Raw genomic sequence first — 72089 nt, 5'->3', positions numbered from 1 at the left:
TCCATGTAGATACCAGGTACTGTGCACAATCTGTATGCAAATGAGCTGGGGTTACTGAAGCTCACAAATGGGTATCTGTGTCAGCAGATCCTATCCATGTAGGCACAGAACTGTGTTTGTATCCACAGAAGAGGTAGCTGACATCAAAAGAGGGTGTGTCCGCAAACATTTAAGCCCAATGGAGCTCAGAGGCACCTGTTTGCGTGGCCCACCACTCTGCTCAGTGGGGGGGGGGGGCTGGTGACTGCTAAGTTTTGTTTACCTTAGGGATGTGTGTTTCAGTGAGTTTGAGTGTGTTTGCATGGCATGCAACTGTGTTGATTATGACCTGCCATAGAGGCATCTGTCTCACCTAAGCTTTGTTTATCTGTGTGGTACGGGTTTGTGCGGCACATTGCAGTGTTCAGCAAGGAAGGCTGTCAAAAAAAACGAAATTAGCTGAGAAAGCCAATGATATATTAATTACCAATGAGTCCTGTTTCACTTAAATTAGGCCGTTAAACCCCCTTTAATAATGTATTTGGCAGGTGGAATACATCATAGCTAGCTAATCACACAGAGTATGCCTACAGCAAAGCACTATAAAGTATACATACACTCTACAATCTGATTTTTCCCCATATTCTGCACCACTGGAGAACAGACTTGGGAATTTTAACCTACAGAATGCTAGGGACTGCTTAAGGTCTGCTACATATGAATGTGCTAGATGCTGAGGTCAATGCAGCTGCTGCTGACCATAGGCCTAGACTGAGAAGGAGAAGAATGTTCAGGCCCAAGGTAACCTACCAGAAGCTACATGAGCTGGAGATTGTAGAGCACTGCAATCTGGACAGGGGCATACTACAACAACTCAGTGAGCTCTGCTGCCCTAAAGTCAGACCCAGAGCCAACAGGGGGGAACCCTTCCCAGTGGAAACAAAGGTATGTGCAGACTTTAGGATACTACCTACAGGTACTTTCCAAAGGCCAACTGGAGACATGATGGGGTCTCATCTGCTTTCAGGGTAATCCACCAGTTCCTAGATGCCATGCTACTACATGCCAGTGAGCACATTTGTCTTCTGCACACCCCTGAGGAGAGGGTCAGCAGTATGTGACTCTTCTACTGTGTAGCACACTACCCTGAGGAACTGGATGCAATAGACTGCACTCATGTACACATCAAGATATCACCCGGTGAAGAGAGTAGAATCTATGTCAACTGCAGAGGGTATCGCTCCATCAACTGCCAGGTTGTGTGCAATGCCCAGGGCATTATAATGAATGTGTGTGCTGGCAGCCCTTGCAGTTATTATAACTCCCATATCTGGCACCCATCACAGCTGTACGAGATGTTTGCTAAGGGGTCATCCCACACAGCATTTACTTGAGATGCTGGCTACGCACTGGAACCATGGATGAAGACATCCATCAAAAATGCACACACATCCATTGAAGAACACCATAATGAGGCACACGCAAAAACCAGGAACATCATAGAGTGTGTTTGGGCTGTTGAAGTCATGGCTCCAGTTCCAGTGTTTCGATATATCTGGTAGAGCCTTGCAGTACTCCCTAGCCACATGTGCACAGATGTTCACAGTATGTGCCATGCTACACAATATGATACTGTGGAAACAGCTGCAGCAGGATCAGCAAAGGGAAGGGATGCACAACCCCCCACCAGTGCCTAGGTCACCACAGCAAAGCCCACATGGGGATTTGTAGGAGAAACCCCCTGAGGCTGTCCCTTTAGGCAGATGTAGGTGTGCCTAATATGTCCTGGCCTTGGCCAAGAGACAATGTATAGCACATCGGCTGACAACCTAGGGCACTAGGGAATGACACCATACTCCGACTCACATACATATCAGTAAAAATATTGTCAGCCAGACCGCACAATCTGTACCTCACCATGTATTGGCTGTGGACTGCCTGCATCAGACAGAGTCAGCCCTGAACCGCAGGTCTGTCAATTGCTGAATTTGCAAGGTAAGTCATTCTCCTGTACACCACTTGTAAGGAGTACTACAATATGGTAGTATATGTATCGGCCTGCCACATGTATGAAAGGGAATATAGTGGGCTATATATAATGTGCCACTGGGCTACTTGCAGAGATCTATAGTGGGATACTAGACTACTTGTACAGATCTAACAGCTACATGGGACAACAGGTACTCTGTTCACTAGTATGTGCCCCATAGTAGCCACTAGGTCACATGGCTGGAAACTCCATGGCAGTATTCCAGGGAGATGCCAAACAGTGGGGTAAAAGACACTCATATGACTGTCTATGCCAGCAGAGCAAAGGCTGGCCGTCCCCCACCCTAAACACATCAGTGTTGCCATACAACTGCTGTAACAGTAATTCTGCAATGATATACCAGCAGACCAGAAAATTCCCCTATCTTGTTGATAGTGTGAGGGAGGAAACCTCTCTGTCTGGCAGCTGGTGTGGCTCAGTGGGCCAGGGACAGTAGCATGTGTTATGGTGTAGATGGTTTGATTCTGGAAACATCCAACATCTTTTGCATGTGAGGTACTCATATGCTGGTAGTCCCACAGACTGTCATAACCCCTCAATCTGTTTCTGCAAAAAAGCTGGACAAAGCCAGAGTGAATGGGAGCACAAAGGGCCATACCTACAGACATTATACACGCTCTGAGTAACCTAGCAGGTGTCTAGTTTAAAAGCAGGCTACAACAGGTCAGATTAGTTGCAGGATGCAAATGCCATCAGTTAAATGTGTCAGTGCATACAGGTCAGTGACCGATGTACAGTATAGCACTGGGAAACCACAAATGTATGAGCAACACAGCAGAGATATGGGGCAAAATGCTGGACATTCTGCAAAAACGTGCAGGGAGAGGTATGCAGACTGTCACCCTGTGAGTGTGTTTCACCATATACCCCAGTCACATCATACCTCTCAACCACTTACAGCAGGAAATCTTGCCAAATAAAGTGAATAAAAGTGAGACCAAGGGCCACAACCTGGGACAGGTTTTAAATAATTTCTCCCAAAAACATAGAATGTGGATAGAATAACAGCTACTACATTTGCATGACTCTCCTTCTGTGCATGGAGTCTGAAACTCAAATATCTGTCAGCATGAATTTACATCAATCTTGATTGATTTGCCACTAATTTGCCCTAAAACAACAATGTTTATTTGAAATAGACCAAAAAATATGCGGCAAGAGTCTGGACAATCTGTGATGCTCTCTACAGTTCTAAGGTTTGAGTCACATATTAACGTCAGCAAACATCCAGGGAATGCCTTGACAATATCAGGCAACTGCAGTACTGTAGTAACAGGTGCAGTAGCCAATGGCCTTCAACACACAATAATCCCACACTGGAGTACAGGTAGCTCTGGTCCTGAGTCACCTTATAAGTACTGACAATCACACTTGGCATGCTCCTACACTTAGCTAACTTGAACCCAAATCTGTTGCCTCTACTGCCCAAAGACCTGCTATGTGGAAATATGTCTGTGCAGACATACAGCTATGTATACATATCTGTCTCTCCCTATCCTCCTAACATTTGATTAGTGTCTCTATCAGTATGTTGCATATATATATATATATATATATATATATATATATATATATATATATATATATGATAAGATGTATATATAGCTATATGAAGTACAATTATATATAGACTCCCCACATACTTCTACAGAACACATTTGCATTACTGACACACACAGCTACATTTAAGGAGACAACACTGTTATAAATATTGATATAGATATGGGTGGGGATGTAGGAATTTTCCCACATAGCCCTGAATGCCGGGGATATCTGCACATACACATCACAACAGCTGTCCAATGGCACCAGACCAAGGCTGTAATAGTACATAATCTACTCACCCACAGACCCCTGAGCCTACAGACTGTCACCCTGCAGACAGACATAGGTACGCAAGTGGTATAATGAACAATGGGTGCAACACAGTCCTTGGATAGGCCATATTGTCCCTGGCCACATGTCTGTCTATCAAACTGCAAACAGCCACATATGGCCAACTGGTAAGTTTACACCCATAGCAGGGATGTTACCATGTATCCCACACCTTGGACACTAGATACAATAACAATACCAGGCAGTATCACTCTGCAGGCTACACATGCTGTCTAACACAAGACCACTTTGTGTACTCTACAAGTACTGTGCCTGCATTGACATATACAACAGACATAACCTGTGGCATATGTGATAGATACTGTGAGCTGTAGTGTGTAATACTAGTTAGGTAGGAGTTCTAATCTCACATTCTTCAACTCTGTGTGTGTATCACTATATCCCCTCACAGCACTACGGACATGCTCATACAGGCTGTCTCTGTGCAATGGCATACCTTTTATCGCCCTGTGACTGGCTGCTGGCCTCTAAATTCCCTCTTACAAGGCCTACATATGCCATCCACCTTAAGAGCACTGGTGGACTATCTAAGAACAGATAAACTCTGTGGCACATGTGAAAAGTACTGCAAGCTGTTGTGTCTAGTACTACATTGGTAGGAGTTCTAATCTCACAGCATTAAACTCTGTGTGGGTGAGTGTGAATATATTCCATTGCAGCACTCCAGACAACTCCTTATGGGCTTTCACTGTGCAGTGGTTATGCATTTTATGCCCACTGACTAGCTGCTGGCCTCAACGTTGGCCTCCGCTACAAGGCCTGCTGATGTCATCCACATTAAGAGCACTGGCTGACAGTGTATTATCAGATAAACAGTGCGGTGCATGCAATAAATACTGCAAGCTATAATGTGTAATACTAGATAGGTATGGATTCTAATTTCACGACATCCAACTTGTGTGTGTGTAAATATGTCCCCCTGACAGCACTAGAGACATGCCCATGTGGCCTACCCCTGTGCATTTGTCATGCATTTTATGGGCCTGTGACTAGACACTGGCCCTAAACTGCCCTCCTCTACATAAGCATAATTGATGTCAGCCACCATCTACAGTTGTACATGCAGACTACCCAGGTGACATGCATCAAGGGTAGTAGAGTGTGTCACAGGGTATGAAAGCGTGATGACTCTGACTGTCTCCATTGTCCTTGACACACTTTTCTATACATATGCACGTAGGGAGCCATACACATATACTGGTATACCTTGCTGACATCATATCTATGCTATGCTGCCTTGCCATCCTGTGCTGCTGTATTGCTGCCATGTATCCATAGTTGCACTTCTCAGATTCCTGGGACAAAAACATACACAGCTCCATGACACACCTGTCATTCTGTAACACTTCCACCAGTGTACCGTCAAGCAACAAGGGTACACTACGTTTGATGTGCAGTCCTGACACATGCCAGCATACAGTACCTTTTGTGGTCCACAACAGCTGCCATGGCATAACACTACTGCAGTACACAAACACATGTAATGTTATATAGTCACCCTATGCATCAGACACATATTTCCATGCCCTGCATCGATGGCATGGATGATAGGGATGTGGCACAGGTATCATCACATGCACAGGGTGTGGTGTGGGGGTGCAGGAGGCCTAAGCTGTGCCAATTAGTTGGCAGCATGTGTGTGAGTCAGTAAGACATGCTGGTTACATGGGCCATGGAGAGGTGCTGTGTGTCTATACATGACCTGCATGTGATAGTGGTGTTGGAGTGTGTGCTTGTATACAGTCAAACTCAGTGCTAGCCCTACACATGTCCATGTTCTGCTCCAGACTAACCTATACCCCCATCATTCCTCTACTACTCCAACGACAGCTCTCAAAACATTTGAGGAAAGCACCCCTTCACACAATTTAATTTAACAAAAAAAATGTTAAATATTATAGCAGTGTTTTTTCTGTCTTCTAATTTTATTTTATCCTATGTTTTCTATGCTATTCACTATATTTGTTCTTACTGCCTTTATTTGTAATATCTGCATCTCTTGTAACTTGTAACCGTTTTTACACTTCTATATACACTGTATAACTATGTTCATTGGAGCTTTTCTCCCTGGGTTTCCACTAAAAAAGGATGGTTTTGTCCAGTGGACACTAGCCGGTAAACAAATGTAAACAAAAAAATAAAATAAATATGGTGGACAGCTGTGGACCGTACATGGTAAAGTGGACATTTCCATTCACCAACATGGGAACTGGCCTCACCAGGAGTAGCACAGGCAGCACCATGCCCAAAGTCAGATGCAGTGCTAGTACCTGATGGTGACTGCTGTTTGCTGGGCCTGGGTCCCCCACAGTACCACCCAAAACCCTGTGTCCATGGTCTGCCACATTGTGGTGTGGACAGCACACTTTCTGTAGCACTGGAGATACTACCACTACAGGAACATGAATGTGCATGGCCATGTGGACTCTCAGCAGATGGTGTTGCTGGCCTATGTCTACATGTCCGACCAACTCCAAACATGTGTTCCAGCATAAACAATGTGCACACAAAAACAGACACTATCTCAGCCCACTGTCTGTCCACTACATCAATGAAATGTTCCATGGCATCACCAATGCACTGGATGCAGTCATGGATGTCGGACTGTGCTGCATCCATAACCCTAAGCATACATCTGGTGTGGTTTTCAGCTCATGCCTGTGCCTCCATGACAGCCCAAGACATACAGTGAGTGACCCACGATGTGACACCTGCAACAGGAGGTGGATGGGCAACAGTCCTCCTTTGAGCACCCTTGTCAATCTGTCGGTGTGCAACCTCACCAGCTGTCTGGCTATGGCCAGTGTCTACACTCACTGATGCCATAGTTCTCACACTGTCCTGTATTATGTTGCCACCCTCTGACTGTCCAATATCTGTGGCATCTGGTGACTGGGTATGTATGGGCATACCGACTGTGTGCAGGGACAATGAGGGCAGAAGAGCGTTGTCAATCTCTGGGACAGATTCAGCCATCAACAATCCCACCTGTGCTTCACTATGGCCACCATCATCATCAGAGTCCGATGAGACACTGACATCAGGTTGTGAGGGGGACAGACTCCAACCTCCCTTTTCACCTGTGAGAAGCAAGGCAAAAATAGTACATTACCACCTGCAGTATTATGTATGGTAATCCACACAGACTCATACAGATGTGGATCCTCAACTGCATTACATGTCCCACATCTTCTCATCCCTGATCCCATGCAGAACACACACACTCACAACAATCATATAGACAACCCAGGCCCTGTAAAACATGCATGTCACCTACATCTGGATAACATTGCCAGTTCAATACACCTGTGAAATATGCAGTATGACAGTGTATGTGACAGAACTACACATAAAACCCAATACACCTATCTTGACAATGATATGCCAGTTGTATTAGCACTGCCTCAGGTATGTACCTTCTCCCTGTTGTGTTTTATGGGCATCTTGGAGTAATTGCCTCATGTATAGCAGGCTACATAATTGCTCTTAACTATAAGTGCAAACATGTTAATGTTTGTACAAATAGACACCTGTCATTCCCTAGGATATGCACTGTAGTTAACTGCTCTGAAATGGAACATACCATTATTCTACTCTGGCTAAGCACAACAGTTCTCCAAAAGGCAAAATGACAGCCATTAACATCCATAGGGTATATCTGATCTGATGAAACAAACCAGGTACAGGACCACAAACTCCAGCTACACCTGATGTACCTGTAAAAAGGTGAGGTAGAGGTATTGTTAGCAACACCAAATGTTGCAGTGTTACAAGGTAATATGTATGTATAGCCATATGTACAGTAGCTAATGTGATACTGGCTATATTGCTGACATTCTGAGTATGTGTGCACAACTGTGGGTAAAAGCCCCCCCCCCCATGCAGAGAGACCTGACACCCATGTACTAGTGTGTAGAACCTGCCACAGTGACTGCTAACATATTATACTGGTGAACACAGTAAGCTTACCTGGACACTCCTCTGAAGTGGACGCTGTGGCATCCACCTCCAGTATGTATGGTATGATGATTGGCTGGGAGTTGTGGGTTGATCCTAGGTTCACCAGGAATTCTTCGGTGGCTGAGAGTGGTTGTTCTGTTACAGGCCCTCCATTTGTAGCAGCACAATCCCTGGCAACAGCAGCTACCCTTTGACATGTGGCATTGTCCATGTCTGTGGCCTGGTGTTGAACCTGCTCATAGGTCCTGTCCTTTTGGCCAATATCATTAACAGCCCTCACAAGGTCTTCCCACAATGCTGCAGCTGTTCATGATCTTGGTGGCCCCTTGAAAGCAGGATGCAATGGTTGAGTCTGAGGGCATGCAGTATACCGTCCTTTCCTGCAGATGAAAATATAGGATGTTCTTCAAAAAATGACAAAGCCAGTAACATATCCTTTAATAAAAGCACAAAACCTCTCTAGTACCTCAGCATTAAGCCTTCTAGGAGATAACAATGGTAAAAAAGAAGACGTCTTATAAAGAAGCATCAATTTAAGAAAAATGAAGCATTTGAACAAATATGACCATTAAACAATATAATATAATTAATTCTCTACAATAAATATTTCCAATTGCATTCCTGCTTAAGTCCACCAGGTGTCAATACTTCAGAATAAAAACAACTTATTTAAACAATAACTTATTTTTCAAACAAGTTACATTTGTTGCTTTAATTTGTTCAAGAATGCAACCTCTTAATTCTGAATAAACTCCCCCATGTACAGAATTAAAATGAAAAGCAATGGGACTTTCTTTCTTGTTATTTTTAATGTCACAAACGTGTTCCTGCAATCTAACCTTAAATGACCTTTTACTCTCACCTATATAAAAAAAGGTAGCAGGGACACTTAAGTGCATAAATTATACCCATAATATTACAAGTAAACTCTGAACAGTCTAAATTTTGAACCAATAATTTTATCAAAAAACCTAGTAACATAGGACAGACTGAACAACTTCCACATGTCCAAGTACCCAGCCTACTAACCTCATTTCCTACATTTACATCAGGTATGGAAAAAGTTGCATGTACTAACATACCTTTCAAATTACAGCCCCTCTTAAAAGAAATTAAGGGAGCATGCCATAATTTTTTAAGTTTATATCTTCCCTCCACAAGGAAAGGCCAATAATACTTTATACTGGCTATAATTTCATTGGACAATATATTATAGGAAGTAACAAAGTACATTTTCCTACCTCCTTCATTGTTTATCCTCTGTAATGTATTATTATTATGTCCCCCGATATTTCTTATATCTTTTCCTGAAAAACATAACTTCACTAGAGCCTTTTTAATAACTCACAAGGTATATCCCCTATTTTTAAACATTTGACAGGAGTTAAAAAATTCTCTTTCTAAAATATCAGGTTTACTACATAACCTACTGACTCTTAATAACTCTCCATAAGGTAGGGAGTCTAGAATATGAACTGGATGGCAACTACGTCCATCCACAAAATGGCCATCATCACCACATTTTCTGTGCATATTTGTAATAACTTTTCCATTTTTATTACCTTCCAGTATCAAGTGCAAAAAAATAACAGAGTTGCCACTTTGCAAACCTTCAAATCTTAAATCTAACTTATTAGAATTCAATATATTAACAAAATCTTGTATTAATGATCTATCTCCTTTGCATAAAAAAATCAAATCATCAGTAAATCTAAAATAATGAATTACATATTTTCTTAAAAACTCCAGTCTATATAGAAAGATAATTTCAAAATATCCCATAACCAGGTTAGCATACATGGGAGCAAAAGGGGCTCCCATGGCTGTACCTTGTATTTGTTGATAAACTACCTGGTTAAATTAAAAAAAAATATTAACTAAACTAAAATAAATTAATTCAATAATGTAATTTGAAACTGGACTATCACCCCCAAAAAAATTAAGAGCCTCAATACCTACTGAATGTCTAATATGTGTGTACAGGCTCTTAACTTCTAACGTAATCCAATAATAATCTTCCTCCCAAAACACACATTTTATCTTATCTAAGAAGTCAAAAGTCTTTATGTAGGAATCTAAAGTTATTACAAATTTAGTTAAGTAACAATGCAACATGATTTCAATATTGTGCAAGAAATGATTTGAAAATATAGGATGTGTCTGTTAGTACATCATTCCTACAAGACAACAAGAGGGGAACACATTACAGGACCAGATACATGGATGTCCACTATGTACAGACTTTACACACCCGTAATGCCCTGTACTATCCACTGCTCCATCACGTCATACACCACAGTTTGGCGACACACTACATGTGTGGCTGTCACCAAGATAGTAGCAATACTGGATAATGTCCCTGCATGCTGTGAATGAGTCTGCTGTATGTCTCTACAGTCATCACTGCAGTGTATTGTGGTGTGTCTCCTAGAGGAAAATCCCCACTAATATGTGATATGGCCACTGTCGGACAAATAGCAGTGTGCTATTCCAACAACTATATGGGGCCAGTCCAGTCACACCAATATGCCACAATGGCAGACAGCAATGAAAACCTGCTATTGTATATGTTCCCTGTAGGCCTCATACCTCTCAACTATGCAGATGTTTGCAGAATGTCACCATGTTTGCCTCACACCTGGGGTCCTTCTTGCACAAATTTGTGCATGTCTGACAAATGGTTGTCCACTGACTGATGGCTGCTGTCAGAAAACTGACACAGAATCTAACTGTCACCCATCAGATCCCTCAGACAACACTTATGCTACAGTAATATCTGTTATTCTAGTCATATTCTTACTTTGTATGGTAATATGTATACTCTGTCACTGATTTTTGGCCTTTGTCCCCCCCCCCCATTAAATATGGCTTTGTTTTGATTTCTTACTATAGAAGGGTGTGAGGTATGTTATGCATAGCTCTCAACCAGACAGCATTGAATGTCCACAAAACAGGGACTTAGCCAGAGTACATCAGGGACATTCAGGGACACTTTTACAATGTTAGTACTACTTATGTGTGACAATGACAGACTGGCAGGAGGTGAACTGCAGTACATAGTTTGATGTTACAGGAATGTACACCCTTACTTAGTGTCACTATATTTTCATGTAATCCACTATCTTTACAACAACAACCAACCGTTGTAGGAGGGACAGACAGGGACAAAGCAGAGATGTGATTCAAAGCAGGACAGCAAAGTATCACTGACATGTCATTATCATAGATCTAATACAAGCCTAGTGTTTTAATCCCTATTCCCCATACCTCCCTCCTCCCATCTGCATCCCTTTTTATGGGGAAATATATTACATACCTTGTAGAGTGATGTATTCCTTTTATTGAAGTGTTCCTCTGCAAATGCTTTGCACATATGCTATCTGTGTGAGCAAAACCACATACAGACCTGTTCCCCATAAGCAGTTGCTTGCCTTTTGTAGGTAACGCTCATTAACAAGTAATTGACCGTGCACCAATCTGTGGCTCAGACTTGCTAATTTCATCCAAAATAGCTGAATTGCACTGTCATTAGCCAATGATATGGCACCACAGTGCAATATATAAGGCCTTCTTGTAGGCCCTGGCCCCTTTCTTATTTTTTGATATGGACATTACTGAGGTGTGGCGACTACAGCATCATAGTAAGTACAAATGCTGTCCACTGTAGAGATGTATGAAGCATGTCCAAAGTTTTTCCTAATATGTTTGGTCAGACTCCCATGAAATTGTGGTCATCTGGCAGGCCACTGGCAAACATTGTGGGTTGTCAGAAGGGGGAGAGAGACATGTGAGTGTCACACTTCCTAACTATCAGAATATGCATGGTAATACAATAGCTGCTATTCTATCAACTTACTATCTTTGGAGGGGCAATCTGGGAAACATGTTCCTATCTCTGGACGTTTGTCCCCCCTTTATGTATGGTTATGTCTGGATCCCTTTCTTATTGGTGGTTATGAGTTATGGTTAGTCTGTAGCAGCTACCTTCATGTACAGTTATGTATGCTCCAGGCTACAGCTGCTGCTGCAGCCTAGTACACAGTTGGGGGAGTGTGCAAACTTTGGAGGCCTGCAAGCTGTACGTGTAACTGTGGCAGCTGTGGCAGCTCTGTCATTACAGCAGAGCCAGGGAAAGGGTACCCATTACAGTCCAATTGAGGCATGTGCTTAAAGTACATCTGTTATGCAACAGTGCCAGTAGCAGAGTAGTAGGCGAGGTGTACTTAGGCTATACGAATATATGCAGTGTCTCATTGCCTGCAGGCCTGTGACTTGCAAAACTGGGTAGTTGATAATTCAGTAGCAGTAACCTATTGGGATTAAAATTGCATGACTCAGTCATTACTTGCTCTGCTCACAATAATGTATTTGAAGTGCAACACACTGGATTCAAACCCAGGACTCTGTGTGGCAAAATGTTCTGTATGCGAGGCATCTAACAGACTGAGCTACTAAGGTCAGTGCTGTAACAGATCTATTTGCCATATATATGTGCTGACATACAGGCTGTGACACACATCTGCATCCATTAGTATGTGCATGGCTTTCAAAGGCAGTTGTTCTGCAGCAGGGTCCCATTTGGACATATGTACTCTGCCATTGATATCTTAGCAGGTTTGAAGATGTTGCAGGTAAAAGGGAGCATTTACCTGCTATCCCAGGCCTCATGTACTGTCATTATTATTTATATGGCTGTCTACTGGTGCATTTCTGCAACAGAATCACATGTACACTTCCATTTGTCACATTAGGTTTGATTTCAGTCTGTCAGTGACAATCAGTGTGTATTGCTGGAAACACCTGCTTTAATTAAGATCTGTGTGGCCTAGTGGGTTAGTGTAGTAGGCTGTAGTTGGCAGGAGCTTGGTGCTGAAACATGGCAGGGGGGATTATTTTATACATGTGCCTAATACTGTGAGAAATGTATAGGACCATTAAGGTACTTTAAAGCTCATTTAAGTGGATTTGCACAGTGCTACGTGCCATGGTGCTCCGCTTAGCTCCACGCAAACCCACACTAAAAATTTAAAACGAAAAGAAAAAGGGAGTGCTAGGACAGTGGTGAAATGGGGGCAAGTAGGGGGAAAACATAGTGAAATGCAGGTAGGGATGTGCAGGAAGGTTGTAGGAAATGACCATAGCTTTCCATTTCTTGTAGAGCAACAGCTGTGCAGTTTGACAGATGTTGTGGATGAATTTGGACTCTCAAACCCCAGAGAGAAGAGTGAGGACAACATAACTGTGTTGTCAAGCCAATTGGGCCAAATTAGTTGTATCCAGTGGCCATGTGTGTGAAACGGAGAGCTATGTATGGGGTGATAATTTTTTTGTCGGACAGGTGCCCATTTTTTTTTTTTTTTTATAAGGAGAGAGTGGAATGTTGGGGAAGGGATATAAGTATGTGTGGAAAAATAAGTTGGGTAGGTGAGGATGCAATTACAGACAGACAAGACAACAGACAGAGGCAGTGTGTGACACATGGGGGGTAGACACCTTGGATGGGAAGGGTGTTGTGTAATCCGAAGTGCATGTGCCTCCAGATGGCAGCAGCGTGACTGAGGTCCCCGCACATGGGCACGGGCAGTCCACATTACTTCTTCACTGCCTTGATGGTGGCTAAGCTGGAGGCTGGGTGCCAGGGCCACCCAGCCCCACCAGGCTGTCGAGTCTGCTCTCAATCTGGTGCAGGCAATGTTCATAGCTCCTATGAAGAATCCTGTGCACCATGGCCAGTAATCAATCCTGGGTGTCAACCTCCTTCCACCACCACTCCCGGGGGGCAGGCCCTGTCCCCTGCGGCAGTTCCACCCTAAGGTGGTGCAGTGCCAGGGCAGGGGGCACCACCAGCTTGGGTCCAAGATGTGTAGGGACACCACTGGCTTGGGTCCCAGATATGCTGGGACCCAATGCCATGGCCTGCTGAGATTGGGTAGGTGGATCAGCAAGAACCAGCCTACCCTGACATGCTGTGGTTATGGAAGTAAAGCAATGCATTTAGGTTAGTTATGAACAAAACCATTGTTAGTAATAACAGCATGCCAGAACATTGGAAATAACCCCATTACATTTCAATTCATATTATGTGAAACACAACAATGACTAACAGAACAGTCAGTATATTAATAGCATGCCAGTAACAGTTACGGCATATGACCAACAGAAAAGGTAATTCAACAAGATGTGTTAATATGCTTCCATTGTAATATATAACAATAATAAAACACATGCCCTAAACTAAAGTTTATGGAGCAACATATGTTAATGGTAAACCATAACCAATGCATAACAATAATAAATATTTTAAGATAAGGGGTAGAAAGAGAGAGAAATACAGTCCATTAATACTATTATAGGCTATATAGTTGACAAACGAGCTGCTATCTATTCTACAGGTATGTCCTTTATTTTTGTGTGAAAGTGCCCTTTAGCTGCTGTAGCATGTACATACCTCTCAAGCTATCTGCATGGGACAGTATGGGCCAAGAAGTAACAACTGCAGGTACACAACTACATAGAACACTTGCACATCAGGTACACCTATATAATAACCAAGGTGCACTGTGGGCTGATGTAGTGTTACTTTGCTATTTACATAATCATGTCGATGATACATCTATGACAGCGGGATTATGCAACAGTAATTACATTCCGTGACAACGTGACACTTGAAAACATATATGTGTACAGTAGAGATAGTAAACAACTATCCTGCCTTGCTTGTCAGGCATGGGGATAGAACCCAATAGTAGTGACTGCAGAGGGCATATGCATCAAATGTATTAATTGGCAGCAGCAGCCTTTAGCACACACTCCAGGCATGCAGGCATACCAAGGCTTACACATTTTATTTATTTTATTTTATTTCATTATTATTATTACACTTATTTCCTGTATTTTATGCTGCATTTTCACATTCCTGGTAATAACTGTAACAGTCTCTGACATGTAAACACACAATAATGTACTCATAATATGAGATACATCATCCATTTAACCTGTAGTTCCTGTGGAGAGAATATCTGTAAACATTGTGTGACTGATACTGTAATATTTAGATCTACATAGCACTGGATTTGAACCCTGGTCTGTGTGGGACAAAAATGTACTTCATACATAGTATCTAGCAAACTGAGTTACTGAGTCACTGCTGATTAATAACTATTATTTGTCTAGAGCTCATCTGGCACCAAAATTGTTGTGTCTTTTGGCTTTTTCCCAGTTAGGGGTCGCCACAGCAGAACTCCGGTCCGCTAATGATTGGCAGTAGATTTTTACGTGCCGAGTTGCCAGCTCTGACACACAAACTTCAACGAAGGTATGCCCATTCATGCATGTCTCCACACAGGAGACGCTCTAGCTGAGAATCAAACAGGACAGCATCTTACTGTGAGGTGACAACGTTACCGCACCACCACCACAGTTATCTGGCACCAAAATATGACCTGCTAATAGTGGTGCACTTTTATAATTGACTGCAGTGACAGTTGAACACAAATGCATGAGATCCAAGAATAGCAGAGATACAAGGTAAAGTGTAGATTACTACATAGAATTCAGGTGTACACCATACATTATTAGTGTGTTGAAATAGCTGTGAAGTCAACAAACAATATCCGATTATGGGTTATTATTTGCAGTCTAAAATTAGTACACTGTTAAAACTGACTGCAGCACCGTACCTCACAGTCTGAATGCTTGTAGCTGACATGCAATGGTGAAAACAAGACAATCCTGCTGTACACAATTTACTTTACTGTTATTGCTATTGGTCCATGTGTTGTTGCAGACCAGCTGTCATAAGTAATTTCTTACAAAACAACTCTGAACCTCCACTCATTGCACAACAGACTTTAGTTGATATACCTTCATGCAGGTACTGATACTTTTTGGTGTTGTAATTGTAGAATGGTTTTAATAATTGCTTTAATGCAAAACAGCCCTATTGCACAACAGACTTTATTAGACATACATTCATGCAAGTAGTGATACTATTTTGTGTTTTTATTGCAGAACAGTTTTATAATGGATTGCATGCAAAACATTCCTATTGCACAACAGACTTTATTAGATATACCTTCATGCAGATACTGATACTATTTTGTGTTGTTATTGCAGAACAGTTTTAATGATTGATATCTTGAAAAAACAGCCCTATGTCCACAGTCATAGCACAACAGACTTTATTTGAAAAGCCTTCAATCAGTTACTGGTATAATTTCATGTTTTTATTGTACAACAGTTGTCATTATACAGGTGTTGCAACACAGCTGTATTTCCACAGTTATTGCAGTACAAACTTTTATTGCATATACCTTATTACAGTTAATCATTTAGTCTTCCCTACTTATGGCAATACAGTTGGCAGTATGCACTTCTTACAGTGCAGGTGTAAATCCACATTCATTGAAATCAGAGTTAATGCTTTACTCTGTCTTGTTTATTTAACTATAGATAGCAAAATACATCTGTATGCACCATACTCATGGTGCAACCTGGCCAAGTGCCTCAATCTTGTGAGCCCTCTCCTCTGCAGCTGTTGGAAGAGAAGCACACCATTATGCATACCAGTTTAGCAGATGTTCAAGATTGGATATTAGTGAAACACAGGTAATGGTACTTACATACATATGGGACATTCCCAGCCTAGAAGTCTTGGACCTAGGTGTTCAAGAGAGCCCCGTTCCATCTCTTCAGGTGATCATGGTGGCAATAACACTGCTCACCAGTGCAGGGGATACAAGTTGCACTGGTGAGGTCCATTGCCAGCTGGTCCCAGGCCTCCATCTTGCACTCTGAGTCTTGGTAACCTTCCTGCATCAGCTGGCCCTCATGGTTTTTAACAAGGAGTTCGACCATGACCCTGGATTTCTGAATGCCCCAGCGCTGCACCCTGAAAGTGAGAACACTCTCCAATGGTTGCCATTATATCCATCAGAGACAGAACTCCAATGGATTATGCTGTATTCTTGCCTATTGGGCTTAATATAGCTTGTTTTCCTGCCCTTACTTCCTATTGGGCAAAATTTAAATATGTGGTGCATTGCTTAGCAGCACACAGTACAGTTCAGCTGAGCAGTGCTAAAACCCACATGCTTAGCAGTGCTTAGTGGTGTGCAAACCAGCAGTGCATAAACAATTTCAGCCGTTATTGTGTTTATGCAGTGCTTAGCAGGGCTTAGCAGCTCTTAGCAGAGCTTAGCTGGGCACAGCAGGCCAGTATTTAAAAATTATTTGCATAATTTGTATTTCAAACAAAAATGCTAACTTGCTCTTCCATGTATTCAAACCCTGCACCTACTGCACATAACTCTAACCATTTAGCTACATGGATATGTGAAATTTTGCTATACTTTGCATATACCTCTGAGCTACCTTTAAGTAGTGTTGAGCACTGCAGTACGCCATGAAAACCCACTCAGCTATGCTTAAACTTGACTTTAAAAGACTAATTAAATATATCTGGTTTCTATTTTTAGATGTCTGGCTATTGTCTCAGGACTGCTTAGCAATGATGCACTCTGCACTGCGCAAACATGGTGTTCAAAAAAATTAAAAAAAATTAAATGACATTGCTATAATACAATTGGACAGTGCAGGGAGTGTGTTACTCATCACTGGACACAGTACCATACCCCCTACACTAATTCATCATGTCCTACGGCTCTCCCTCGGCAATACACTATGATTAATATGTGTGGCTCACTGCCAAGGGTGGACCATGTACATGGACACAGTAGCATTGCATGTAGGCTCTGCACTATGCTTATACAGATTTTATTAAATCTATGGGTGTATCTTTTTATTCTTGCAAGTTCATATTTATTGCCGTGGTAATGCTGTCTATCCATCTTGCCTCTGTCTTTATCTTTTTTTATCTGTGTTTTGTCAGTTGAACCTGTATTTATATTATATTATATAGCCAAATGATGTGAGACTTAGTTTTATTATTGGACTTTCCATTGATCAGTCTGGGTTCATTTCTTTAAGTACTGAATGATTTCAGCTTCTTGTTGTCCAGAGAATTCTCAAAAGTTTTCTCCTTTGCCATAGTTCAAATGCATCACTTTTCTAGTGCATAGCCTTACTTATAATCCAAATATCACAGCAATATATTATTACTGGGAAACCTTATCTCTGACTACATGGACCTTTTTTGACAGTGTGATGGCTTTACTCTTTACAATCTTACCCACATTTGTCATAGGTTTCTATCCAAAAATCAAATGCCTTTTAATTTCATGGCTGCAATCATGATCTGCAAAGATATGTGAGCCCAGGAAAATGAAGTCTATTACTTCCTCAACACTTGTTTTTGAAAATGGCTACGGGGATGGTAGGGAGGGTCTGTTTATTCATTGCCTAGTATCACTTGACCAAGTTGGTTAGTGTTTTTGTGTGGACAAACTGGGGCAGTTTATTCACCATGAAGGTTGAATTTCTTTAATTATTTGGCAGGATTGATGTTAGATTAATGTACCCTTTGGTGTGGTGCAACTTTCAAACTTACAGCATATAGGCAAGGACTGTGGCTCTTGTTTCTGAATCTGTTGGTCCACTGCAGCTAAGGTTCATGACTCATCAATGTAGTTCCTGCAATGTGAGGAGGTGTGCAATGGGATTATTTTAACAGGCACACAAAGTATGTTTTGGAGTTCAGTAGACACCTTTATGTAGAATGGGGGGGCTGTTCACTAATTGTCTTTTAGGTCCATTAAAGGGGTAAATTGTGGGGACTTTGGGGATTCAGTGGAGACTGCATGCTATATAGGGAGTGGTGTCATAAAAGCTTATAATTAATTTAGTTAATTGAATGTGGATATGAACTCATGTATCTAAGATATCAGTTGGGTAATTTTGGTTAGTGTGGGTGTTAAAAATAGCTGGGAACAAAAATTAGATAGTGACTCCTTGAACATGGATGATGTTGCATGCCTCAGGGTCTGACAGAAGGAATGTTAGTTCTCTGAGTAGAGGTGCCCAAGGCTGTGTAAGTCTACTTCACAGAGGAACCTTAGAAGGAAAAGACTAAGGGGAAGGGTGCTGGAGTGTTTAGGGTAGGTTTGTGAAATGTGATGACATTGAGTAACCTCACTAAGAGGGTATGTGCAACTACTAGAAAGGGCAAGGAACATGGATATCACTTTTTTATACGGCAAAGCCTTCTGTGAGAAAGATAAGACAAGTTATACATAAGGAATGAAGCATGAACTGTGTCAAGGTGGTAAAAAAGAAGGTGCCATTTGCAGCTCATAATAGATGGGAAATTGTGTTAGAAAGAAACTTCTGTGACTAAAGATGGGTAGCTCTTATGTTCATAATAAATGTGAAAGGGGTTATTTTAGGAGCTTTCTATGGACTGAATAGTGATGATTAGAGGCTGTCTAAGAAGGTGCTTTGAAACAGTGCAGGATAAAATGAAGAAAGGAATACGCTAGTGCAGAATTGGAGGGGGGGGTAAATGGGATGTTGAAAGCTGAATGAGGCACATTGGGATAAGAGAACAGCAGGTAAAATACAGAAAACAAATTAAAATGCTGGCACCAGGATACGTATCAGGAGGTCCCTTACAAAAGTGCAAATGTTCAAAATAGCAAACATTAAAACACAGAGCCTGGATTGCCATAAGCCTTGAAGATTGAACAGTACTAGAAACCCAACCTCTGCTTTTCTGCAGGGCACAAGCTTCCCTTCACAACTAATAGTCCCTGCTAATTATATATACCAACTCCAAGATCACAGTACAGTAGTAAAGGGTCAAAATCTAGTCCACACTGTACTATGATCCCACACAATATTGGCCCATACTGTTCAAGCTTCCAGGTTTTTAACAATTGGGGCTTGATGTTTCAATGGTCACACTTTTGTATATTTCATCTTTAGTCAAGGACCTGTATGAAGAACTATTAACAGTGGCACTCTATATTTCACATTTTCTAGACACTATACGCAGTACACAGGTTGGATTCACATTATTTATTCTGGATCATCAACATGTGAAGGGGAAAAAAACAAAAAAAGAGAAAGACTGTTGGATACATTTACATGCTTTACCAGTCCTTTATATGTTGATGGATACTTGGCTAGAAACTAATGGGGAGGATCAATGGTGATGAGTTAGTTATAACTTGAGAGAGCCAGGGAGAGTGAAGTGGCTTCAAGGGAGGTCATGGTGAGTTATGGAAGATTATAGGCCTTTAGAAGAAGAGCAGGAAGGTAGGTGGTGGAGGGTAGAAGAAAAGTGGGTTGCTGAGTTTGAATTATGGAGGAAAACTGGGGAAATAGTAAGAAAGAGGAGAAGAAAATTCAGAGACTGCAGAAAGAAACGAGTAGACAATGTGACAGAGTGGAGAGTATGTAGAAATTTTGCAAATAATTGGAGGTTGGCTTCAGGAAAGTTTGAGGGAATTATAATCTTCATGGCTATGAACAGACATAATGTAGAGTATGGCTAGGCTGATGAACTTTGAGAAAGGAGATGCTAAACTGCTGACATACACGATAATATTTTTGGAAAAGAGGTGGCAAAAAATAAAGATCTTGGAGGTAATTTGAAAATTAAAAAAAGGTCAGGTGGGCTATCGTGGTGGCACAGAGTGATAAAGATCTTATTATACAATGACCCCCCATTAATATTCAAAAATGTGCACACTGATTGGTCAGCGTGCACATTGTAAATCAAAGTTATAGTATTGGAAAAAGGTCCGGTCACCCAGAGTTTTTCCATTACTATAACTCTTTTTTTTTTTTTTTTACAGCAACGGAGAACGCAAGACCTCTGTTACTTCACACTCTCTCGCTATGTTAAACGAGTTTAACATAGCGAGACAGCTTTAAAAAAAAGCAACGGAGATTCTCCGTTCCTTTTTTTAAAGCTGTCTTGCTATGTTAAACCCATTTAACATAGCGAAACAGTTTCTAAAAAGCAACGGAGATTTTTCTTTCTCCGTTGCTTTTGCCCACAGCTCTGATGTACTGCAAGGCAGTATTCATTCAAAGGAGGGCATGAGCTGTGGCTGCCTAAGTTGATGATGGTAGCTCAAATACCTTGCATGTAAGGTAACAAGAATGTGTGGATGTGGGGAACATTAGGCAGTCCCTGCTGTGATGCAAGTGAGTAAATCACCACCCAGGAGTAGGGTAATGACTATAAGAGCAAAAAAAAAAAAAGTCAAGAAACAAACGCTCTTGAGTGTCTGGGTGCTGACAAGTGCACACACCCTCAATGTCTGCCTGAATGATGGCACTGCAGTACAGACTGTCACTCTAGTGGCTCTGTAAGATGATCCTAATCCCACGCACAGGGACTGAATGAGCCTGTATTGCTGGGCAGAAAGCAGAAAAAAATATCTAAAAAAAAAAGAAATATCAGGCATGATGTGGCCGTGCATATACAGCAGATTTCCAGGAACATCTCTGGTATCAATCTGCAAAGACTATAGCATAGGTTTTTAATTCAGTGATTTATTGAAGAGAACCTTCACTTTCATGGAAATAAGTGCATATGGTGATACTGCATAAGATTAAATAGGGCAGGGATTACTTGGCATATTATAGAATGACATCTATAGCTAATGTAGATTGTAAGATTTAAGAGAAGAGTATTGGTTACCCAGTAAAAGAAAGTTATCTCTAGGCTAGAACTTGAGGAACAGGATGGCCTTTTCAGGATGGGATTAAAGAGCATCTGGCATCATCTCCTAGATTTCAATGAGCAGTATGTTTGCTAGCAGGTAATTTTTTTATTACAAAAGATTTAGCCAGATTGACTTCAATGACTTCAGGTCTCTTCTAAGGAAGTGATGTATAAGATACATTTATTAGTAGAATCCTGGCCATAAATGCAGTTTCATCTCTTTATGCAGCAGTTAATGAAAGAAGAACAACATTCATTACTATAATTGGAGGGCTCAGCAAGTGCATCAGATTTCCCCTTACTATTTCAGCTTGTCATTGAAGTTTAAGAGAAATATCTTGGAGAAAGATGTAAAATTTGAGGGAACATTGAATATAGCAGTACAAAAGACTTCACATGTATTCACCAATGCTATTGCTATGTAATGCCTAAGCCAGCTTATCAAGTATGTTGGAAGAACTTGCCCAGTTTAGACCACAACTTTGGTTTCAATATCACCCTCAAAACTTAATAATTGCTTCAGTAGGATAGTAGATGGAAGCAAACAGGAGGCTTTCTATTTTTTAAATAGTAGTAACACAACATTTATGATTAAGGGAAGGATGATGTTTCCAGAAAGTGCTTAAACTGTAACTTTAGGCAGGAATGCTGCTAGTTGGTTTAAGAGAGATAACGGATTTTTTGCATTATGATTATGGTAACTAGAATGACAGTGGTACATGTTATATACCATGAGGCATATGATAGTAGGACCAGGAGATGGTAGGCTTCAAAAACTGCAGATGTGCGAAATGTATGAGGGAAAAGGAAGGTTATTTGAAGACGTAAATTGTCAGCTCCACATTATTATCTGTGGTGTTGTGATTAATCTCAGCACTCTGCAGCAGATGCCATTGGAGGAAGCAGTGTCATGGATCATACAGGAGGAATAGCACTGTACTGAGCTGGCTAAAGGGTTTGCAATGATAATGTATAAATCCCTAAAGGGGGCCGAGCCAGGAATGAAGCATGTGGCATTGGCCTATACTTTGAAAATTTTTTAGAGTGATTTGGTAGAATGATCTGTTGGAAAAAATTAGCAGTTATTTATTTATTTTTTTTGTAAAGATGGAAAAAGTAGGACACATAGGGAAAGGACAATCTATTCATAACGAGGGATAAGATTTATATATAGAAAACTTTTTCTCAAGCAAGAGAAGAATCTGATGTCCTGAAAGCTCACTAACTGACTACATGAGAATATGCAAAGAGGCTGAAGATGTGATAAAATGGGTTAATCTGGGTGAGCAAGTGAAACTTGGATCCAAAAGAAGTCTTGTGGGCAGGGTATTTTAGGACATATTTGACTAGTATAGAATGTCAGGATCTAGGGGAAGTAGGTAGTTATCTGCATAAGAAGGGAGGCTGTAGTTGGGGGGGGGGTAAAAGGAAGAAAGCTGCTCTGCAGAGTGGAGCCATTGTATGATTAAATGGTGAAGATTTGGCATAAATTGTAGCTGTGTGAATGGGTGTACCTGGAGGTCATTACTTGTTAACAATGGGGAAAGAAAGAAGCTGCAGAGCTCTGCATGTGTTGGTACTGCACAGACACTCATCTTCTGTGGTCTGCCTATGAAAAGTAATCTCTCATGCAGGGCAAACAAAATGTAGTATAACAGACATTTCTGTTTTGGGAACTGCTGCATAGCAAAGAAGTAGTAGTGATGTGGAGGTCTAAGCAGGGGAGAACTTAAGTGTCAACAGACAGAGGGTGAAGTATAAATTTCACTGGGGGTAACAAGGAAAAGAGAGCACAGACCTCAATACTGAGAAAAGATTGCACAAGGTAACAATGGAGGCTGATGGAAGTGTGAGGATGAAGTTTCATTGTTGCAGGGAGTGGAACATTTGGGATGAGTCTAAAGAAAGTGAAGGCGGAGTTTTACAAACTATAAGGAGTGTGGTTGGGCTGTGATATTGTATGGAAGATCTAGGTTTACTTTACAGGGACAGAGCTTTTTGTTTTGTGTGATAGCTTGTCAGAGATTTATTTAATAAGGGAAGAGTCTCTATAATATAATGTAAATATGAAGATTCTTTGTAGAGCAGTGATGAGACTGGAAAGTGAATGGGAATGTGTTTCAATATTAATGCGCTATAGAATATGAATACTCCTGTACCTCCATGAACTCGGTTTTGTGTGTGAGGGTTGGGGGAAGGAATTTGTTAAGCAATATTTGCCCATCAGGGACATAGGATGATTGATATAAGGTTTGCCTGTTTAGTTTAGAAATTCTTAGCTGTATGTTCTTTGCATTTGTCTCTAATGCTTTTTTTTTTTTGTAGTGGGTATTACATTGTTGTGCCTTATAGGGTTATATTGATATATACTGACATTTTTTCTTCTCAAATAAAATTCCTTTTTTAGCTGCTAGTGTTAAGATATTAGACACTAGTCTTCAATTATTATACACTATGTAATGAAACATAGGTTTTTGTTATAAACATTCTTCATATAACCAGTTCTGTATGTATTATTCTTTTAATTAGCATGTATCCATTTTTAGACCATTTAGTTTTCTAGTATGTTGAGTAGATAAAAAAGAAGCAAACATTCTACTGAAAAACTCAAATCTGTTGATGAAAATACTGTATTAGACAATATGTATCTCACAAGCATTAAGATTTTCAGTTTTGCTTTCATTCAAATTAACTGGAACAGTTCAAAGACTGCAAGGCAGTTATTGTGAACCAGGCAATAATGCTGTGCTGATGATATATGTTGTAGATATCATACACTCTTGGTTTCCTTCCATCGGCTTAATTTTCTGAACATTATATACTTTTTGACACAGCAGTGATATCTTGTATTGTATAACTCGTTACAACCTTTTGCACTGAGAAAGTAATTATCTGTTTAGCAGTTGAGATAGCGGAGCAGTTCCCATGAGCTTTTTCAAGTGTCAGCTGATTCTGTTACAGTCTGGAGCAGGGCTGCCAACACATTATGCAAATCAGCTTCAGGAATGCTAAATGCATACTGTAGAAACAATATAACTGCTGCATTAAGTAGGCCAATGGCTTTCAGAAATTCTCAAATGAACTTGCTTGATTGATCAAGCTTCAAAGAGGCAGAACAAGACAGAAAAATAATTTCAGAATGCTCAAAATCTGATACCTGTTTCATTTAGCTTCATGTGGCAACAAGGTTAAAGAAGGAATATTGTAATTTCCCACTATAATATAATAAGTAAATGAGGAAAGGAAGAGTGTTTGATATTCACAGCCTGTGTTACATGTTAATTACACATAGTCCACCTATACTGACAGCTAACTGAAGCTTAAAGTTAAATTTCATCATTGATAAGAATCACAGTATGCCTTTCTAGAGATGCAGAAACTATAACATAATACTGCACTTGATATGCACAGCAGCAGTCCTTGCTTGAAAGAAGACATTACATAAAAATTAGGTCCTTTGTTCCAAACCTATTGTATAACCTAAAGTCTGTCAACAGAATGCACTTTGTGTTGCTTTGGTAGCATTACATTACTAAAGTTGTAAACCAAGTTACCAAGATAGTTTGGAAAGGATCAGAAATATGTGAACTGGGATAATTAAAAATGTCTTTGTCTGTTAAGTATTTGCAGTGAGCACTACAACACCGCAAACAGTGTTAAAATTCTTTGATCATAAAGATGCTATCTGTAGAAATTTTTTGCAAAATTCAGTTTTATCGCATCATTTCAGACTCTGTATTCTTTATACAATTTTCTTATTAACACTGCTAATAATAGATAAGTGTTCTGACATGCTGCCCTTAAAATTATTTGTGAAACAAGTGAATGTTTTATATACTGTTTTTATGGCTTCAGAGGCATTTGTGCACTCTTGTTAAAAGTCACAGGTCCTTTAATACATACAGGACTATTTGTTTGGCAGTGCAATAAAAAATAATGCTTTTTAGTGACAAAACTAACAAATGTTATTTTAAGTGAAAATAATAATATGAACAATATCAAGGGTATGAAACCTCATCCCTTAATACATTTACACACCTCATTTTTAGGTGTGATCAACTGTCCCTACTCCCTCACCCCCTAAAAATTTCTCTTGACATCTTTTTGTCTTCTCGCAACTTATATTTTTGTTTCTGAAGCATCTGCATGCCAGATGCAATTTAATGACATTCTTTGTACAAGCTCTTTTAAACATAGTAGTAACTCACTAGTATCATTTCCATTTCACACAGCTGTGTGTGTTTCCAGACTCTTAACAGAGCAACTAATGTCTGTTTGCAAAATCATACATATACCCACTCTGCAGTCCTTCAACTTTAATAGAACTATTGGTTATTTCTACTTGACGCAGAATGATTATAAATGTAAAGCTACTTTAGATGTTTTTCAGGTTGTCTTTATCTTTATTACAATACAAAGAAGTTAAATACTAAATCTTAAATAAGATAGTAGAGAAGGTAATGCAAAATTCTATAATTTTAAAGGAAGTTGAATGGTATACATAACAAGTAAAAAGAATAAAAAAAAAAACTAGGAGAGACTGAGTTCAATAATTTGTCTAAATCCAGACAAATGTATTGATTTGAGCAATGAGTTGTTAGATGCAGAATATCCAGGATTTTGCTGCATCAGTTTATTTTTGTTTTGTTGTAAGTAGACAATACTGACGTATATAAGTCAGTGTCTGTTTTTCCTTGCATATGGCATTACAGGAAACTTAAATAATCTCCTGAAGTCTAATCAAGCATTTATCAATAATCAGAGTAAATCTGTCACATGCTTCCTTTATTAATACACACCATAAACAGTAATGCTCAACAGGGTGTGTGATATTATGTAAATAATGCCTGCCCAGGGGTGTTCTAAAAACGAACACCACAGGTGGACGGCCTCTACACCCCACAAAGGGCATTATTTATACAATAACACACACACACTGGAGGGCATTATTATGCTTAGAAAATGGTCTGTCTATAAAATTATGTTTTACTTATTTATATATTTTTTATTACTATATTATTTTTTAATATATTTTTGGTGTAAAATAGTTCCTCCACCTAATGTTTCAAAGTTGCTGTAGTATAAGTAAAAGGTGTTGGAGGAAGCATTTTACATTAAAATACATACTTTTTAAATATATCTAGATATTTGCTTTATTTTTTGGTCCCTTACTCCTAACATGTATGGTTTCTTGCCAATCATTGGGGATTGAAGTCACTAAATAATGGCATACTTTTGACTTCACTTTATTTCCTTCAGAAAATTCATGTTAACACAAATCCTGTTATTTAACTTATTTTGTGATTTTCAAAGAACAACATTTAAAATCTGTTCCTATTTTTGAGCTTTAGTTCTCCCTTTATTTCAGGATTTATCCACATTTCTTCAGCTAAAAAGTTGAGAGGTATGCAAACCTCTCATCTGCAGCTGCCACTGATTCATCGATCTCACTGTCTTTATATGTCTCTCTCTCTCTCACACACACACACACACACACACACCACACACACACACACACACACACACACACACACACACACACACACACTGGCATTGTTGTAAAACAGAACCTTCCCAGCTGGTCTGCACAGAAGTGGGTGTGGCTTGTGTGATTGACATGCCAAATGGCAGTGATGTTGTATGCAAATGGTGCATGACTGACTGCCATGCAGATTTGACAGTGACATCATGCATACTTTGGTAGTTGATTGACAGGCATTGAAATCACTGCTGTACACATGAGTTCTGCCTGAGACAGATGTTATTACTTTGCTTTGGTCCACATTTTACAGAGCCAACAGGCCACTTATGGTTAAGTCTAGGGTTAGGGTTAGGGTTAGTCTTAGGTTTAAGATTAGGATTAGGATAAGGGTTAGGGTTAGGGTTAGAGTTAGGGTTAGAGCTATCCCTAGTCCTAATCCTAACCCTAACCCTAGCCCTGTAAAAAGTGGACCAAAGCAAAGTAATTATATCTGCCTCCAGGGGAACCCAGGTAGGTGTTTCTTAATGAGCAATTTAACAGTAAATTACTAAACAATATCATGATAAATCATAAACAGTTGAAAGGTATGCATGCCATGTAATGACCTTCTGTCTTAATGCATAAATATGTATTAATAAATAGCTTGTTGATAACATCAAACACTATCTCTTCCATTAGTAGTAGTTCCAGTTCCAGTGTTGTTTCTTTACCATTATTGATTGTAATACTCCCTCATGTCAACGTGCTGAATACTCAATGAATATTCATGAGACCAATGAAAACATCACCATGAATATCCATTCATTATTTGAACATTTCACCAGGTGTAGGGTGGTAGGCGGGGTTTAGGCAGGACATGCTACTGCACTTTCGGGGAGGTACTGTTCTACAATAATGCCCACACACTTTTGTTTTTTAATTTTCTTTTTTTTAAAATATATTTTACACTCTCTAAACAGGAGAAACACTGCTTAGAGACTGTAAAATAATGGTGGTTGTGACGCCTGTGCACTGGCCCAGCAATCAAGGAGACTCAATCCTCACCACTAACACTAGTGAGGGACGTCTACATAGGGGAGGATATCAAATACTCACACAGTAAAATACAATTTCCCTTAGTAGTACATAGAGATCACAGTCAGTCTGGGGCTGGTTTCTCTCTTTCTCTCCAGATCCCCAATAAGACTCCCAACTGGCACTGCTATAGGGTCCAGATCTCAACCGAGTGGTCAAGCTAAAACCTCCAGCACCCTCTCTGTCCAGCCAGTGCTTCATGTCCCTGCCCAAGTAGCTGACACACACACACTTTGAGATATGAGTTATATACAAACACACAGACTCTCCTGGGGAAGGCTGGCACAGGTCCTCCAGCTCTGCCCCGTTCTCTGCCAGGCTATAAGGTAGAAATTACTGCCACCAGCCACTAATATCAGCTACTAAAAAGGCCCTTAACAAAGAGTGTCCAATTATTACTGTGCAATATTACTATCCAAACGGTAAGTGTGACTGAACAGCAAAGCTTATTGGAGTGACTTGGACAGTATGACTATATACATGCAATGTACTCTAGAGCTTAAATTATCTCCACACAAAACAGCCACAGTTGAAAGGTTCAAAAATATTTAATAATAAATAATAAAAAACATAAAACAATACTTCTTACTACAAAATGCTAGTCAAGATTTCTGAGATCACAGAGAAATACTTAAAATAATACAGTAGAAAAGTTCTGACATCAATACAGAAAAAAAAACTAATCTAATCATCCCATTTCCTAGCTATATCTAAGAGAAAACACAGTTCTAAAATAAACTTACATATAGAGCATAGGCAGAGTGCTAGTGATATTGGATGTTCTCAAGACAAATGCTAAATGCTCTGAGTCTCTTTGTCCTTAAATTGATAACACAGTATCCACTGACTCATTTCAGATTACATCATTATTTTCTGTTTCCCATACTAACAGAAACTCAAAGTGTAACAGCCCTTTTGATCTTGCACCTGGTCAGGAATCTACAGCAATAAAAGACATTACACATGCAAATTCTAGCAATTAACTCTAGTCTCAAAACAAAAGCAAGAATTTCTTCATCCTGATATCTAGGCTCTGGGTTTTATGATCAAACAATTACACAATGCTTGACTTATCAGCTTTCCTACAGTAGGGTGCACTGTTGTTACATTTTTCAGTTCCACGTTTAACTCCATTTTCTTCCATTTAAGAGAACAAGCCTGTGGCTTATATTATACTATTATTAATTATATTATAGGGATTAGGGGGTGGCCTAATGATTAAGGTATTTACTTTACAAACACAAGGTGCAGGGTCTGAGTCTCAGAAGGGATAATTGGCTAGGCTTAAAATTGCTTGCAAGGGCAGTTAGCCTAGTACTAATCTATGAACCTATGGACTTATGAAAATAAGGTAGTGTGAACCACAGTGTGTAAGCAGGCATTTCAGAAGCTTAAAGAAGCTTTGGGAGGACCCCCTGTGTTACCCAGTCCAGATTACAGCAAATAATTTGTTGTGCAGGTGGATGCTTCAAACCATGGGGTGGGTGCTGTACTTAGGCAGATTTCTTCAGAGGGAGAAGAGCACCCAGTGGTTTATCTCAGTCATAGGCTTCAAACCAGGGAGGAATGCTAAGCAGCTGTAGAAAATTAATGTCTAGCCATAGTGTGGGCACTGCAGAAACTTCAGCCTTATCTGTATGGAAGAAAATTCATGGTAGTTACAAACCCACAATCTCCTAGCATGGTTACACAGAGCCAGCCAGCAAAATACCAAGTTGCTAAGATGGAGCCTAGGGTTCCAAGCATATGATATGTCAGCGCAGCACCACAGTGGGATTAGCAATGCCAATGCAGATGGGCTCTCAAGACAGGGAATGGGGTAAAGTATATTCAGATAGACCTAATCCTCTCAAGCATCATTTCTCAAGGGTCAATTGAAAACCTAGATTGAGTTCTCCAGTGGGGAAGATATGTGAAGATAGGTGAAGGCTGCCAGCCTAACCAGATAGAATTGTGTAGATAATTCTGTCATTTGTAAATATTATATCTGGCCTGTTCTTCCTTGTCAGGTCTGTGAGGGGAGCAGCTATGGTACAATACCTGGGGATGAACTTTCTGTAGTACTCTGATGTTCCTAAGAATGCCCTCACATGCTTTTTGGTAACAGATACAGGCCATGCCTGAATGGCTTCCACTTTGGCAGGTTCTGGCCTGATCTTACCACTGCCCACTCTATGTCCTAAGTAGGAGACCTCTGCCATACTCACCGGACATTTGCTGGGCTTAATGGTCAAGCCTGCCTTCTGTAGTATGCCCAGTGCCTCTCTGACATGTTGAAGGTGCTCCTGCCAGGAATGGCTGTAGATGGCAATATCATCTAGGTAAGCAAGGGCAAACCCTCCTGCTCCTGCTAGGATATGATCTACCTGCCTTTGGAAAGTTGCTGGGGAATTTTTCATCCCAAAGTGCATCTTTGTGAACTCTTACAAGCCAAAAAGAGTTACAAAGGCTGGCCTCTCTCTAGCACCGGGAGTCAAGGGCACCTGCCAGTAACCCTTGGTAAGATCAATGGTTGTAAGATAATTAGCCCCACCCAGCTGCTCTAGGGCCTCATCTGTCCTAGGCATGGGGTAATCATCTGACTCTTTGTGACTATTTAATTTCATGTAGTCCACACAGAACCTGGTGTTGCCATCCTTCTTTGGCACAAGCACCACTGGGGAGGCCTAGGGACTGTTGGAGTCTTGAATTACCCCTAGCTCCAACATTTCTTGTATCTCCTCCCTCAGCGTCTGTTTAGCTCTCTCAATCACCCTATAAGGGGCCTGCCTTAATAGGCCTTTGGGGTCCTGTATCCAACTGGTGCTGCACCAGGTTGGTGCACCCTGGTTTCCCAGTGAACATGCCCCTAAACTCCTGCAACACTGCTCAGATTTCCCAAACCTGGGTAGGAGATAGCTGCTGGGACATTGCTAGCTCTTCCACTGAGGTGTCAATTTGAGCCTCACTGAGGAGATCAGTCACCAGATCTCCCTCAGACTCCTCCTGCAAGCCACTGCAAATACTCAGTACAAGGGCCATATGCAAATACTCAGCACAAGGACCTCCCTATTATGATAAGGTTTCATCATGTTAACATAGTAAAACTTGTGCTCCTGCCTCCTGCCTAGCAGTTCTACCATGTAGTTAACATCATTTACCTTTTTTAATACCTTGTAGGGTCCCTCCCAAGCTGCTTGCAGCATGTTGTGTCTAACAGGAATGAGAACCATTACCTGCTGCCCCACAGCATACTCTTTAGCTTGAGCATTCCTGTCATACCAGACCATTTTCTGCTGTTGTGCTTCTGCCAGGTTCTCCTGGGCAAAGTCCATGAGTTCCCTGAGTCTTGTCCTGAGATTTAGGACATATGCCACAACAGACTCCTTGAGAGATTCACACTCACCTTCCCACTCATCTCAAATTAAATCTAGAGGTCCCCTCACCCTATGCCCATACAAAAACTCAAAGGGTGAAAAACCTGTGGATTCCTGGGGAACCTCTCTGTAAGCAAATAGATGGGGCAAATATTTGCCCCAGTCCCTCTTAAACTGGTCTGCAAATGCCCATAGCATTGTCTTGAGTGTAGAGTTTAACCTCTCAACAAGACCATTAGTCTGGGAATGGTAGATGGTGGTCTTTGGGTGCTTCACCCCACAGTGCTTCCACAGATAAGCCAGCAGGTCTGACATGAAATTGGCAACTGTGGCAGTCAGTATTTTGTTTAGAAAACCTACCCTGCTGAAAATTTCTAACAAAATATTTGCCACCTTTTCTGCCTCAATGGAGGACAGAGCCACTGCCTCAGGGTATCTGGTAGCATAATTTACTGCCATTAGGATGTATTTTTTCCCTGTAGAACATGGAGTACTTAGAAGCCCCACAATAGCCATACCTATACCCTGAAATGGCTGCTCAATCACAGGCAAAGGCATCAAAGGAGCTTTCACTTTGTCTCCTGCTGTGCCTACCTTTTGGCACTGCTCACAGATCATGCAGTACCCCATTACATCTCTGGAAATCCCAGGCCAATAAAAGTTTTTCATAATACGTCTCTTTGTATGTTTTATGCCCATATGACCTGTAAAGGGAATATCATGGGCTATGGCTAGAAGCACCATATGATAGGCTCTAGGCACTACCAACAGATATACCCTCTCACCTTCTAACCCTCCCTCAGGGGTCCACTCTATATACAGTAACCCTTTGTCCAGGTATACAGATTTCCCCTTCCTTTGAAAATGAGGTGCCTCACTAGCTACCTGCCTCAGGCCTTGCAATATAGGGTCTGAGAGCTGAGCCTGTCTCAACTCTCTCTTTGTAATCCTTACCAACTCCCCTTACACAGGACGTCTGGTGTCCTCTGACAGCGGTGCCTCACTGTCAGCCTGGGTACTACTACTCATCTCTACCTTTGCAGTCACTCTGTCCAAGGGAAGATCAGTACCCACAAGCAGCTGTTGCTCACCTTCAGTCTCACTGCTACAGCGTAGCTTCCTCCCAGAAGTAATCACCTCACCAGTCCTGGCTGCAAGTATGTGGTCTTTCTGGGTCTTCCCCATGCTACCAGACCCACATGCTTGTCTTGAAGCATGACTGCGTGTAACTGCATAAACACATAGTACTGCCTCATCAAAATCCTTCCCTATCAGGACATATGCAGGATGAAAGTTCAGTTCCCCTGTTGTCTCAATACAACCTACTATTGGCTTTTTGTCTTCCCCCTTACTGGCTCTCTCACTTTTCTTCCCCACCTTGCCTCCATGGACATCTATATGCCACATGGCCCCAATGGTTGCATTCAAAACACTGAACCTAGGTCCTGGATGTGTACCTGGACTAGTGGCTTCCCCTGCAACTAGCAGATTCTATTGGGGTAGTCTGGGCTGCACACCACGGGTTCCTTTTGATCCATGAGCAGTACCTGAGGTCCCTTTCTGTGCAGGGATGGCCTGCTTGCTAGGTATAGGTCTCTCTTCTTCCCCAACTCATCCTAAGTAGCACATTGTCTATCAGTCAACCAGATCCTCATGTCCTCAGGCAATGTGCTAAGGGCTTGTTCCCTCACCAAATGGTCTGCCAGCCCTTCAAAAGTGGTAACCTGACATCTACTCACCCACCTATGAACTTAAGTGCTCAGTTTAGCAACATATTCTCACACACTTTCATCTGCCTTGCATCTATGCTCACAAAACATTTTCCTATAAGTTTCATGGGTTAGCTTAACAAATTCTAACAAGCAATTCTTAACAGCAGTATAATCAAAAAATTCACAATCAGCAAGTTTAGAAAACACAGTTACAGCTTTACCATGGAGTAAGGGGGTCACAAACTGTACTCAGAGCCTTTGGTCAACATCATACTGTTTACATATCCTCTCCAACATATGAATGAAACTATCAAAATTATCCCCCTCTGTAAATTGCAGAAGAAATTTACTGACCTTTTGTGCTTCTGGGGTCCAGTTCCTCCCTTACCCCTTACCTCCATGACACTGGCAAAAAGTCAGCATCTCCTTTTCATGCTGCCTCTGCCACTCATTTTCCACAGCTTCCATTTCCAAACACCTGGCCTCCAATTAAAGTCTCTTTAGCTCCAGATGGATTTTTAAGCCCTCTGCACAAAAGTTGAGCTGTCCATTCCCTGAGTGTTGTACATCTCCAAAGCCAGTCTGATCATCCTCCTGGTTGCTGTTTTCTGATGCAGCTGTGATGAAAGCTGCAATCATGTCTGTCTTAGTCAGGTTTTCCTGTACCACTCCTTTAGCCTGGCACATCTCAGCCAACTGGCTCCTTGTCAGTTTTCCATACTCCTCTGCTGACATGCTTGCCTGCTCTCCCTGACTAACTAAGCTAACAAAAGAAATAAAACAATTGTGATCTAAACTCTGAGTATTCACTAAGTGGTTGATTTAGAGTAGAAAAAAATGCCTTCAGTGATCACTGTACACAAGCTACAGGAATTCACTATCCACACCACTACAAGCCAATTAGTATTTGCCAACCAATTAATATGTGCTGTGGATATCCCATCACTGCCACCAATTAATATGTAACACACGTGCATTGGCCCAGCAATCAAGGAGCCTCAATCCTCATCACTAACACCAGTGAGGGCACGTCCATATAGGGGAGGATAACATATGCACACACAGTAAAGTAAAATTTCCCTAAAGGGCACACAGAGATCACAGTCAGTCTGGGGCTGGTTTCTCCCTTTCTCTCCAATTCCCCAATAAGACTCCCCACTGGCACAGCTATAGGATCCAGATCTCAGCCAAGTGGTCAAGCTAAGACCTCCAGCACCCTCTCTGTCCAACCAATGCTTCGTATCCATGCCCAAGTAGCTGACACACACACACTTTGAGATATGAGTTATATACAAACACACAGACACTCCTGGGGAAGGCTGGCACAGGTTCTCCAGCTATGCCCCCCTCTCTGCCAGGCTATAAGGTAGAAATTACTGCCACCAACCACTAATATCAGCTACTAAAAAGGCCCTTAACAAAGGGTGTCCTATTATTACTGTGCAATATTATTATTCAAATGGTAAGTGTGACTGAACAGCAAAGCTTATTGGAGTGACTTGGACAGTATCACTATATACATGCAATGTACTCTAGAGCTTAAATTATATCTACACCAAACAGCCACAGTTGAAAGGTTCAAAAATATTTAATAATAAATAATAAAAACACAAATCAATACTTCTTAGTGCTAGGCAAGAGTTCAGAGATCACAGAGAAATACTTAAAATAATACAGTAGAAAAGTTCTGACAGCAATACAGAAAAAAACACTAATCTATTCATCCTGTTTCCTAGCTATATCAAAGAGAAAACACCAGTTCTAAAATAAACTTACATATAGAGCATAGGCAGATTGCTGTTGATATTGGATGTTCTCAAGACAAATGCTAAATGCTCTGAGTCTCTCTGTCCTTAAATTGATAACACAGCACCACTGACTCATTTCAGATTACATCATTATTTTCTGTTTCCTAGGCTAACAGAAGCTCAGAGTGTAACAGCCCTTTTGATATTGCACCTGGTCAGGAGGCTACAGGAATAAAATACATTATACATGCAAATTCTAGCAATTTACTCTAATCTCAAATCAAAAGCAAGAATGCCTTCATCCAGACATCTCAGCTCTGGGTTTTGTGATCAAACAATGACACAATGCTTGACTTATCAGCTTTCCTACAGCCGGGTGCACTGTTGTTACCTTTTTGCAGTTCCACATTTAACACCATTTTCTTCCATTTAAGAAAACAAGCCTGTGGTTTATATTAATATTTACAAATGACAGAATTATCTACAAAATTCTATCTGGCTAGGCTGGCAGCCTTCACCTATCTTCACAGTTGCCATTAGTTTTTTTTCAGTCCAAGTTCCATGGCAGCTTGATATACTACCATTAATTGTTGGACTCATTTTTAGCAGGCCTTACTTGTATGTTAACACCCTGCTGGATCAACAAATCACCCATTCCCTAGTAGTTAATTAATCCTGCTGCTATAAATTAGTACTAAAAATGTGAATGAACAGTAATAGATTCCGGCAACTATTCACATTTATAACATAGTATGTTAATGTATAGAAAGAATGCAATAAAGAAGTTTAAGCAATCACAATTCTAAAGTTTCATGCCATACGCAAAAAAAAAAATTCCAGCCTCTAGTTTCCAGTTCCGGAGGTATCTTTATGATATCTGAGGCTATTGTAAAACTCAATATATACTGCTTTGCAGTGTTGAATTCAGAAAATGGATGATCTCTTCATGGTATCCTGCGCTACCAAAAACATAATCTACTGATATTTATCCATCACTGACCTTTGCAACTGGAAAGATAACATGTCAATCGGAAAACTAGTTAACCTTTTTCTCAGAGGAAAATATCTTTCAGCTGTTGGTAACAGACATCTCCTCACAGGGCTCATCAATGACAAGAGCAGTCTTATGACAAACTTTATACACCCAAAGAGACTGATCTGTCAGAACCTACAGACTGCTGCGGCCTAGGCAAACTTACAAACAGGCATTTCAAGTGAATTAAAGAGAAATCATATGAAAACCATTACAGGTTACAGGAGAAGATTAGAATAAAACTGTATTTATTTAAAAAATATGTTTCATTTTTCAGGAGTAATACCTGTTTAAGTGACTTGCTCAGAGTCACACAGTAGGCTGAGAGTAGCAAACCCTGAGTTTAATTCCTTCATATGCTTAGGTTATGGCATACCTGGATGTGATTGTACCAAATTCCCGAGTCAGTAAATACTAAATGAAAACTCCAGCCAAGCTAGAACTTACTCTGAGTGAACTACCAAACCTCTTGTATCAGAGACACATGGGATATATACAAATGACCGTTATGAACATCAGGTGTTTCAGCTATATGGTAATTCTAAACGCCCATGACTTATTTTTTTTTTAAGTTGTTTCAAGGGACAATTTCAGGCCAATGAAGCCAAACCCCATTAGCTACAGATATGCATATTTCACCCTTGTTATGACCTCATCAGCACAGCACAAACAGAGTGTTCGAGTAAGTATAAGAAATACAGGGCTGTTATACCCAGCTGATGTCCATTACTATTAGGGTGACTGCCAAATATCCCAACTAACAAACTAAAACAAAAAGTGAGAATGTCACACAAAAAAACAACCAGTAAATGCAAAATGAAAACTCCAGCCAAGCTAGAACTTCCACTGAGTTACCTCTCAAACCTCTTCAATTAGAGACACATTGGATATATACAAATGACCCTTATGACCATCAGGTGTTTCAGCTATATGGCAATTCTGAATGCCCATGACTTATTTCTTTTTAAGTCATTTCAATTGACAATTTCAGGCCATATGGCATAGTCAAACACTCCACTTGTGCTGTAATGATGAGGTCATAACAAGGCTGAGACATGCATATCCACAGCTAGTGGGGTTTGGCTTCATTGGCCAGAAATTGTCCATTGAAATAACTTAAAAAGAAAAAGTCAAGGGCATTCAGAATTGCTTTATAGCTGAAACACCTGATGTACATAAGCGTCATTTGCATATATCCCACGTGCTTCTGATACAAAAGGTTGTTTGAGAGGTCACTCTGTGGAAGTTCTAGCTTGGCTGGAGTTTTCGTTTAGTATTTACTGATTGTTTTTCTGTGTGATCTTCTGTGTGACCTTCTCACTTTTTGTTTTAGTTTGTTAGCTGGGATATTTTGCAGTCACCGTAATGATAATGAACATCGGCTGGGTACAGCAGCCCTGTGTTTGTTATGCTTAATCAAACATTCTGTGCTGATGAGGTCATAACAAGGCCAAAATATGCATATCTGCAGCTAGTGGGATTTGGCTTCATTGGCCTGAAATTGTCCATTGAAATGACTTAAAAAGAAATAAGTCATGAGAATTAAAAATTGCTGTATTGCTGAAACACCTGATGTTCATAAGGGTCATTTGTATATATATCACATGTACCTCTGAGGTAAGAGGTTTGAGTGGTCACTCAGTAGAAGTTCTAGCTTGGGTGGAGTTTTCATTTATTATTTACTGATGTTTTTCTGTGTGACAGTCTCACTTTTTGTTTTAGTTCAATTCCTGAGTCAGGGAATTATAAAAGTTAATAAAATCATTATTGCTTCAGTCTTTAATGTTAGCCAAGATTTCTCTTCTTAGCAGCCATAGTGTACCCAGAATTTCCTCTTTCTGCAGTTCATATGGGGTTACATGTATTGGTATTATATTTAAGTATAATCGTAAATTATTTTTTATTAGTCCCATTGCTCTTGTGTGAGTAACTTTCTTTCACAGTGCTCTCATTTCTGCACGTAAATCCTAGTACTTTAAGGGTGCTATTCATAGCCATTATGCAGACATGTTAAGACTATCCATGTTGCCCACAAATAAGCACAGCTAAGCTATAATTCATAGAGGCCACTTTTGCTAATGCATGATGACCTCAGATGAGCATAAGCAAATGAACTAATAATGAGATGTTAATGCAGAATAATACAACCCAGTGTATGTTAATGAAGAATTTTTTTTGAAATTCATAGTGGAATTTTCCCACTTGTTTGCACCGTCCACAGTTACATTATATAAAGAGAAGTCTCATCAATATCATCTGCTTTGCAATACATGAAAATGCTGTCATTTACAGGGGTGAGTCGCTTATCATGGCTGAGCCATAAAATGCATGTGTCCAGCTGTGTTCGCCAGCCAAGAAGGCAGTGATTACTCATTATAACTTGATACAGGAAATAATTGACAGGTTCAGATTGTGCAGGGATATTATCAGAGTCTTAATGAGTATGTGAAATAACTCTGTATGTTGTTTACATGCCTTTGTATATTTACTAACTCTGTATCTTTTCTCCCTGGGCCTCCACTGAAAATGGACATTTATTCAGTTGGATCCTCCTGGTCAACAAATGTAACATAAAATAAAATAAATAAATAAAATAAAAATGTGTAAAACCCATAGGGCCACTGAAAGAATGCATGGACTTCATATCCCTGTGGCTACAAGTTATTTATAGCCCTAACTTTATTTGTGACAGGAACTTTCCAGAGACAGGCTGGGGATACATTGGGTATCTCTGCCATAAGGATACTGCAGTAGTTCCTAGATGCACTCTATTTCCTGGTGCCACCTCAGGAATGAGCCAGAACTATGCGTGCCTTTTATGGCACCCATGTTACATTTAGGACCCATCTGGTCCACAGGGTGAGTGTTACTGCAGTAGGCAGTAGGGAGGGTTGCCATTTCATGAATTGCCAGGTGTTGTGTGATGCATTGCAGTGCATCACCAATGTCTCTTCCCAGTATCCTGGCAGTATACATTATTCCCATTTCTGGAACACTACCTCCCTCTATCACCACTTCCTGCATGGTAGGATGCCCAGTGGTCATCTTGTTGGTAACTGGAAATATATATATATTTATATATATATATATGTATATATATATATATATATCTATATATATATATATATATATATATATATATATATTTTTTTTTTATATAATGTATTTAAATAATTTTTCATGTAAACCACTTTTCCTTTCTTTTGCCCCCCCCCCCCCCCCGCCTTCTGTCTCCCTCTTTTTATCTTTCAAATGATGCTGGATATCCACTGGAGTCATGGCTTATGACACCAGTTTGAAATCCAAGTGGGGCTGCAGAATAGAAGTATAACATACCTCTGTCCCAAAGTCATTCCAAGTGCCTGGATGAGTTTGCGGGTTATCTTCAATATGACTCAGCTACTTTGTGAAGGATGTTTAATGCATTTTGCATTTTGCAGAACATGATCATGTGCCAGTCTGGTGGTGATGTATCTCATGCTGTCACTGAAGATCCTGGTTTCAGGTACTGAATGTCCTCATGTAATATAATTAGTAAAAGCTGTTAACTCAGTATTTCATGAGTTCATATTGCATTTGAACAAAAACATATATTTTATACTATGCAATTTCTACTCAGACTAAGCCATGTTGTTTGCTGAGGTACTACACATCAGATATTTTTGCCATGCACATTAATTTGTAAATTCAGAGATAAAAATATCATCATTTGTGCAGAGGTGAGGGAGAAGTGTCAGCAGTGTCTTTTACGGGGCAAGATATTCATTTTAATCTGTTAAGTGTTTGAAAACTTCATTACTTCTTTTAAGTTGTAGGTAACTGCCAGCTGTAGGAATGTTAATACATAGAGCATTAGTGTTAATGACTGCAATCTCATGTTATGTCATGCAGACTTTTTTCCACAGTTCCCCTGAGATTTTAAGCATTATCATTAAAGATATGAAATGCATACAGATGTAAAGAGTCCACTCCACCCACCATTTTTATACATAAGTTATTATCCTTCAACTTATCCATTCACCTGTGTTTCTGAAGGTCAAATTGTAAGTAACAGAAATGTCACAATTGATTCACAGTAGCTCAAGATCAAATGAGTCATACAGACCTCCTAAAACAGACTAAGTGATAGTGCAAGTAGTTTTAAAGAACGGCTGTCATGAGAGCTTGATGGCGAGTTGGTCTGATGATGTGAACTACTTGAAGCAGGTGATTCTGCAGACACTGATCTGACAGTGCTGTGGGACCATGACCAGGACCTTTGATGAGAGGTTCTGTGAGTTGTAGATGAATGCTGATATTCTGTTATGCTTGTTCCCTTCACTAGTTACAGTGCATTCCAGAGAAGCACTTATAGTCCCATGTGATCTGCCTCACTTATCTGGACAGCACCCCATCCTGTTCCCCTTCAAAGATTGATTCCTGATTGAATCTGGTAACTCCTAAGTAGTGTATGAATTGAGGAGGCTATTGATGTTTGTTGTGCCACCATACTAAAGAGTGAATATGGCATTATCCATACTCTGGAATTACTCACACATATTCTGAAGAATTTAGACCATTTCCTGTTGGCTATCTATTGCAGTGACCTGAACCCTAACATTGTCATGACACAGCTGCTGCTGGGCAGCCAATGCTTTCTGTGTTTCCTGAGGTAGCTGTAACAAATGTCAGTGCATGGTTCCCTTTTGTGAAGGTGTCAATGTGGTGACTGATACCTCGGAAGGTCTGACATCATCCTCAAATTGTTCATCTGGGTCTGATGTAGCGATGCATGGTTGTCTCTCCTCTACAAGCTTGAGTGCAATGTCAGCATGTGTTTGACTTTGTGATGCATTGTCACTTCCTGTAGAGTTACTAATATGTTATTGGGTATGAGATCCTGCTGTTAAATGTGGGGACTGCGTGTCACTTTCCTCACGCTGCCTCACAAATATAAATATGTTATCAACAACATCTTCAATAACCATTCTGCTGCTGCTATCCTCCAAATGTATTGGTATAGTGGAACCATTTTTTTCTGCTGCTGACTCTATGAAAAAAATTATTTGGACTATTGCAAATAAAAAATATCATTCATTATTGTCTGCTTACTAAGGGAGTATGGGAGGACCCTTGCCATGCACACTGCCTTCAGTGTTAAATGTTCACCTATTAACAGAAGTGTCATGTGTTTAAAGTAATAATTCCTTCTCAGCATTTAGTTCCGTTTATAAATATATGTTAGTGTTTTTAAACCAACCTTCCTGAGCAGAAGAGTGTTGCTGCTGCAGACATTAGTGATAGCCGGTATCCACACCTCCTCTGATTATTCCAGTGCCATATTTTTGTGTGTTATAGTCTTCCCCATGGATGAAGAAGAGGTATTTTTCATCAGGTGCTAGTGGGATAATAAATAAAAATAAGTGGTCAATGTGCCCAAACTTACACTGGTAAACTCAAAAGATAGGCACAGCAGATCAGCAAGAGATGTTTATTTTCACTCCACGAACAAACCTCACAGAACAGAAACAAAAACAATAACGCTGCTACAGTTCTCAACGTGTTTTCGTCGACATGCACTTCATTAGAAAAGCTAAACAGTGCTCAGTGTGCTAAATTTATAAGTCAGATGTTATTTGAATCTACCAATGGTGTCTCCTAACTAATTAAAATGTTAATACATTCAATTAACATCCTTGTTGTTGAAATTGCAGATTTTTTAACAAACGCAAAGAAAAAATATCACCATCTAGTGGTGAAACAAAAACTTTACAGGCAGGAATACATAGTAAAAATATATATAAATATTGTATGCTCTAAAAACCATTTTAATTAATACATAAAAAATGTACCTGTGTGCAAAATGTTTGAAAAACATATAAAAATGTATGTATGAAAAATATTAAAATGTGTATAAAAATATATAAAATATATATATATATATATATATATATATATATATATATGAGTACAACTGATATATGGGTGAGTGGTTATAACTTGGCTGATCTCAACTTTAATACAGGTTTTAGAGAGATCATTTAATTTAAACCTGGGTGACTGCTAGCCTCAAGCATTAATTGCCAAAATAACTCTCTGTATACTAAAGAGGCCTCCCAAAGACCACCCCTGGGATTGGGAGGGTAATACCTCTATGACGAAGAATAGGAATTTTGCAGATTTACATGTTAAAGTATGTTTAAACAAAGTGTTTTTAGTGTTTTCCTTCCTTACATCATATAGGTGCTCATACACCCTTTGTCTCAGCCTTCTCTCCGTTTTCCCGATATAAAAGGAATCACATGCCTCACAGGTCACCATGTATACCAAACCACAAGTATTGCAATTTGCAAATCCTTTAGTGTTGATAATTTTGCCTCTGATTTTCAAATATATTTTCTCACCTTCATTGATGTTGACACAATAATGACAGCTTCCACATTTATGTGTACCCAACTTGTTTGAGAGATGTGTGACCTGTTTTCCACCCTCAAGTATGTTCTTAATGTTACGTCCTTTTTTAAATACTACTTTTAAGGGTTCTTCAAAGTTCAGATTCAAATCTGAAAAACTGGCAAACCTATTCCACTCGTCATTAATAATATTTTTAACTATGTTGGTTTCGCCGTTGAAAGTAATAGTCAAAGCTGAATTGTAGTGTTTTATATCTACTGGAGAATTGTTTTTAGTGTTGGTGTTGCCAAAAATTTTTGTTGAATTCCCCAGGATATGCAAAAACCTTGTGGCCCTTGCTCTTTTTACTTCTTGTATCAGTCTTTCTAACAAATCATTGGGGTAACCGCTTTCTCGAAACATACTTGCAATAAATTCACATTCTATCTGGAAATCTGTCTCATCTGAGGTCATCCTACTAGCTCTTACTAGCTGACTCTTGACAATTGCCTTCTTTTGATAAGGGGGGTGAGAACTAGAAAAATGCAAGTATGTGTTAAGAAAGGTCTCCTTCCTACAAATTTTAGATTTCAACCCCTGATTTGTTCTCTGTATGCTCACATCTAAAAAACTAAGTTGGGAACTGTCTATTTTGTAAGTAAATTTTAGAAAATCGGTGGTATGTGAGACATATTCGTAAATCTCAAGAAAATGGTCAGCAGTGCCATTCCAAAAAAGGCAAATGTCATCCAAAAAATGACCATAGTAATTCCACAAAATTTTGAAATGGGAATTGAAAACAAATGTATTTTCCCAACTGAGTAATATAATGTTGGCATATAAGGCGGCCAATGTGCACCCATGGCTACACCCTTTAATTGTCTGTAATACTCACACTGAAAGTATATAAAATTGTTTTTCAAAATTAAGTCAATAAGAATCAAACAGGTACGAAACATGTTAAAAGAAATGGAAATTTGACTCTCCAAAAATTGCTCAAACCATAAAAGACCTGTTTTGTGAGGAATACAAGTAAATTGGTCCACCACATCCAAAGAAATAAGAAATGGGGTATTTGTGTTCTGTAGGGCATCAATGTGTTTAAAAAAATCCCACGAGTCTTTTAAAATATTGAAATGTTCCAATATAAATGGCTTCAAATGGAAGTTAATATATTTGGCTAGGGGGGGCTGTTAAAGAACCCTCTGCTGTAACAATGGGTCTAAGAGGTGGGTCCAAATGGTTCTTGTGGACCTTGGGTATACCAAAAATAGAAGGAATTTTTGGTTTTTCAACATGTAGGTAGTTGTAAGTTTCTAAGTCAATGAGCCCTTCAAGAAGTAAGTCGTTAAGACATACTGAAACTTTCCTTTTTGCAGTGTTAAACTCATTCAAGGGCACTCTTTCATATGTATTTTCATTATTCAACATGTTTAGCATTTTGACTTCATAGTCTATTTGGTCCATCAGAACCACCACTCCTCCTTTATCAGGCTTCATGACTCTGAGATTCTTGTCTGTTCTACAAGAATCAAGGATGTTGAATTCATTCTTTGTGAGATTGGAGGGTACTTTATTAAATTTAAGCTCATCTCTAAGATGCTTCTCTAAAACATTTTCAAAATTTTTGAGCTGCGGATGTAACGGTGGGTTAAAAGTCCTCTTTTTCTTTAAAATACTAGTACTCTCTCTTTTATCAAAACCATTAAAAAGTATCTCCAAGTTCTTTTGTCTCACAAACATTTTAACATCCACCAATAAATCAACCATGTTGGCTTTGACCCTGGGAATGTAGGTAAAACCTGTGGAAAACAAATTGAAATGTGTTTTAGTGACAGTGAAGTTAGTGTAGTTAAATATTTTAAAACCTTTATAACTGTATACACATTCATTGATAATTATGTCTTCTACAGTTTTTATTTCCACTGCCTGTTCCTTCGATGTTGGTAAAAATTCCAGTTGTTGTAGTTTATGGGTTCTTTCTTTTTCAACCTTTCGGATCTCCGAGGGGAGGGGTATTCTAAAAGGTCAGTTTCATTATGAAATGGACCTTGGTCATTGCACATGTCATGGGTTGTTAAAAACCTCGTTGTATGCCACAGATTCGTGATTGGAATATTTATTGTTATTACCCCCCCCCCCATTTTTGGTGAAGGGTAATGTATGTTATTACCATACTCAAACATGCCTCTATCAATTTTCTTAGCTTTTCTTTCAAATACTTTCATGCATTTTAACTCAACATCCTTCAACATGTCATGATATTTGTTTTTCTCAGTTTTAATACAAAATAACAAGTCATTCACAATTTTCTGATTAATTTCATCAATTGTAACATATAACTTCTCCATTTCTACTTCATTGTTGACAATGATAGCTCGCATAATATCTAAACCGCACCTATCAAATGCAGTAATTAAATGTTTATAAAACTGTGAGCCTTCCCTAACATTATTGGGGAATTTACATACTCGAAGCCCCTTAAGGACTATATTGGATTGAATACAATGTTTCAGATATATATTGTCCATTTCCATTGATTTATATTTAAAAAGTAAACTGTTCATTTTAGACACCATTTCAACATAAGAATCATGTTTGTTATTTGCCTGCAGCCTAATCGGCTCTTTAAAGTCAAATTTAAACTCAAGCAGGTCTTTAAATTGAATTCCAGTACCTTTGTTTGTAGCAGCTGCAGCAGCTGGTAATAAAGTAGCTGTTTGTTTAACTTGCGACCTAGTGACTCCACTGGTGGTTGTTGTTACGTTTCCAGAAGAAAAAAGATTGGGAAACCCATCCAAACTGTTCCTTAAACCATGACTAGTCTCTTGTCTCACATTGGATCCGTTGATTAAGCCGGTAACCGTCCCTTTCTTCGAAGCTGGACGTCCTGCTGTTTCCTGGTTGCAGGGAATAAGAGACTGTGTAGAATGTTGTATTAGTGATTGGCTTAGTGGCATTAACATGCCGACCAACTCAGAGAGCTGGCCAATCAGTTTATGAAGTTCACCCACTTCATCGGACTTCCTGGAGTTATCACAGTCATTGACAATATGACTGCTGGAACTTGCTGAAAGATCCATGACCACAAACAAAAAACTAGTAAATAAAAATAACTGGTCAATGTGCCCAAACTCACACTGGTAACCTCAAAAGACAGGCACAGCAGATCAGCAAGAGATGTTTATTTTCACGCCATGAACAAACCTCACAGAACAGAAACAAAAACAATAACGCTGCTACAGTTCTCAGCACGTTTTCGTCGACATTCACTTTATCAGAAAAGCTAAACAGTGCTCAGTGTGCTAAATTTATAAGTTAGATGTTATTTGAATCTACCAATGGTGTCTCCTAACTAATTAAAATGTTAATACATTCAATTAACATCCTTGTTGTTGAAATTGCAGATTTTTTAACAAACTCAAAGAAACAATATCACCATCTAGTGGTGAAACAAAAACTTTACAGACAGGAATACATAGTAAAAATATATATACATATTGTATGCATGTATTGTATGAGTCATGAAATAAAAACTGTAGAAGACATAATTATCAATGAATGTGTATACAGTTATAAAGGTTTTAAAATATTTAACTACACTAATCTCACTGTCACTAAAACACATTTCAATTTGTTTTCCAAAGGTTTTACCTACATTCCCAGGGTCAAAGCCAACATGGTTGATTTATTGGTGGATGTTAAAATGTTTGTGAGACAAAAGAACTTGGAGATACTTTTTAATGGTTTAGATAAAAGAGAGAGTACTAGTATTTTAAAGAAAAAGAGTACTTTTAAACCACCGTTACATCCACAGCTCAAAAATTTTGAAAATGTTTTAGAGAAGCATCTTAGAGATGAGCTTAAATTTAATAAAGTACCCCCCAATCTCACAAAGAATGAATTCAACATCCTTGATTCTTGTAGAACAGACAAGAATCTCAGAGTCATGAAGCCTGATAAAGGAGGAGGGGTGGTTCTGATGGACCAAATAGACTATGAAGTCAAAATGCTAAACATGTTGAATGATGAAAATACATACGAAAGAGTGTCCTTGAATGAGTTTAACATTGCGAAAAGGAAAGTTTCAATATGTCTTAACGACTTACTTCTCGTGGGGCTTATTGACTTAGAAACTTACAACTATCTACATGTTGAGAAACCAAGAATTCCTTCTATTTTTGGTATACCCAAGGTCCACAAGAACCATTTGGACCCACCTCTTAGACCCCTTGTTACAGCAGAGGGTTCTTTGACAGCCCCCCTAGCCAAATATATTGACTTCTATTTGAAGCCATTTATATTGGAACATTTCAATATTTTAAAAGACTTGTGGGATTTTTTGAAACACATTGATGCCATACAGAGCAGAAATACCCAATTTCTTATTTCTTTGGATGTGGTGGGCCTATTTACTTGTATTCCCCATGAAACAGGTCTTTTATGGTTTGAGTAATTTTTGGAGAGTCAGATTTCCATTTCTTTTAACAAGTTTTGTACCTGTTTGAGTCTTATGGACTTAATTTTGAAAAACAATTTTATATACTTTCAGGGTGAGTATTACAGACAATTAAAGGGTATAGCCATGGGTGCACGTTGTGCCCCCTAAGAGAGAAAACACTATACCGGGTACCATACAATAACGTCTTTATTTAAACAAAGTAAAAAGGAGAAGTGAGCTTTGCAACCGTTGCTTCATCAGACAAAGAATTAACTGTTCAACTGCTTGTTTTATATCACTCTCAGTCAAAAAAATTTTTTCCAATTAGTGACATCATACAACTTTTGAAAATTTAAAGGCATATATGACAAGAATATTGTAAAATACGCATATAAAATATATATACACAAAAATGTAAAGTATGTTCATATTTATGCATATCTAATTTAAAACAGTTAAATAATCTCATTAAAATGCATATATATAAAAAGTGCATATAAATAAAAATGCATAGTATATTCATATTTATGCATATCTAATTTAAAACAATTAAATAATCTCATAAAAATGCATATATATAATATATATATAAAAAATGCATAATACAAAATATATAATAAAATAAATATATGTCTATATATATATATATATATATATATATATATATATATATATATATTTTTTTTTTATAATATATATATATCAGATGTAACCGTTGCCATTGGAGTCTTTTGTATTTGTACATCAGATTCTCAAGTTTTTTATATTGGTTAAAGAATTCTGATAGATCTTGGTTGTTTCTATTATCTTGTATATTTTCACTGAAAGACGCTGTAAGTAGTGGATTATTTGGAATATCCAATATTCTAAGAAATCTTTGATGGTGACCATCATTCGATGAGTTGGTATCTAAGTTCTCCATAGACGCGTGTGTCCTTTTGCCGAATAAAAATAAACTAATAAACGAAAAGCAAAATGGCTTACAGGTAAAACCCAGTATATAAAAAGAGAAGTATAAGAGAGAAAACACTATACTGGTTACCACACAATAACGTCTTTATTTAAACAAAGTAAAAAGGAGAGGTGAGCGCTTTTGCAACCTTCGTTGCTTCATCAGACAAAGAATTAACTGTTCAACTGCTTGTTTTATATCACTCTCAGTCAAAAAAATTTTTTCCAATTAGTGACATCATACAACTTTTGAAAATTTAAAGGCATATATGACAAGAATATTGTAAAATACGCATATAAAATATATATACACAAAAATGTAAAGTATGTTCATATTTATGCATATCTAATTTAAAACAGTTAAATAATCTCATTAAAAATGCATATATATAAAAAGTGCATATAAATAAAAATGCATAGTATATTCATATTTATGCATATCTAATTTAAAACAATTAAATAATCTCATAAAAATGCATATATATAATATATATATATATATATATATATATATATATATATATATATATAGTAGATGTAACCATTGCCATTGGAGTCTTTTGTATTTGTACATCAGATTCTCAAGTTTTTTATATTGGTTAAAGAATTCTGATAGATCTTGGTTGTTTCTATTATCTTGTATATTTTCACTGAAAGACGCTGTAAGTAGTGGATTATTTGGAATATCCAATATTCTAAGAAATCTTTGATGGTGACCATCATTCGATGAGTTGGTATCTAAGTTCTCCATAGGCAGCGTGTGTCCTTTTGCGAATAAAATAAACTAATAAGCGAAAAGCAAAAGCGGCTTACAGGTAAAACCCAGTATATAAAAGAGAAGTATAAGAGAAAACACTATACGGGTACCACACAATAACGTCTTTATTTAAACAAAGTAAAAAGAAGAGGTGGCTTTCATAACCTTCGTTGCTTCATCAGACAAAGAATTAACTGTTCAACTGCTTGTTTTATATCACTCTCAGTCAAAAAAATTTTTCCAATTAGTGACATCATACAACTTTTGAAAATTTAAAGGCATATATGACAAGAATATTGTAAAATACGCATATAAAATATATATACACAAAAATGTAAAGTATGTTCATATTTATGCATATCTAATTTAAAACAGTTAATCTCATTAAAATGCATATATATATATATATATATATATATATATATATATATATATATAAAAAATGCATATAAAGAAAAATGCATAGTATATTCATATTTATGCATATCTAATTTAAAACAATTAAATAATCTCATAAAAATGCATATATATAATAACATATAATAATTGTGCCCCCTGTATGCCAACATTATATTACTCAGTTGGGAAAATAAATTCATTTTCAATTCCCATTTCAAAATTTTGTGGAATTACTATGGTCGTTTTTTGGACGACATTTGTCTTTTTTGGAATGGCACTGTTGACCAGTTTCTTGAGTTTTACGAATATGTCTCACACACCACCGATCTTCTAAAATTGACTAAAATTTACTTACAAAATAGACAGTTCCCAACTTAGTTTTTTAGATGTGAGCATACAGAGAACAAATCAGGGGTTGAAATCTAAAATTTATAGGAAGGAGACCTTTTCTAACACATACTTGCATTTTTCTAGTTCTCACCCCCCTTATCAAAAGAAGGCAATTGTCAAGGGTCAGCTAGTAAGAGCTAGTAGGATGACCTCAGATGAGACAGATTTCCAGATAGAATGTGAATTTATTGCAAGTATGTTTCAAGAAAGAGTTTACCCCGAAGATTTGTTAGAAAGACTGATACAAGAAGTAAAAACAGCAAGGGCCACAAGGTTTTTGCCTATCCTGGGGAATTCAACAAAAATTTTTGGCAACACCAACACTAAAAACAATTCTCCAGTAGATATAAAACACTACAATTCAGCTTTGACTATTACTTTCAACGGCGAAATAAACATAGTTAAAAATATTATTAATGATGAGTGGAATAGGTTTTCCAGTTTTTCAGATTTGAATCTGAACTTTGAAGAACACTTAAAAGTAGTATTTAAAAAAGGACGTAACATTAAGCACATACTTGAGGGTGGAAAACGGGTCACACATCTCTCAAACAAGTTGGGTACACATAAATGTGGAAGCTGTCATTATTGTGTCAACATCAATGAAGGTGAGAAAATATATTTGAAAAGCAGAGGCAAAATTATCAACACTAAAGGATTTGCAAATTGCAATACTTGTGGTTTGGTATACATGGTGACCTGTGAGGCACGTGATTACTTTTATACAGGTAAAACCGAGAGAAGGCTGAGACAAAGGGTGTAATAGCACCTATATGATGTAAGGAAGGAAAACACTAAAAACACTTTGTTTAAACATACTTTAACATGTAAATCTGCAAAATTCCTATTCTTTGTCATAGAGGTATTACCCCCCGATCCCAAGGGTGGTCTTTGGGAGGCCTCTTTAGAATACAGAGAGTTATTTTGGCAATTAATGCTTGAAGCTAGCAGCCACCCAGGTTTAAATTAAATGATCTCTCTAAAACCTGTATTAAAGTTGAGATCAGCCAAGTTATAACCACTCACCCATATATCAGTTGTACTTATATATATATATATATATATATATATATATATATATATATATATATTTTATATATATATATATATATATATATATTTTTTTTTTTTTTTATACACATTTTAATATTTTTCATGCATACATTTTTATATGTTTTTCAAACATTTTCCACACAGGTACATTTTTTATGTATTAATTAAAATGTTTTTTAGAGCATGATTGATGCCGAATTTTGTCATTGGATTAATAAATTCCAAAATTTTTATCCTGATCGGACTTTGAATTCGTTTGTGCTGAAGTGAACATTGTGCAAACTGGTGACTAGAAGTGGTTGGAATAGCGTATGTGGACTGTATTGTCCCTCCAATTTCCGTTCCTGTACTTTTGTGTCGGCTTGATTTTATTCATTCATATATTCAGGATTCGGGACTCTTGGGTGGCAGTTGGAGTTTGTTATTTCATTTTGGTTTTTAGAGCATACAATATTTATATATATTTTTACTATGTATTCCTGCCTGTAAAGTTTTTGTTTCACCACTAGATGGTGATATTGTTTCTTTGATTTTGTTAAAAAATCTGCCGTTTCACCAACGAGGATGTTAATTGAATGTATTAACATTTCAATTAGTTAGGAGACACCACTGGTAGATTCAAATAACATCTGATTTATAAATTTAGCACACTGAGCACTGTTTAGCTTTTCTGATGAAGTGCATGTCGACGAAAACGCGCTGAGAACTGTAGCAGTGTTATTGTTTTTGTTTCTGTTCTGTGATGTTTGTTCGTGGAGTGAAAATAAACATCTCTTGCTGATCTGTTGTGCCTGTCTTTTGAGTTTACTAGTGGGATAATAGTTGGAGACCCCCTGAGTAGTGGTATGGGCAATTGCATTCTTCATTGTTTGCTTTTAGGACACTCTAGTTTATCATTTGCTCTCTTCTTGCACTGAATTAATGTGCAGTTTTTGCCACCTGCTGCATTAATGTCTAGGACATGTTGATTGAGGTTAGGTGATGCCCCTGGACTTGCCCAGTAATCAAGGACCCACAATCCCCACCACTAGGACCAGTGAGGGATGTGCACATTGGCAGGATGACAAGTACACACACAGTAAAGTACAATTTCCCTTAAGAGCACACAGAGATCACAGTCAGTCAGAGGCTGATTTCTCCCCCAATAAGACTCCTCCTGGCACAGCTATAGGGTTAAGATGTCAGCTGAGTGGCCAAGCTAAGACCTCCAGCATCCTCTCTGTCCAACCAGTGCTTCATGTTCCTGCCCAAGTAGCTGACACATACACACTTTGAGATTTGATTGATATATAAACACACACACACACACACACACACACACACACACACACACACACACACACCTGGGAATGGCAGTCACAGGTTTCCAAGCTATGCCCCCATCTGTCTAGACTATAAGGTAGTACCAGCTGCCATCAGCCACCCTTACTTATCGGCTAATAAAAGGCCCTTACCAAAGGGTGTCCAATCCTACTGTGTGATGTTACTATTATCCAAATGGTAAGAGTGACCAAGCCTTGCAAGGCTATTTAGGAGTGGCCTGTACACTGTTACCAAATACATATGCAAGTACTCTAAGAGCTTAAATATTGCTAAAAAACAAGCCACAATTAAAAGGTTTAAATATGTTTAATAATAAATAATAAAAGAACAAGACAATATTCAACAACTCAACACATTGACTACAAAGTTCAGAATTACAGGAAATATTTTAAAACAACATTGCAGGACAATCTCAAATAAATACAGAAAACATATACACCAATCTTCACTATATTCATATCTATATCTAAAATAAGTCACTTTTCCTTAGTTACTTACTATTAGCTAGACAAGTGCTGATGACAGGATGTTTCCAGGTCCAAAGACAAATACAAAATGCACAGTCTCTGAGACAATTCCCAAATTAATATCAAAACATTATTGCTGAGTCAGCTTTGGATGACATCACTCTTTGTCACCTGCCCCCAATTCCCAGGCTAAACAGATACTTAGAGTTTAGCACCTCTGTGTCAAAATACTTATCTCTCAGATGTAGAGCTGCTAGGAAGTCACAGAGCAATAAAACACTTTACATTTTAAACCTAGTAATTATTTATGTCTCAAGACAATAGGAAAACCTCTATGTCTAGACATTGTGTCTGCTTCCTGCACTGAAACACAGTCACAAAGCTCTTTACTTTTCAATCTATTTTCTTCAGGGTTTGCAAGTTAACTCTGTATGCTCCAACTATAGTTTATATACATTTCTGTTCTTTTCCAGTAGGGTACACTGTGGTTACATTCTTGAAGCTCAGTACATAACATACAGTTCAACACACATTTCTGCACCAGTAGTTTAATATCCACATAACATATAGTTCTCTTACATTTGTAAGATAAGCATACAAATCATATTAATATTCAAAAATGACATCAAATTATTTACAAAATTCCAGCTAGCTGGGCTGGCAGCCTCACAGGTATAAAACACGTATGTTACCACCATGTGGATAGCCAACTGGCTCACAGACAGAACCCAGGAAGTTAGAATTGGGGAGTCCACCTCTACAAAGAGGCCAGTCACAAGTGGAGTCCCTCAGGGATCAGTCCTTGGGCCGCTATTTTTTGGCATTTATTTCTCAAAAGTCAAGGCCAGTCAGTGGTCTCTGGCTGACTAAATTTGCAGATAACTACAAATTAGGAGCTGTCATTGAATCTCACATTGACACAAATGTTCTCCAGGAGGGGCTGACACAGACAAACAACTGGTATCAGAGCCATGGACTAACACTAAATGCCAAGAAATGCATAATGGTATCCTTCGGGAAGTCATCCATCCCTGGTAATTATCATATGGAGAACACACCCTTACAGTTGACCCAGTAGTCAGGAACTTAGGGACACACATAGATAGTAATCTAGTTTAGATCATCACGTGACTTCACTGGTGAGGAAATATTCTATGTTGCGCAACTTATAAACAAAAGTATGGCATCTAAGTCCAAGGAAGTCACTGTTCCACTGTATTTGGCATACATCAGACCTATCATTGAATACAATGCCCTCTTTGGTATGTACCTATACCAGGCATATCCAACAAATGGAATGTCCACAGAGGTTTGTCACTAAAAGAATACAGGGGGTAAGTAATATGTCCTATGCAGACCGCCTCAAGGCCCTATCCCTGTATTCTGTCTCCAACAGGCTTTTGAGTGGAGATCTATGGCATACAGAGTGCGATGCCTGTGCACTGGCCGAGCAATCAAGGAGCCTCAATCCTCACAACTAGCACCAGTGAGGGGTGTCCATATAGGGAAAAGATAATAAATACGCACACAGTAAAGTACAATTTCCTTTAAGAGCACACAGAGATCACAGTCAGTCTGGGGCTGGTTTCTCCCTTTCTCTGCAGGTCCCCAATAAGACTCCCCACTGGCACAGCTATAAGGTCCAGATCTCAGCCTAGTGGGCTAGCTAAAACCTCCAGCACCCTCTCTGTCCAACCAGTGCTTCTTGTCCCTGCCCAAGTAGCTGATACCCACACTTTGAGATAAGAGTTTATACAACCACTCAGACACTCCTGGGGAAGGCTGGCACAGGTTCTCCAGCTGTACCCCTTTTACCCAGAGTATATGATAGAAATCACTGCCACCAACCAGCTAATATTTATCACCTACTCAAAGGCCCTTATGAAAGGGTGTCCAATTATACTGTGCAATATTATTATCCAAATGGTAAGGGCGACTGAACAGTCAAGACGTATTTGGAGTGACTTGGTACAGTATCACTATATACATGCAATGTACTCTTAGAGCTTAACTTATCTCTACACAAAGCAGCCACAGTGGAAAGGTTTAAAATTTTTAATAATAAATAATGAACACACAATACAATACTTTATACTACACAGTGCCAGTCAAGAGTTCAAAGATCACAGAGAAATGTTTAAAATAATACAGTAGAAAAGTTCAAAAACTTATAAACACACAACAAACTGGAAAATGAAACTCAAACCAGAAGCTGTAGATGGAATGAAGGAGTGAACACAATTCTTTAGTACTTTCGTTCACATTTATTCTTCATGAACTTCTTCAGAAAAAAGTTAACCTCTCACAAACACACCTCTTAAAAGTTACATCACACATCACATGACTCTCATGATACTTTAAATTGAAGATGTAGAATCATACCATAAAAATAAAAAAAACTGCTTAGAATGTCAAAACTTCATAAAAAATGTCTTAATATAAAAACATTACCATATTATTATGATTTGAATGTTATTTTAGTGCTAAAAACACTTAATGTTGATGCATTCATTCAGACCAGGGGCTCTGACTGCTACCAAACTGATCAGCCACAATGACTCATTGCTTTCTAAAATCAAATTGGTGTTCCCTATATAATCCACTTGTTGAACATAATTTGTGACTTAAAAGGTAAACTTTTTGAAGTTCACACAGTGAATAGCATGCCTAGCTAAAGCATTGGTAAAATCCTTTTTCTTAATAGCAAGTGTTGCTCATATATTCTATGCTTTAAATATCTAATGTTTTTCCTATGTAGTACCTAGGGCAAGAGTCACATAATGTCACATAAACTATGTTTGTACTCTCACAGGTAAACTGTCTGTGGAGCCAAATAGTCCTTTTAAGATGTGTAATAAATGTACTAGATGTATTACTTTTATACCTACATTGTTTACACTTCCTACAGGAGAAAGTGCCAGAAACACTGTTCACTTCAGTCAATGCTGAATTGTGACCCCCCCCTCACCATTTTCCAAATTTTTTTGATGTTCTTAATTTTCTTATAGGTGAACTTGGGTTCTACACCTACTACCTGTATGAGTTCCCTATTCCATATCAGAACGTTCCAATTGTCCTTTATTATGTGTTTGATGACACCCATCTCATTGACAATGGGGATGGGGAAAGAAATAGTGAACACTGTGATGTCCTTCTTTTTCCTGTTGTTACTTACATCAACAACCCCCCTGATGATGGGTTTGGCAGCATTTTGTCTCAGAATAAACACTTCCTTATGTATATTGGTTAACCAAGCCTGGTTATACCCTCTTTGTTCAAAAAAACATGTCAACATGATGACCGCTTGAAAAAAAGTGTCATAATCAGATGTGAGTCTATTGAGGTGAATAAATTGCCCCTTAATCACCCTTTTTCTTCATATGCCTAGGGTGTAAGCGATCTCTGTGCAAATATTAGTTGACAAAAACATCTTTCCTATAAATCTTACTCACAAAAGTGTTACTGGATGTATCAAAAGCCAAATGTGTATCCAAAAATATAATGGTCCTACCAAAACCTCCCGCAGAAAATTCCAAAAAATCTGTGGTGTGATTTAAGTCCCTAACAAAGGTCTCAAATTCACTCTCATCACTTGTCCACAGAAATATCAAATCATCAATGAATCTTTGATATAAAATAATGTGAGACCATTGTGGATGTACATAAAAATATCTCTCCTCCCACATGGCCATTACAAGGTTGGCAAAAGATGGGGTCACGCTTGCCCCTATAGCTACCCCTGAGGTCTGCTTATAATATCTTTGGTTGAACTCAAAAAAATTATTATCAAGAACTATACCCATAAGCCTGCAAACAGTCTCTATTTTACTGTGTGTAGTCAGTCTGGGGTCTGGGGCTGGTTTCTCCCTTTCTCTCCAGGTCCCCAATAAGAGTCCCCACTGGCACAGCTTTAGGGTACAGATCTTAGCCTAGTGGGCAAGCTAAAACCTCTAGCACCCTCTCTGTCCAACCAGTGCTTCGTGTCCCTGCCCAAGTAGCTGATAGACACACACTTTGAGATAAGAGTTTATACAAACACACAGACACTCCTGGGGAAGGCTAGCACAGTTTCTCCAGCTGTGCCCCTTTTACCCAGACTATATGGTAGCAATTACTGCCACCACCAAGCTAATATTTATCAGTTACTCAAAGGCCCTTATGAAAGGGTATCCAATTATACTGTGCAACATTATTATCCAAATGGTAAGTGTGGTTGAACAGTCAAGACCTATTTGGAGTGACTTGGTAGAGTATCACTATATACATGCAATGTACTCTTAGAGCTTAACTTATCTCTACAGAAAACAGCCAAAGTGGAAAGGTTTAAAAGTATTTAATAATAAATAATAAAAACACAATACAATACTTCTTACTATGCAGTGCCAGTCAAGAGTTCAGAGATCACAGAGAAATGTTTAAAATAATACAGTAGAAAAGTTCTGACATCACAGGAAAACAACATAGTCTAATCTTCCTATTTCCTAGCTATATAAGAGAAAACACAGTTCTAAAACCTTACTTACATATAGACACAGGCAGAATGGTGAGTTGGATGTTCTCAAGACAAATGCTCAAAATGCTCTGTTCTTTCTGTCCTTAAATTAATTACACAGTACCACTGATTCATGTCAGATTACATCATTTCTTTCTGGTTCCCAGGCTAACACACTCTCAGAGGTTAATAACCCTTTTGATCTTGCAGCTGGTCAGGAACCAGAGCTAATAAAATAAATTATACATGCAAATTCTAGCCATTAACTCTGGCCTCAAAACAATAGGCAGAATGCCTTTATCTAGACATTTTGGCTCTGAATTTTGACATCAAAGAATTGACTTAGCTTTTTTACAGCAGAGTGCACGTGCACTGTTGTTACATTTTTGCAGTTCCACATTTAACACCAGTTTTCCAGTTTAAGAGAACAAGCCTGTGGCTTATATTAATATTTACAAATGAAAGAATTATCTACAAAATTATATCTGTCTAGGCTGGTAGCATTCACCTATCTTCACACAGGGCATTGCCAGACCACTTTCTGATGGACATCCTGCATATCCACAAAACAAACAGCACCAGAGTTACCCATTCTAAAGACTTAAACCTTGCCTGTGATATAAATAGAACCTGCTGGAGAGATAGGTATGTATCCCAAAGACTACCCCGTCTATAGAACAGGCTCCCTATCCATGTGAAGCAGAGTTCCTCCCTAACCCAATTCAAATGCAACTTGGACAATTGGATGGGAAACCAGAAATTATTCCCTGGTTTGTCACATATGTCTCTAATGCAAGCAGGTAACCTGTAAATGGTTCATCTTCCAGGCCCACATTTACACTTATCAAGATATCAAAACTTGTCAGAGGTTTGGGTTACATGGCTAGGCTTAAAAAGGTCCTAGTGGTCATTAGCCTAGTAAACACCTATGAATGTATGAAACTAAAAACCTATTCCAGGTGTTATTTTCCTTTCAGCTTGTTTTGACCCCCCCCTTACCAAACAGAAGCTTCCCATATGTCCTAAGAGCTGCCATGAGGATGTAATTTTCCTCATGGCTGAAGTTGCCCTTTCTCTTCTTTCATCCCTAGTTTTGCATTATTACTGCACATGAAAAAAGGCCACAGTCCTACACAAAAAAAACTTTTGATGCAATCATTAGTCGAAATACACAACACTAACCATGTGTGCCTGCACTTCTCCTATATAAAAAAAATGTTAGGTAACACAAACCCTATAATTATATGCACATGCAAAATCTCACTCCAGCCAAATAAAGTTGTACTATACTAATAACTGATGTAAGATAAATACATTCAGATCAGTAAAGCAGTCACATTTTAATAGATTTATTATTCTTCTTGCCCCTACCATTGTCAAGTATTACTAATTCTGTCATTTTTCATTTATCAGTGACACTCAAAAATCTCCAAATAAAGACATATATGTTCACTCTTTCACAATTAAATCCTTGCATTTCTACTACATATGCACAACCACTAAATTATGCCAAATTAAATATTTTTCTTGGTGATCATTAATGATTTCCAATACTGCTATAATGATTTTCCATTTACAAATGACAGCTTTACAGTATTCAGTAATAGCTTTGATAAAATGCCCATGATATTAGTGAAATAAACATTTCTTAAATGTGACTCATGAATTTTAAATAATTTTTAAGTGTTTCATATTAAATTGTAATATTTTTAATATTATTTCCTTACTTTAAGAAGTCTAGACTTTCCTAAGAGATTTGCCACCTAACTCAGGTAATCTAATATGATTGGATTCAAAATTCTGAACAAATTTAGGTCCATTTACACATTTTATATGCAAAGGTGGAGCATCAGCCTAACTAGCCCAATCTGCAGGGCCATGGAATGGATTATCATGGACATCATTAACAGAGACATTGGCAACCTCCAAACACTTGACCCCACACAGTTTGGCTTTGTCAAGGGAAAGTCATGTCTGTTAAATCTGGTCGGCTTCTTTGAGACAGTCACCAAAGCCATGAATGAGGGGAAGATGGTGCACACCACCTACCTTGACCTGGCCAGAGCTTTCAACACTATTCCCCACTCAGGCATAGTAGATAGACTCTCTCATCTAGGCATCAATCCATATGTTACCAGATGGGTAGTAAACTGCCTCACTGATAGAACCCACCTAATCAAAATAGGGGAAGCTACCTCAAGCAGTAGACCTGTAATGAGCAACGTACCCCAGGGAACAGTCTTGATGCCTCTGTTATTTGGGATATACTTCTCTGAGGTGCAGGCCAAAACCAGTGGACTATGGCTGATCAAGTTTGCAGATGACTGCAAGCTGGCTGCAGTCATCAATTCCCCAAGTGATATGGATGTCCTCCAAGAGTATCTTACCCAAACAAATGACTGGTGCCAGACATGTGACCTCAAGCTGAATGCCAAAAATGCATCATCATCCCGTTTGGGGTGAATGACATTCCCACATATTATCACATTAATAAAAATGTCCTACATTCACAATCAGTAGTGAGGGATTTGGGCACCGAAGTTGATAGCAACCTGACTTTTGACCACCATGTTGCTTCCATTGTATGGAAAACTTTCTACATGATCCACCTCATAAGTAAGGGTATCTCATCCAGGGACAAAGAGGTCATAATATCCCTGTATTCTTCCATTATAAGGCCAATTATTGAGTACAGCACACCCTTCTTTGTACCTCGCAAAGCATATGCAGCAGCTGGAAAGACCACAGAGGTCCCTCACCAGGAGAATCTGGGGCCTCAAACATCTACCCTAAACCAATAGGCTAAAAGCCCTATCCCTATATTCAGTTTAATACAGACTCCTCAGGGGTGACCTCTATTTGGCATATAAAGCAATTTCAGACTTTGCCTTGATGGGACTACTGCATATTCACAAGTCAAGCTTCACTCGTGCAACCCGTACGCGTGACTTCAACCTGGTCTGTGATATCAATAGGAATTATTGGTGGGACAGATTTGTGTCCCAGAGACTCCCCCATCTGTGGAACAGGCTGCCTCTCCACATCAAGCAGAGTACCTCATTATCCCTTTTTAAGCACAACCTGGATAACTGGATGGGAAACAGAATATAGACCCCTGGGATTCCACCTGTGTCCCTGCTGGACAGTGGCTTTGGGTGTTGACTTGACTAAATATGGCCTAAACCCTTGGCCAGGCTTATAAGGGCCTCAGGGCCAATAGCCTAGTAACCTTCTATTATCCTACAAAATTAGGCAATTTTACATGTATCTCTATGAAGAGCAGTAAACTGCAAATATTTATGGCCACATATGGATTTATCGTGTCTCTTGGCTGCTCATGAACATGGCCTTGGGTTCATGTGGTCATGCTAAAGAAAGCTGTAGCCTCCACAGCAATCCTCAGCAGTCCCCAGCAGTCCCCAGCATGCCACAGGAGCATGCAGACATGCTCAGATATCTTCACATTTGAAGATACTAAAAAATGTTAAGTTATATCTATTACAGTTTGCACAACCATACAGTGTAATATCTGCCCATCTAACTTTATCTGACATACATTTTCACCTCAGACCAATCAAGTAGTTTATCAAACTTGCTCATCACAAGCACAGGTTTATGGATTTATGCACTTCAACCCCCCAAAAAGTCCTGCTGCTAGAATGAAGGAATTAATAACATTCAGGTGTAATACTTCTAAAAAGATAGCCAAGGCAAAATACAGCAACAGTGTCAATTATAAGTAATAAAAAATAGAAATGATTATTGCATAATGATTTCTATGTAGGCTATAAATGAAATTAGAATGTATTCCTTAAAAAAAAAACATATGGGACAAAGCATTTTGGGTTAAACCAAGCTTGCCTGCTCTAATGACCCTGATCATTAACTGGTTTGTTTAAGGTAGTGTCACACCCCAGAGGGACTGTAACTGAAACTGTGAACCACAGCCCTGCTCATTCTTTCTTCATTCTGGTATTGGCTGTTCTAATCATGGCAACACCTCTTAAGCCACAAAATCATGCTCCAAATTGGTCTGATAAAGAAACCAAAATCATGATCAACCTTCTGAAGGAATCATGACTAGAAAAGACCAAGGTGTGCACTAAAGACAATGACTGGAAAAAAATCAATATCTGGCAGGAGATGGGTGAACACCTGGAAACCCTGACAGTAATCACACCTCTATTCAGCAGTGCCATCACAGATATGATGACCTGAAGATGCATAGCTCAGACCAGCTTTTTGGGTAGGTAGAACAGGTAAAGGCAAGAAGGCCAGAGTTCTATATTAAGTATGAAGTTACATTATTTTTTGGGGGTCACATTTAACATATGTTAATCATAGCTTTAAAATATAACAAGGTCACATAACTGAAGATGTTTGCTAGACTAAATATGTGCACCTGCAGATATGTATCTTTTATGTTATTACAGTAATGCAAAAGAAGGCATAAGTATATCTGTATACACAACTGCGTCTGAATACAAACATATGTTTGAAATTTTGGTACTTACGTATTATCGCAACCAGATTTTCGCGGTTGCGAAATTTGCATGCTGGAGTGAAACTGAGTGCAGGAAACCCAGTGAAATGTTACTTGACAACCTTACTAAAGAAATGTAATTATGGATTACATTCAGGAAGACAAACAAATGTGCAGTTCTTCTTCCGATTTTGTGTGCATTACACACGCACGCTTCAAACTGTCAGGGGTGCTGTGTTACTGACAAAAGGTATACTTTCACTGTAAGGAAGGAATGCTGAGAAGAAAAACACAGACACTCATGGAAATGCTTTCGGTAAACCACCTTTCTTTGTAAAACTTTGTAAACGCGCTGTTTACAAAGAAAGAGTTTACCGAAAGCATTTCCATGACCATGAGTGTCTGTGTTTTTCATCTCAGCATTCCTTTCTTTTACACAAACCAGCAGCGAGTTGGTTTTGTGTTATTGGTGGCATCCTATAGTTCGGGGATGAAAACACTTACAGTGAAATGCAAGCAGCTTGCCTGCAAGTCTTTTGACATTTTCCATCACTTTTACAGTCAGTTTTTTCTGTTTCTTCGAAGTCCTGTGAATGACGGTCGACAGAAATATGAATGAAAAAGTACAAGAAAGAAGTAAAACACATAAATTTGCTTTCACACTGGTTAGGTTATCTGGCTAATTTTAGGACACACCACGATTCAACGGTGTCTGTTGTACAACACGCGCTTGATGCCAGATGTCCGTTTTCAGTTGGTGGACAAAATCCTTCTTGCCTTGCTTATTCCTGTATGTCTTTCACAAACCATTGAGAAAAAAAAAAACAATAATTGGGAGTTTGCACACCCCCATTTTACTTACACATAAACTGTTTTCTTGGAATCTATATGATTTACAGAAGGTTAAAAATATGGTTGCGATAATACGTAAGTACCGACATTTTTTACTGGGGTGGCCCAACTGGATCTATAGATCCTGTTTTCAGCAGAGGTCTGAGGAGAAAAGCTCCATATACAGTGCAATACAAATACAGTATAGTCCACAAACAATACAAGCGACATGATGAATACTATACAAAAATAAGATGATTGAACGTAAACTAGGTTACAAGATATACTTCACAGATGGACAATTCTATAGAGTTAAATCATTATAGACACTTTTAGTCATTTTTACTACATATACATAGGCTATGAATAGCTACAGTTTATAAAAATAGTCCCCTGGATTCTCAAAAGCTTGTACGGAGTGCAGGAGCTCAAGCAGGCAATATGTCTGCCGTGCAATCCAGGAATAGCCTGCAGGGGCATGCACAAGCACTCCTACACTAATCTTGCATGGACTAAGCCCTGGTATGCAAATCATCCCATTTGCAGGTGAAATCCATGCAAATGAGGTGATTTTGCAAACCAGGAAGCTTGCAACAGTCCATGCAAGAATAGTGCTATCTGCAGAAATGTACTCGGTTAGTAACTGAGTACACTTCTGCAAAATCCAAAACGGAGATGTGACTGCTCCAAATAAAGGTTGCATATCATGTACATTGCAAACAAAAAATAAATACAAAAATCAACTTTAATTTTTTTTTAGCTAATCTTGGCTGTTTAAGCATAGGGCAGCGGTGCGCAAATGAGATTGGGGGGAAAATAATAAAAATAAAAGTAAAATGTGCAGTCTAAATAAAATCACTATTCTGCCATGCAAGTCAATGCAGGAAGAAGACAATCTGGCCAGTGACTAGTGGTTGCTAAGGGGGGGAGGCTCAGTGTAAGACATGTAACTATGCATTACCAGGCAATCCTATGCAAATGAGGGGAAGGATAGTGAATCCCAGTTTTCCCCAGCATGTGAGTCAGGTCCCAACAGTGTAAGAGTAGGAACAGCTTGGCACAAGCATAGGAGTTAGGTGACATCATGGGAGTGTGTGCCAGGCATACTGTAAGCAGATTGGAGCCCTGTGGCTTGGGTTTGCTCCTAGCTTAGCACAGCTAAGCTAGGGGGTGTGTCTGAACCTGCCTAGCACTCTTTACAAAGTCTAATTGGGTTTTACAGAAAGAAAAAAAGAAGTTAAACCAGGAAATAGCAGTAGTGTGCACATTTGAGCACTCTGTTTGCACAGCACACACACGGGCTTAAACAGGGAGGCAATGGGAAGGGAAAACAGCAGTAGGAAGGTAATCAAGGAGAACTAGCTTAGCTGGCAGGTGAAATATATCAAAATCAGCCAATTACACAGGCAGCAGACCAGCCCAGCCCAGAACATTACTATAAATAAAGCAAACACCTTCCCCTGTGTTTTTACCACCAGTGTAAACAAGCGGGGAACTTTTAACACTCATGTTAAATAAAATTAAGAGTTTAATACACAGGAGGTTTAGGTTTAAAAGTTTACTAGTGTACACCAGGAGGCAAAAAACGTACAAGTACAGAATTTTGTCTAACATGAAACAGGAAGTATACAGATTTTATAGTCTTTACATTCAAGCTGTGCCCACCTTACTGACGTGATATGTCACAAGGCATTTACATCACTTTAGCTTACAGTCCTTTATTCATAAAAACTGCTGATGCTATATATTTAAATAATTTTTTTCTCTGGTAACAATACGGCCTTGCTATCTACCTGGTCAGACATAATGTCTTTTTGTAAAGTAACTTTTTTAAGGTTTTAACCTAGTCCGAATACAATAGCAGATTAAGTCTTTTAATACATTTTTTTTGTTCACTGTAACACTTTCCCAACAGCTGCATGCTATCTTAGTAGCACATATACAAGGCCAAATCATCCCAGCAGGAAAGAGCAGAAGATTTTATTATTTCACATATTTAATTTCCTGACCCAGCAGATAATCACTTGTGAAAAGCATAAACATTAAAACTTGCTGAGCTGGCAGCTGCCAGGGCCAGAGGTCAATTTGCTACAAGCCACACTGCAGTTTCAAAACTACTTACAATTGTACATGAATTCAGCCTTTTTGTTATATCATTAATAGAATAAAATGCATTACATACTACTTTGCTTTTAAACTAGCATTTTACATATATTTAAATGCATATTTTTCTAACAACTCACAACAGCAAAATGATAGGGACTGCAATAGCTATCATACAACTTGTGGAAGAGGCTGAGGGTGGTGAGGATGTGAATGCTGTCAACTAACGCACAGTGAGGAGATGGAGAAGAGTGTACAGACCCAGGGTAACCTACCAGGGGCTACATGAGCTGGAGATATTGGACCTCTATAGGATGGACAGGGACCTCCTACAGCAAATTGTTGAGCTGTGCCAGCCACGCCTGACGCACAGAACTAACAGATGGGAACTCATCCCAGTGGATGCCAAGGTATGTGTAGGCCTAAGAATAGTAGTAATCCAAGTGGAACACCTGAAGATATACAAAACCAGTAAATCCAAGTACTCCAGTTGTTTTCCAAGGTCAATAAAGGCCACCTCTTATAAATATCTTTCAATTTTATTGTATAAAACACACACTAAAAACATAAAGTACACAGCTTTAACAGACATAGCGCTTTCATTTCTTACCATGGAAACATCATCAGAGTCAAACTATTACTTCCCTCCTTACCATTTAAATAGAACCAACACGTATGTCATTAATCACTAATTAATTGGAACTTCTTTTTAAAAACTCCTAAAAACTATACTTAAAAACACTTTGCTTATTCAATTTTGTATAACTTTGTAAAATTATTTGCATAAACACCCTGTATAATATAAAATATACAAATACATAATACAATATGTATATATATATATATATATATATATATATATATATATATATGAATGCTTTATATATATTTTACACACGTATAAAATACAACATAAATACATGAATTAAAGTGTTCAAACCATTTTATGAAATTCCTTAATTTATTATTAAATATATTAATTTATTGTTTTAATATCTATTTACTCTAATTTTAAGTGCTGGCATTAGTGAAATGTGGTCATTGAGCCCCAGTGGGTTACAAGCATCCAACTGTAATTGCCATATTAACTCCCTTAGTTCCAGTTGTGCTTCCCAATCCCCACCTCTTTAATTTCTTTTAACCTGCTCAATGACCTAAAACTTAAAATCAGCCTGAAGACATGTTACTGTATGTCTGAAAAGGGCATTGGTTTCTTTATTTCTATTAATATCATATATATGTTCATATACCCTATGTTTCAAACTCCGCTCTGTCTTCCTTATATAATATGAACCTCATGTTATACATTTAGCTAAATAAATTATACCCTTTGACTGGCAATTATAATTTCCTTTGGGTAGAATGACATGTCAATACACTCTAATTCTAAAGTCCCTTGATTGTATAAAAAAGGACATTGCGGACACCTACCACATTTGTATGCACCAACCTTACTCTTACTTCCTTTTTCCTGTTCTTTTTCAAAAATTTATTTCAAATTCCTATTTTTCTTGTACCCAAGTTTTAAGTTTTTGGAGAAAAATTTAATACTGCTAGGCAGTGATGAGAATAAGGTCCAGTTTTTATATACAATGTTTTTTATTCCCCTTGTGTCTTGATTATGTTAACACCATATAAACACCTCCTGTCTCATTTCCCACATCTTGTTGATTTTCCACTAATTCTGGACTATTATTTTGTCCTTACGTTAATAATGGTGTATATTTCTCATTCCATCCTTTCAGTACTTCTTCTTTAACACTCCCTATAGTATCTACAGGGTAACCCCTTTCTTCAAATAAACTTTGTATATAATTTAATTCTACCTTAGTATCCTCTTCCTCAGATGTCATACGTATCACCCTAATCATTTGACCTTTAATTATATTTTGTTTTTGTTTGATAGGGTAACTACTACTGTAGTATAGATATGAATTTGAAAAACACTCTTTCCTGTACAGTTTGGACATAAATTTTTTTTAACATTATCTTTCAAAATATTAGTGTCTCAAAAGTTCACTTGTTCTTCCCATATTTCGTGTTTACATTCTAAAAATTCTGTAGTATGATTAATATATCTTAAAAAAATATCTATTTCTTCTCTAGGCCCCTTCCAAACCAAGCATATATCATCCAAAAATCTAAAGTATGCTTTTATAAACTGCTTATATCTAGAATCAAAAATAAAATGTTTCTCCCAGTATATTAATACTATATTAGCCACTATAGGGGCACAAGCTGCACCCATCGGTATTCCATCTATCTGATGGTATAACACTCCTTGAAAATATATAAAGTTGTTTTTCATCACCAATTCTACACTTTCTAATATTAGATGAAATTCTCTGCCATCCATAAATTCAAATTCTATCATCATTTCTTCCAACCATTTTAACCTCTACACTTTCTAATATTAGATGAAATTCTCTGCCATCCATAAATTCAAATTCTATCATTATTTCTTCCAACCATTTTAACCATAGTTCATGTGGAATCACAGAGAATAAATCTTTAACATCCACTGTAATAAACTTATACTCCACATATGTTAATTTCTCCATATTTGTATGGAACTCCCACGAGTCTATGAGAATATGTGGGTATAATTTATAAAAGGGTTTTAACTTTTTATCCACATATATAACCAAAGGTTCAATTTTGGACCCTCTGGATGATACGATGGGTCTCATAGGTGGATCCTTGTGGTTCTTATGTGTCTTGGGAATTCCGAATATGCTTGAAATAAATGATTTTGGTACTCTCAAAAATTCATATAATGTTTTGTCTATTGCCCCTTGCATTCGATTGTCTTCCAAAATAAAATCAATCTTATGGTAGACTATGTTTACTTCATTTCGTGATACCTGATTGTATCTGACTTCAACATTTAAAATTTCAAGTATTTTCCGCATATATTCCCACTTTTGCATTATAACAACACCCCCCCTTTGTCCTGTTTCATTATTCTAATTTCTTTGTTATTAGTAATTTCATTCATAACATTCCTTTCTTCCAAACTAATATTATTAGGGTACCATTTCCTTCTATTTCTGTAGTACATTCTAATATCATTACTTACAATTGTTTCAAAATTAGCTAAATCCGGTACCGGTGGGGGATTAATAATTCTTTTTTTTTTTAATGGGTCATTCCTCGTACCTCCTTTCTAAAAAATAGTAGCTAAATTCAAATTTCTAATGAACATCTTAGTATCCAGCAAAGTATTGACTAAATTCCCTCTTCTAGTTGGAATAAATTTAAAACCTTTTTTAAAAAGTTTAAATTGTCTTTCATCCATATCTACTTCAGCATAATTATAAATTTTGAAATTATCCATCTCATATATACATCCTTTCTTAACAATGATACCCTGCTCTGTATTTATAACACTTATCTCCCTTTCCCATTGTTCCCTGGGTGGGTACATTGACTGCACATGGTTCCTCTGGTTGTTCCAGTGTGGCACCTGTTGGCCCCTCCCTTGTCTCACTACCCCCCTCGATGCCATCTGTGCATATATTGTTTGCACTGCTCAATTTCGTATTCTCTCTGATCTCCTTGGTGGGCCCACCTCTAAAGAGATTTCCCTGCCTTGTCCTTCTGTCATATGAGTAAAACTTTCATTTCCATTAATTTCTTCGTTAAAATACACCCCATTTCTTTTGTCATAACTCCCCTTAACTGTGCATGTTTTCCCTTGCCTATAGTCTTTTAGGTCCCTTTCTAACTCACCTACCTTCCATTTCCAGTTATTTCTTTCATAAATCTCTACAGCTTTAAATATATATGCATATTTTTTCTTTGTCTCTTCCACCCCAAAGAGTAAGTCTTTATGTATTTTATTATTCAATACTTGAATTTAACTTGCCAGCACCTGCAAACACTTTTCATTATTCTTCACAATTAATTTAATAATATTCAGTCCACATTCATCTAAAACAATTATGTGGACTGAATATTATCTTACTGTACATATCTCTGCTTGTGTATGTATAGTCACATGTATATCTATATATATGTAAATATATATATATATATATATATATATATATATATATATATATATATGTATGTATATCTGTATCTGCATATATGTGTCTGCGTATACGTATCCTGAGGATGTTGATAGCTTACACATTTTACATTTCCTATGGGAGCCAGACTGTACTACATGATATGTTACCAATACCAGCCTGACATCGTACGGGTGGGATGTAGTACTGTTAACATCTTGTGCCCATGTCTTGTCAGGTCCTGGTTATGGGATCAGCAACACTTGGTAGTGTATTGCAGGGTGGATGTTTATGGCTGTGGGGGGTGTATGCCTATTCGTACAAGACATCTATTATTTGGGGCCTCTCAACCCCATTAACGGTGCATGTGAACATTTTTGTTTTTGTTAATTTACTATTGCTAGCAACAGATGTATGGCCACATATACCTAGATAGATATATATATCTGCTTACATATATATGACTTTGTCTGTATATACCTACATAGATATATATCTGTGCATGTATGTACCTTGCTGTGTGTATGTAGACATATAGGTGTAGACATATATATGTGTCAGTGTAGGCATTTGCATGTATATATGTTCATATATATTTATATATATGTATATATTTATATATATATATATATATATATATATATATATATATATATATATGTATAACTACATATATAGATATGTTGTATCGGTTTAGATATTAATATATTTACACACACACACATACTGTAGATGTTGGTATATATTCTCTGTACTTTTGTATGACTGGGCTGGAATATATGTTTCTGAAAACATCAGATTTGTGTGTATATGACATGACTTAGTGGCAAATCACTTTTACTATGTTGAGCAGGGTCTTGGGTTCGAGCCTTGCAGAGACTGTTTATTTTATTGCTGAGCAGAACACGGGCCGTTGGATACAGAGTGATTAAGGCACTTTAAAGCAGTTGTAAGTGGGTTTGTGCATGTTTGCGAGGAGGTAAGCACTGCTAACTTCCGGTTATAGTTTCTTACACTCAGTTAGCTTCTAAATTGCTTAACCTGTGTAGGCAGTGCTTACCCCTGCACAAACCTGCTTTCAACTGCTCAAAAGTGCCTTACTCACTCTGTATACAACGGTCCTTATCTTCCCAGCAACAAAGCATATATAGCCTCTGCAAGGGTTGAACCCAGGAAGCTTTATACCATAGCCTATGTCATTTACCACTAAGCCATGGCAGATATATACATAACAGCTATGCATAGCCCTGATGTTTCCACAAACATATCATCCAGCACAATCATTCAACAGTACAGGAAATGTTTACATCTAGATGTATGTGTGTATGTATATATATATATATATATATATATATATATATATATATATATATATATATATATATATATATATATATATATATATATATATATATATATATATATAAACTAAATAGATATATACCTCTCCATGCATACATCTATACATATATATATATATATATATATATATATACAGCAATATATATATATATATATATATATATATATATATATATATATATATATATATATATATATATATATATATATATAGATATATATATAGATATATATTATATATATATATATATAGATATATATGTATATATATATATATATATATATACACACACATATATGTATATATATATATATATATATATATATATATATATATATATATACATATATATACATATATATATATATATATATATATATATATATCTGCAATATATATATATATATATATATATACATATAGAGAGAGCGAGAGAGATGTAACTACACATACACAAACAGAGGTATGTCTAGGAAGATACATAATCAGTGGGTGCACACCATACTGAACAGCCAGTATCCCTACAGTTGCAACCTCATCCGATGGACAGTGTATGAGTCACCCATACCAAAGACAATTGTTGCCTGAAACCACAGAGAAGTCAAAGGATGTAACACAACACATAGGTTTGTATACATAAGAAAGGTTTATTTGTGTAATGTTACAGTTGTATATGCCATGTCATACAGCTGATTATGCTTTCAAATATATACAAACAGAGTAAAGCAACTCTCAAACAGATAATTTATTGCAGTAATCTGAAAACATCACATCTCTTGGTGTCCACACCAAGGCCTTCAAATAGTGCAACAGGAAAGACAGACTGGGCCATAGGATAACAAGCAATCAACAGTATGTAATGCAGATGTATAGCCCAGCAGCCTCTAAATAGACTCTGCACACAATCACTAGGGGGGAAAGACCTACGTTGACACAATGGATGTTATCTGTCACATAATAATGCATAACTGAAATCATCACAATCACACTGATGGCAGTATGCAGTAGGCCAGCAATGTTCACAAGGTGAAATGTATGTTATGTACATCTGTATACCTTAAAGCAGCTTTCTACTGGTATTCCTCACATGTTGTAACACCCTAGGATATTTATGGCGCATACCCCTCCATACACTGACTTACAGGGGCATATAACACTGTTACATACACTGACCTCTAGACTGCAGAGGTGCACACATGTGTTGTGCAGATGAAGCCCACATATATATGGTGCATATGTTATGTACACCATTATTTATTGACATCATACCTGATAACAAGCCAGTCAGATAACAAACTGCTGGACATGTGTATGCATATATATTTCTGAGGACATTACTGGGACTTTCGGTGTTTGCCTGTACAGTACTATGGTCTGTGTATGTAGGGCAGGGGTCTGCAACCTTCATTATCCAAAGAGCCATTCCTGACCCCTCACCCACCACACTAAATTCCTCAGGGGGCACAACAGCTATCTGACGCCCAAAATGAAGATAGCAGAGCATATATGGTTCCATATATTGTTATGCTAAATATAAAATAACTAAGTTAACATATGTCCATAATTGTGTCCCTGTGTTGGTATTGCTTAATGTGTGTGTGTGTGTGTGTGTGTGTGTGTGTGTGTGTGTGTGTGTGTGTGTGTGTGTGTGTGTGTGTGTGTGTGTGTGTGCGTGCGTGTGTGTGTGTGCGCGCATGTGTGTGTGAGTGTGTGTGTCATGCGGTTTTCATTAATCCTCAGAGATACAGGGATCCACTACAGCAGGGTGGAAGAGACACATGTGGCTCCAGAGCCACAGGTTGCAGACCCCTGAGTTAGGATAATTGACGACAGTATGTGTATTGTGCTTACGAACCTTGGGCTCTTTGCAGACTGTGGTAAACACCATTGTTCTCGGTCCTGTTCTATCTGATGTTACATGCTGCTCCAGTGTATGGTATCCTATTGGCTCACATGTCTGTAAGGCCAGACACACACATGTCTCATACCACAGACAGCCATCGGATCACACTGTGCCATGACAAGTGTATGTAGGGTTAGTGTGTGAGTGGCACATATGAGGATGGTGTTTATCAGTCATTATAGTGTCATATTAAGCTTGTGTATCATATGTGGCTGTGGCTCCATTGACATTGGATGTGGGTATGCATTTTCTCACAGGTGTCTGCTACTCTGTGCTGTGACCTGCGTGTCGAGCCTGCTATAATCGCAGGTACATGTGTATTCCCCCATACAATATGTAGTCCAGTGTTGTGGCAGTCTGCCTGTAGTTTGCCCAGTGCTTTGTGACATGTGCAGCAGCCTACTGTAATTATCCAGTGTGCTGTTATGTCCATTTATTTGCAAGACATGCTACTGCCAGGCCAGCATAAGTGTTGTGTATTTCTGACAAAGCAGTGGTATGCTGTACAGATGTATATCACTATCTACGGGGTAGTATGTGGCTATGTGAACTCAGCACCACCAGGTATTATATGTCAGGACAGACTGGCATGTGTGCGTGCATACACTGTGTGGGCATATGTACTCCAGTATTGTCATGATATACCCATGTACATGGCTAGTAACATCCACATTGGGAGGCGTGGTCCACATGTCTCGCATGAAGGAGACATGTGTACACTTCTGGACTGACCACAGAATGCTGGATTGTCGACATATACTGGTCATATCCCTGCTTTAGTCCACAGGATCATTACTGTGCTAGCAATGGTGCTGTACTATGATG

The sequence above is a fragment of the Protopterus annectens genome, chromosome 4.part0 (assembly GCF_019279795.1).
Source record: "Protopterus annectens isolate FY-2018-M chromosome 4.part0, PAN1.0, whole genome shotgun sequence".
Classification (NCBI taxonomy): domain Eukaryota; kingdom Metazoa; phylum Chordata; order Ceratodontiformes; family Protopteridae; genus Protopterus; species Protopterus annectens.
The sequence above is the reverse complement of the archived record's forward strand: the minus strand, read 5'-3'. Positions refer to the sequence as shown.